Source organism: Echinococcus granulosus, assembly GCF_000524195.1.
Source record: "Echinococcus granulosus chromosome Unknown EG_S00058, whole genome shotgun sequence".
Classification (NCBI taxonomy): Eukaryota; Metazoa; Platyhelminthes; class Cestoda; order Cyclophyllidea; family Taeniidae; genus Echinococcus; species Echinococcus granulosus.
In genome coordinates, this window is record NW_020170438.1 from 366,398 (window position 1) to 433,170 (window position 66,773).

Consider the following 66,773-nt stretch of genomic DNA (forward strand, 5'->3'; position numbering starts at 1 on the left):
GTTGGGAAGTGTTCCAACAACTAGACTTTCTCGCCCTGAGGGATTCTAAGCAGCAGGGAGGCTAATGTTGTACTTCGGGTTCTGCCTTTTCCTCTTCTGTCACTAATTTTGTCATTGATGATCCTAGAATCAGCAGTGAAGCCACAGTGACTTAGGATGATGAAGTGACAGGAGAGTATCCAGCCTGAGACAGTGACTAGGTGGCAGTTGCCTCCTCAGCGCTTGATAATCCATATCTGACCGACTGACAAGCAGGTGGTCAAGTGGACCACACTCGGACCCTGCCGTCTCTAATTTATTGCCGTAGTACCATTTACTCCACCAAAAAACAATGCAAATTCCTCCTACTTGCATATGGTGAACGCCATGAAACCGGTGTTGAGGGTGTTTATTGGCGAGACTATTCCATGATTGGAGTGAAGATTAGCTAGTTGAGTAGTAAATTCTGTGGAAAGATGTGTATGGAGCAAAAACAGTAAAAAAACACTGAACTGGCCGGTCCATGTGAATAAGAATACAGTCATGAAGTGAATGCAGTGACTGCAATAAATTTTGAGTAGAATGATGGCAATAACTAACCCTTTGAAGTATATGGAGATTTGCCGGTAGAGGAAGGAATTAAGAATAATGAAGCGGAGGATGGAGCTAGACGATGAGAGGAGTAAACGCGAGAGTGAATTCTCATGTGAGAGTGTCAAAATGAAGAGTGGAATGGTGGGGGACAGTGTGGTAAGCGCATGAATCAGTTGTATGTAAGATTAATTTGCATTGGACGTGACGACACAGGAGCAGTGCTGTGGAAGGCATAAATATCTCCCTAAAACCCTATCTACTTATTACTCTGGACGAGTCGATCTACCTCTCCACTCTCATTAAGGAAAATTGTCCTGTTTTTGCCAATTTAAACTCATCAATCAACCACACATTAACATTAGGCGAATAAAAGTGTCCATTTACTTACCCCATTTTCGCCGTATTACTACTTATCAATTCATTGCTTTATCTTCCCTCTCATCCATATGCTATTTCATAAATCCATGAGTTTGTGCACCCCCGCGCTGCTGCATTTGGTGTACACCGACTTTTTGTTTTCCTTTGCGTCGGCACTGCTAAATGTCATTGCAGATTTGCTACATACTTCGAGCTTTATAGTGGTTTACTGGGACGCCTCACTGCTTGGGTAGAAGCATCCACAGAAGAGATGTGTCAGTACTTAACCTGTACGGCTTCGATATGACAATGGTAAATGATGGATTGCCACGATTTATTTATAGAGGGACCATTGGCAACGGCAGCAGCAACAGGTGCTGTCAAGATCTGGCAGGAGCTAGAGTGGCTTGATGGGCTTAAGGGCAGAGAAGTACCTTCTTCTGCTTCCTTAAGGACCTTGACGTACAAGAGGATGAGAAATCATCTACTGATATCGCATCATAATGGTAAAGGTGGAGAGTTAATAGTGAAGCCTCAACTCGATTCATCACGGATCAAAACATCTGTTTCAAAAAATTCATCGGCACCACAATCCCTAGGCCAATGCCAATGTCATGAAAATTATCGCACAAGCATAAAACCGAAAAGATAAAACTTAAGCGTGTGGCACGAGTTCCTATGGTCGAGGCCACCAACGCATCTGAAAGCTGTCATTTTTATAGAGAGTTCAACAAGATTTGGAGTCATTTTCATTGATATGCATGATTAGCTGCAGAGAAGGGAAGGATTGGCACATAGCATATTGGTCACACTGGACAGTGGATGAATTAAACTGCCCAGAAGGTATAAGTGTGGCTTAAAAGCATTGGGTAACAACATCCCTAAAAGGAGTCTGAACATGCGCAATCTAAAGGCAACGGCCATAATGGCGCCAGGAGCCTCCTACACACTCTGAAGTGTTATCAAATCTGTCCACCTCTTCAATATCATGGAGGCAGAATGTGGTGTGGACAATTCATTGATGCGGGACCACGAAAGCACATTAGAGTTCCTATGCTGTGCATGCTGCACGCCAACAAATAGTGCAACGCAATTGTTCAGATTATAACAGGTCTAATCTGATCTGAATTGATGAAATGAGATCGAGAGTGATGTATTGAGGACAGCATCCCCAATCCGGACTTAGTGGTCATGAGGTACAGAAGGAGCAGCGTAAGATCGTGGAGAGGAGAATGTGGACCAGTGGGAATGGATGTGGGAGGTGGCATGTGCCAAATTTTAAGCCTAAACTTTATTCCCTATGGCTATACCTACCCTGTCTACACGATTTCATGCCTGGGAGATAATTTACATGGCACTGACATTAGCCTAGGTATTGTAGTACCGAATCATTCCTTTTAAATTAACGCTTTGGCACGAAGTGAACCAAGTTGGAGCGTCGTTATTAACGCGCCCTTTTGTACCATTATGATGCGATAGTAATGCATATTTTCGTGTCCGCTTCCACGCCAAGGCTTTTAATGGGACAGGGAAAGGGATATCTCTACCCTCGAGCTTCTGTTAGGCTTTTGCAATGCCCGTTGCTACCGCAAAAGATAAATAGCACTAATCTACTTCTTGCAATTGTCATAAGAATCTGTGCAAATAGAGCACTGGCACATCTCTTCCACGGAAGCTTCCACCCAAGCAGCGAGGCATCTCAATAAACTGTACAGCTCGGTGTATAAAGCCCGTAATGACATTCAATAGTACTGTTAGAATAAAATTAAAAAAAAACATTACACGCCGAATTCGTCAACACAGAGCTGTACAAACTCATGGATTAGAAAAATATTATGCAGATGTGGAGAATAAACCAGTAAATCGGTATGTGGTAGTAAGAATATAGGCATAGACAAATAGGTACATTTATATATCAGTTGGAGATACCCGGTAGATAAATGTATGAATGGAGGTAAGAGCAGAAATATCGTACACAAGAGTAGAGAGGAAGACAGGCTTGTCTGGAGTAGAAAGTAGGTAGGAAGTTAGGGAGGTATTTGTGCCTTTAAAATCTCCTCTACTTAGCTAACACATTCATCGCAAACTGATGGATTCCACCACGGCTATGGGTTACGAGATGTTCTTTACATCCAGCAAGGCGGCCAGATGGATATGAGAAGAATGATTGAAACCATTCCCAGAGGATAAGGTTTCATTGTGCAGTGTTGGGTCTTCTAAGAGCTTAATAGTCGTGACTCCTTGGTACAAGCAGTACTTCAAGAGTTACGTGAGCAATTGGACTATGTAGGCGAAAAGAAGATGCCACACTGGTGGCCTATGAACGCCCCAGATGTACTGGATTTCTGCTGAACCTGCGTTGCTTGTAACAGGTTCGAAAGGTCTCATCTCGTAGCGATCGTACCACTTCAACCGACGCTCATAGGATTTTCAGAGAAAAGAGTGAGTACTGCCGTCATGGGTTCTCAACCACTGAGATATTCTTGTCACCGTAGACAACTTTAGGAAAGTAGTGGAGAAAGAGCCCGCAAAGGCACTGGATGCTGGAAAAATTACTTTGGTGTTCTTCAGTCTATGGACTTGTCAAAGTGAAGTGCCTGAAGCTGTGCATGGCGATCAAGTCCTAACTTCAAAAGCCGATCCTTTACTGAACTCTACAAGACCTTCCTGATCCCAAAGACAAGTACGATATGTGGACGTCCGCAAAGCAATGGACAGATGGAAAAAGGGAATTGCGCTTTAATTGGACTGCTGCAGGCCTTCACCAAAGTTGCTCAACTGGAAGACTGAATTTAAGATTTGGGCAGTGTCTCTACGGGTATGGGACTATAGTCTACGCACCAACCAGCTTTGCACTGTTTAGGATACTCATAGATCGGAAAATGGGAGTTACTTCGAATATATTTTGCCAAACACGGAAGTAGTAGGCAAAGTTGTCCTGAAGTACGTACTGCGTCTAATAGAAGGCATAAGGCAAACTTCCAACATTGCACACGAACACTCTCAACAGTCATATCTTAGATAGGAGACATTGTGAAAACAGTTAGACTACCGTCAACCGGGAGGAGGGGACCTAGTTTGGCTATACAGGGCCATCCCGCCTCCTGGAGTACAGCGGAAGTTTCACCATCCTTGGAGCAGAGATCCTGAGTGATGAAAGTCATCTCACAAACTACTATGTCTGCAACACACTACTCTCTCCTCAACCGATCACTGTCCATCACAGATGCGTCCGTATAAAGGCACACCACCTGTTAGTTATGCAAATGAAGTTTGCTTTTTAATGGAAGAGGACTACTAGTAATAGCCTCACCAGAGGCCATCCATAAGGGGAGCACCAATGACGATGGTCAAAAAAAACGAGGTTTTATTAAACCCACCTTTCAGGCTAGTAGTCAGTGAACCCGAATTTCGTTGTAAAACAGACATCATCCGCCCTCAAACAGGTGCAGGCTGAACAGGCGTGACCTTGATCACCACACCCCAATTATAATACTACCAACAGAGAATGTCCCCTATCCAATCAGCCTACTTCGTCCAAGGAATTAAAGGCCGAGGTGGAAGAGGTAAACACCAAATTTACTACAATAGCACTGCGAAGGAGGATGCAGTATTGACGTAAAGTTAAAAGTCTATAGGCATGATTGAATGGAAGCAGAATTATCAGGTTCCCTATTCTACCGTAATTACCATGCAGAAATGAGCTTTAACGAGGATGGAGCCGACAAAGAACTATCTCTAACCTCAAAAACACCAAATTATAACGACTTCTGCCTGGCTAGGCTCGATTTGCCAACCTCATGTACGTGACGCATTAACCGCACCCACCCGTCGATTTGATCACTGAAACACCTCACAACCAGCGTGGCTGTCCTGTGTCAGAGGAAAGAACCCAGTAACGAAATCATCACTGCCATAAGTAAATGCTGTACGTGATTTGCACAACTAAACGGCAGCCTCCACAAGGTATTGCTAATTGAAATTCGGAATTCAGTAAGTGAAAAACCCATCGTCAGGAAGATTACCAAATCCACCTCACGAATGGCAGAACTTCGCCAAATTAAGGGGACAAAAAACAAGTGATGGTAGACTATTATTGGATAAATCTTTCCAATTTAACCAGCAATTCGGAGAGCAAAAGAATAACGTGGCAAAAGCAACGATGGAGTAATCATCAACACTTAGCTGCACCGCCATATCGTAGGTTGAGGAAGCTTATTTGCGCCCTCTTTTCCATCACATTGAGTTCCTTTAGTGCCTCCTTCAAAACAGCCGTATGACCTTTATAACTCGGTGCGACTAAAACAAATTTATAAAAGAGAAATCAGAATGTTGAGAGAAAAAGAAGGGAAAAACCAGAGAGGAGAAACCCACTATTCTTCAACTTTTGTCCATAGACCACTTTTCCATCAAACTCGTTGGCAGGAACCTGAAGATCCTTTGATACCGTGTCGATGGTGATGCCCAGGTGCTCCTCAATCTCCCCTAACAACTGCTTCTCATCATACCAAATGCAACAGCCACCGCTGGATACTAGACGTGTGTCGAAACAGCCACGTCCACGGGAGTTGCAGTTAGCGTGGTACCATACCTGGTAAAATAGGGGGAAGAATTAGTCAAAGGCCTTTCTTTTCAAAGAAAATAGTTGGCTTTGAGACATCACGGCGATATAATAGGGTACACAGTTTTGAGATTGCAGCGATGAAAAGAAAATGTCACATGGAAGCGTAATCCATCCACCTATCATGCTCCGTTGGGAGACTTACACCGTTCCCGTTGATTCGAATCCGCAGTTGTTGCCATGGTCCCAGCTTGAAGCAATCACTTGAACGGTTCATTTATAAGAACAAAATTCCATGTCAGAACAAAACAGGAGCTCTGTCCATGCCATCTAAGCCAACAGTGGTTCAACTTCTCTTCGTACTTAATATTTTTTAGATTGGCATGCCTTACAAATCCTTCACTGCAAGCGTAGTGAGGTATATCCAGCACCACATAGCGCTGCAAAACTGACTGAACCTCTGGAAGGCGACAAGGAAAGGGTCAAGGAAACTCAACCACCAGCCTAGTAACTATCAGGGCTATAAAGTAATCACACCCCAAGATTTAATTCAACGCTTTGTTTACTGAGGCCTTGAGTTGCATAGACAACTTATCTGATAAAAGTTTTACATAGACGAGTCAGATCAAATAAGGTAATAAAGAAATTCCCTAAGCAACCGAGAGTGCGGTAGAACTGGTCAAAAAATTGTAAATTAGACTTTATTAAACCAATTCATGTGTTTAATCTGTCAAAGTAATCAAGTATCATTCAGATGTTGTTGAACTGAAGTAAGGACTCGTGAAGTATGCCTGATGAAGAAATTCCAATCCAGGGTATTCAACTTATCAAATCTAGAGCGTATCATGGAATGCGATAAAAGAGGACACGTAATGCGACATAATTTCAGAGACAATTGTATGGGAAATTACCCCTACCTTTTCTTTGCACGTGGAGACCAAACTAATAGCGAGACCCATTCTAAATTAAGAAAACAAATTCTCATTGTTAGGACCTTAAAATGCATAACCATTTCATTTTTGCTGATAGGAAAAAAGGCAAACAAGACGCACCGTTCAGCTCTGCCAACACGACCAATACGATGAATGTAGTTCTGTTTCTCGTCTGGCAGTGTCACGTTGATTACTGGCATGATGGAATGAAAATTTAAGCAAGTTCAAGCGGAGTCGAGCAACTTGGTTGTTTGTACAAACAAAAGCTTTTTTTTAACTGACTGACTAGTCCTGATTGCTTCTTCAGCTTCCTTATGCAACCCTAAGTTACACAGTATCTAGAAGATAGACCTCAACCAAAGCCTTTGATCGGCCTTCAAAAGGTGTACCACCGTGCTTACAGGCCACCATGCACTCAGTCGTTTGGCTCCGCATGCTAAGGAATGCGCAGAGAGTAAATGGTCCAGGGATGGTCAATGATATACTTCATTTACTTGATGCTACAGTAAGACAAAGCCACTCTCGTCATTAACACTCAATATAGCAAACGTTGCACTTTTATACGGTTAAAAAGAATTGATAAGCTATGAGCCAGTAATCTTTGAAGTTTCCTATCATCCACTAGTGACTGACATTGGGCACTGATCCGCGCAGTGGTTTCCGAGACTTTCTCCCTCCCAGTCGTTTCATCATCACTCAAGTTAAACAAGATTGAAGATTCTTCTTAATGCTTCAATCTCTAGTTCTTTAAAAAGCCGATGACAACACTTAACTTGCTATTCACCGTATCCAAGAATAAAGGATCTTCCCTCCTCAACATAATACATCTACCTTGGAGCAATTTAGCACCCGATTCACTCAAACTATTTAAGTCATTTCCAGCCAGTTGTTCTACCACCGCATAAGACGCCTTTTCCAAATGTGACAAGGGATTTTGCAGCATTGGGTAGGACTTAAACTTGGCTAGTCAAGCACACAAGCTGAATTCATATACATTGGTTCTCACCATAGGGTAGGCCTGTTATGTCGATACCACGTGCCGCGACATCGGTGCAAATTAGGAAGTTGACATCGCCGTTCTGAAGGTTGTATAGAGGAGCAGTGGAAAAAGGGCAAAAGGGGAAGAAGGTGGGGGGGGGGGGTAGGAGGCTAGTATACGCACCTTAAATTTCTGCAAATTTGTCTTTCTTTCCGCAGGATTGCGATCACTGTGAAGACAAACGCAGCTGAATTGACCATGGGACTTTGATGGACCTAAGGAAATACAAGCGCCAACAGAAGTATTGGGACTGATTGTCTGATTTCCTTGAGAACATAATCGCCACGACGCCCTTAGTTTTGTGAATGTTAAACTGGCATTTTTTATAACCATGTCAAAAACAAGCCTTCAGCGGACTTTCCAACTTCTTAAAATTACTATATGGCATCCATTGTGTTTACGAATAAGACATACACAATTCGGATCATTAACTGACCGCGTACTTTGATAGAAGGATCGGAAAACTTAGTTCAGGCAGGAAATCTTGGCCGGAATTTGATTGCATTAATAAAGAAGAAAAGAAGGAACAAACACCTAAAGAGGGATGATCGTTTGCGAGCCTGTACTTTTTGCCAATGAGGGTACTGTTAGGCTTGACGAATTCTGACATTCTCTTACTGACAAGTCTCAAAGCACAAGCCCAGACTAAATGTGTCACTGGTATCAACTTTGTAGTCTAATTTCAAGCTATAGTTAAACGTTTAACCCTACGTGAAAAATGGACCAAAGGCCCTTATAGTGGAAACTACATCCAATTCTAGCAATTATAAGCGTTTTGAACTTTGTAAGAACTAAATAAACGGGAATTGATGTCGTCTAATTGGACTGAATAGGCAGCTGAATCGAATGTTCACAGTCACGACTTCTGGTTTCTGCCCGTCCTATCACTGTACTGCACACCTTCGTTCTCATACAGTTTCATGCGTGAACCTACTACCTCTGTTACTTCCTACTTTTATTGGCAGTGAGTAGGATGAACTAGCGCTAAAATTTGGAGCTCTAAATTCAACTTGAACCGCAGCTTGAATGCATCCAGGGGTAACAATGCCACCACAACATCAAGCTGACACTCACCACCACCCAGAGTGATGAAATACTGCTCCAGATTATCACAATCCAACTTGGTGCGACAGAAGATCAGTGCACGGTCCATTTTCTGCTGTTCAATCGCTCGTACCACGTACTGTCCCTTGAGTAGCTTTACTGCCTCTGACATAAGCTCTGGTCGAAGGGAAGAGGTAGAACAACTTGGTCAACCAATGATGATAAAGGAGGAATAGAGTATGGGCTGGAGGTCAGAAATGACTTAACCAGGCGTCTCATAGTTGGGATTAAGTCTATCCTTCATATGAACACCGTCAGTCTGGATATGATGGGTGGATGAGCTCATCAACTGCCTCCATGAGGTGTCCTGATGCGGATCTACGGGGCATACCTAAAACGGAGTTGGAATTTACATTAGCCATACACAAAGCATGTGAGCATTCAATGTACTGACCAGGTATGGTCTGTAAAAACTGAACACGTGTTCCGTTATTGCAATGGTCAATTACCGAAGTTAGAGCTTTGAAAAAATTTGCTGTAAAGCTTGTTCGGCCTTCCTAACTGCTTCTCGAATTTTTTTTCTCTGCATCAAAATAACACTCAGTGGATCTACTCAGCGAATCAGCGTGCTAGAACTTCTGTGCTTTAATGAAGTCACTCACAACTTCGCATACTTTTAAAGGTTTCACTGGATAACTCAGACGCTGCATTAACAAAAAAGTGATGAAACATACTCCACCACCTTTTTGTTCCTTGTGAGTAATAAATATGCACTTTTAGTGAGAATCCAAAAAAGGCTTAGGTTTCGGTAAGACAACAGGATATTACAGAAGAAAGGCAACTAATGTAGTTGGCGTACGAGCAATATTTGCACCATGACAAATGACAGAGCACCATCTGACAACACTAAGATACTGCGCAAACGAGTGCACCTAGGAAAAGTGATCGGCAAATGCATCAACGGCATCCTTTCAAAGCACTTTATCAACGAAGAACGTGGTAGAGAGCGACCTTCATAGCCAAAAAAGTACACAACAACCCTTGGCCTTGGAAGTGTCCAACTAGCAATATTTTCCTTCAATACACGGCTAGACAATCATTCTTAGACTTCAGAAATTTGACTTAGAGCCCTGTTTGTGCCATCTACTCTACTAGTCTCCCAAACCTCCTGTTTGTTAATAAGGGCTACTTCCATTTCAGAAGTAGATTATCAGATCATACATTCAAAAGTGTTTTATTGAGTAAACCAGCAATGTTATTGACTTACGACATGATGGACTGTTTCTGGAACGGAGTCTTGACCCTTCAAATCGATCCAAACGGGGAAGTGCATCAACCGGTTCTGAGGTAGAGAAGAAAAACGACAGACGGAATTCAATTAGCAAGCATTGTTACACAATCACAACATTGTAGTGGAAAGAAGTGCGCTACAGATTGAATCCAGGGTGGTTTCGACTAAACTGACACAACGGAGCCAAATCAATCACAGACCCGCTTTCTTCGTCACTTAGGAGGGTTAAGTATCAATGGATCGCAAGCCTTGAATTATAAAGTTCGTTAAGATTTCGTAGTTGACCGACACAGAAGAGTAGTTGCAGTGGCCGTGTGGACTAACACAAACAACAAGAGTGTAACCATCCTGCGGAGCTTTTCAAGCGCCCACGAGTCAACCTTCACAAAAGAGAAGAGGAATGCCCATAAATAAACTGCTGCAAAGACAACTCGAGGTGCTACAATAATGGCAGTTTTGGTCATTCATCAACTGGAGTCTACGCGAAAACGTCACAAATACATTTGGCGTGAATGACTGATAAAGAAAAGACTCACAGCACGAACGCGATTTCCCAAATCTCACATTAGGAAAAAAGCTAGAATACACCTTTGGGTGATTAATCACCGGAATTCAACTTCTAAACCATTTCTGTACAAATATGTTCCGCTATCACAGCTTCTCCAAATGCTATGCAACAAATATAGCGAAAAACTACCGTAGTCTGGGAAACCCAGTTTAATGCAGCTTAAGAGTGCCTTTCTAGTCCCCCATTAATTGGTCTCTACAACGAAATTTGGAGGCCCAATTGGCTACTGTCTATTCGTGTAGCCCCCCTGTGCAAGTACGGAGGAGCTGCAAAGGATGTTCAAATTGAACCGGGACCCCTTTTCTCCAAAAGTAAGGGAGTATAGACTGCACTTTCTACTGCAACAGTTAACCAGTATCTGGAAACTCTCAACGCCAAAAATTCGTCAGTATCCCTGAACCTAAGGTGCAAAGGCGTTGATCTCCGAGATACTCGGCGAAATTACAATGCTAGAAAACTATTATTTTCACCCTTTCAATAGAAAAATTCATCTCTTGTGCAATTTGCCGCTCGAAAGCCTATGCATCTACCAGGCGTTTACGAGCTGTCTTGGTCCGTCCATGAGAATGACTATCGAGACCGTAGCCTGTGAGCTGAGACTGCCAGTGATTTAGAGATGTACGGCACCGTTCAAATGTCTTACCGCTAAGCAAATGAGCGCCTCGTCACCACACTGCATTATGCTTCAGGTCTTCCGCGACTTCGAATAGATATCTACGAGTTAAGGTATTAAGTCCTTTTTCACAAGAAACCTCATTCATAACCACACAGTGTTTTACGCACCCTTTCACTACAGCTGTTGTCTATTGCCTTGATTAACAGCGATTAGAAAGGACCGACACACGAAATGTGATACACTTGGTACTTACCACTGCGGGTAGTACTGCTACAGTAAGATGCCCTTACAATTCCAGGCTAGCACGTTGCACAATCCTCTTCAAAAAATAATTAAACACTTTGTAAGTCAAAAAGAAGCAACAATAGTCCCGACTTTACCGCAGAATGAAAGCCACCATAGCAGCTAAGACGTTTTCAAAGTCTACCAAGTAATTGCCGTTCGAAAACGAAAACGAAATGAAATTATTTATGTTAAGAACATCTCATATCTAATTTGCGGTTCCCACACCAATCAATCTACTTCTACACCATGATTCAGTGCAACTATTTATAATAAAGCGGTAGAGGCCACGTCACATATATGTGACACTAGCAACCAATGTAACTAATAGAATATTGCAAGGGAGCAAAACCTACGGCGATTTTCTTAACATCGAACGAGTGCAGCGTAGCTGAGCACACAACCATTTGAAGACGCTTCCCATCCGGCGTGACCTTGGGACAGAGGGCGTGCAGACGTTGGATCATTGGCTCGTAGCCGGCGGAAAGGAGGCCATCACATTCGTCGAGGATGAAAAAGCGACAATTGGATAAAAATAAGGCACCCGTCGAGATCATATCCTCCAGACGACCAGGTGTGGCGACAACTATGTCAACCTGGTTTGTAAATAGGTGGTTCGAGAATGGACGAAAAAAGTAAATGGGTAAGCAGAGAGGGTACGGATGGATGCAGGATAAATTGGTAAAAGTAATGTCAGAAACAATGAATGGACCTGGGATGAATGGGAGTATGAATCAGAGATAAACGGATCTAAGTTGTGTGAATTGGTCAATAAAACAAGATAGATGAGTGGATTCTAAAAGCAGAGATAGATGAGCGAACGGATAAGGGAATGGATGTACAGTCAAATGATTAAGTCTGGAATACACAGATGGACAGGTTTGCGATTGAAAACTACAGATGCACAAATGCATCAGAGTTGGAATGTTGGACGCGGAACTGATGAGTAGATGGACCCAAAACAAACGAATTGACGGATCAGATGCGGATAGATGGACGAAGCTGTAACAGCTACTTCAACCTGGTGAAAGGGTGGCTAGGCGTAAGTTGCAAGGGCCAGAAAAGTGACCTTTCGTGTATTTTTCTTTTTGAAATAAACTTTCTGGCGACTGAACAGATGATTTTGTCTACATAGATTGTGATTGGCTAGCCAATAATAAAATCGGCTAAATTGGCCACTGTGGGAATGGACAATTTAAAGGTGGATAGAAATATGCAGATTTGATTGGGTGCATCAAAGATGCCTAGAAAAGCGGATTAAGTGCCAACAAATGCCCAGATAAATGAGCAGACAGACTAGGAATACATGGATGGTCGGTTAAATTGAATGACAAACTGTGGGATGGACGAATTCGGGATAAGAAAACCCGAGACATATCAAAGGTGGAAGGATAGGCCTGCAATGGAAGAATGGATGGAGGATCGAGATCCAAACCGGACAAAATCTCACACTACAAGTCCCTTTTTACATCACCCTTCTGTTGAATGAGGAAACTCTTTCGTCTACATGTATAATCACTGCAATCACCAAACCATGTTACCAAAATGACTGGCGATAAAGTGAATAAGAGGAGCAGGAACACGTGAAGAATTTAATCAGGACACATGAGTTGATGGATGGTTCAATGAATACGTGGGGTGATAAGTTAAGGTTGAATGACTAAACCGACGATAAATAGAAAGGTAGCCTGATTAGGAGCAAATCACTGGTTGAGGAATGGATACGAAATTAGATACACAAAGGCTTGGTGGATGGAACCAGAATGCACGGATGGAGCAGACAGATAGACGAAGCCGGACCAGATGGACGTGGCTAGGACCGAATCTCGTATTTGGCAAGAAAACAACCTTACAAGGACCGAAAAAGAGTTTGCAATGACTAAAACCACTGAAGATAGGGTAAAAATATTGCGGATAAATAAAATTTAACAGCTCACATCCAAAGAGATAAATATGCAGGTGAAATGATTCCACCAAAAGTAAAGATGAGTAAATGAATGAAGTTGCAATGACTTACCCCCTTGTTAATTTCCTCTGTTAGCTCCCTGGCGCTGGTTCCACCAATGATCAATGTGACACGGGGACTTGGATCCTTAAGGTATTTCTTGAATTTGATCATCTGATCGTAGGTTTGCTCTGCCAATTCCCGTGAAGGCTATCAGAGAACAAGAGGTACCAGCCACATAAGTCTTCTTTAAGGTTACTTAACACGTTGTCTACTAGTCACATACGCGACAACATGACCTAAACACAAAGCCACAAATGTGTGACAAATATTCTTTTTATCTATTTAGGAAAACAAGTTACCCTGATTTCTTAAGCATTTAAAATTGGGATTTCCATTCCCGGTGGTACGAGAGTGGGGAAAAAGGCTACAGTGGTGGTTGCAAGGTGCCAAATGTGTCATATCAATGCTCGTGGAGTGGTCCGGTCTCCACATTGCTAACTAAGACGCAAGACAAGGGTGGCAGGAAGTGCATGCAACAACCTGTGGCAACGAAAGAACTGTTGTATCAAACCACAGATATGTACTGCATCTACTGAAGACTTCGGAAATAGCATACTTTGGTAATGTAACGTCTAACAACTCAGCAGTAAGACAGTTTAATAGCGTCAAAGTCCTGAAGACACCCACACTTCTGCACGTCAGTGATGATCCCGACGTGGTGGTTTCCAGAACATCATCACAATCATCATTCGCATCACCATCACAACCACAATGGTACTAGATGCCTGATCAACGTATCTTCTATCATCGCGAAAATGCATAGGGACCCAACCTTTCTATGATCTCAAAACGAATATTTGTTATTATGAAAAGGTAGGGTACAGTGTTATATAATGGCGAAGTCCCACTCTCACTTAACACAGAAGAGCTAAACGCCGCATTGACAGCTTTGAAAGGCAAAGCGGAGATTTTATCAATTGCATCAGGTACATCAATCTGCTTCAGAATCGCAGCAAGCATACGACCTTACCATCGCATCATCATAGTTTAATCTACTGACAAAGTTTTCAAGTTGAGGTTTCCAAGGCATTGGTTAAAGGCTAGTGTGGAATGGGCCCTTGTCTTTCACAAATCAAAAGTCCCAATTTTACTTGATCACCCTTGAAAGGAAGCTCTTACCAAAGATAAGTAAAATCCCCGCCCTCACCTCAACAATCAAAGCCAGTGGAGATTTTGCATTGGGTTTGAAAGAGCCCTGTGACTTCCCACCTAGAATCAAAGTAAAGGTACAGGAATAGCTGGCAATAGAAATCAAATAAAGAAGACATCTACCACGCACCGGTATAGGACGATAAAACCACATTCTTCTCCTCGGCAGTGTTGATCGAAATGAAACCGCCGGTGGGTGGAAAGGCGAACGGTGTTTCCCCGAAGTTGAACAACAACTCGGCGTTCTTTAGACTCACCGAGGGAAAAAGCCCCGCCGAGACGTGATGAGGTGGTACATCAAAAGCCTTGGGGAAACGTCTGCCTGTTGGAAAAGCCGGGGATTCAGTCCGACAATTATGGATTGGCAGCATAAACATAACATAAGACACCTACATGTCTTACAATGGTAAAATATATTAGCATCCACCTCGACCTTAACTCCTTGCCTCCTGAACCACGGAGACATTGACAAATGCCTTATGTACCTCTGCGACAGTGATACGGGGCTATGTTAGTTGCGATAGGAAATGCGTAATTTCCCCATTGCCATCAAATGAGCGTAAAACCAAGTAATTTCAAATGTCAACAATACCAAAAACAATAAGGCGACTGCTTCAGATTCCACCTCTAGTCGTAGCTATAGCACTGCAAAAACTTGCAGTCATCACCAAGACCTACCATTTTTGGACCAGCTGATTGTTCGGGAGTCAAGGTCGAGGTAGCAGCCGAGGACATCGTTGAGCCCAAAAGACTCGCCATAATCGTCGAACTGACGACGATGAGACTTCTTTCCCGTACCGCCAAAACCGAAACTCTCGGTGTCTGTGCCAATATCGTGACAGGCCAGTGCAGTTGACCAGCCAACACGGCACAGCCCGTCGTCGGTGACTTTGGCCTCATAGTAGTACTTGCCTACAAGTAGTAGAAGTCAGGTAAGACTTTTTTGTCTCCTACGATTCGTCCCTGAGCCTTCCATGCTACACATCTTGTAGAAATTTTGCCAAATTAGGATACAAACCCCCTCAGAATTATATACTGGCATATATAACAGTAAGTCAAGAGCTAATTCTAATCTCATTTAAGGGTTAATAAACTACATTGTATAGTTCAGTTATTGAACCACTTTGAGCTCTGACGAAACCTAACAAACCATGCACAGTAAAACTTATGCCCCAGTTTAAAAGTGCCGCTACAACACCTACACTAACTCTGGGACGACCGAGCTCCCAAGAGTAGAGAATCACTAGGTACTTTATTTTCTTCGGGCAGCTTAAAGCGATATTCCTTTGAGCAATCCAAAATGTTTAATCACAAAGCAAACTTCATACAGAGGATGCCTTAGGGATAGCTATCACTCAATTACAAAAGGAGGCTAATAATTGACACACTTCTATGGCTTCGGCATTGACTAAGCGGAACTAGAAATACATTTCTGAACGGAAGGAGGGAGAGAGAAAGGGAGGGGGATAATGCTTTTAGCTGAGAAAAAACGTCAATTACATGAAAATATTTTAAGAAGCTTCATTTTCTGTTATAAAAAAGAACCAAACAAACATATTTGATTGCCGTACGTAAAATGTTTGATCGTCCCAGATGCTAAGCTAGTCCATATCGCCATGACACGTGACACGTCTGCGACACCGAGCTCAGATAAGAAAATGGAGGATGGGTAAATACAGCCCCTTACTTCGCTTCCAAGTACCATTCAATTAAAAGAGCAAATGAAAAGATAGAGCAAAAGGACAGCCCATCAAAGATTTACATTGGTATCTGCTAGTAAAGAGCAGCATCACTAACAAAAAACCATAAAATTCACAAATGACATTCTTGTCAAATGTAGCTAATCAAGCTCAATAACAAAAAAATGTTTGCCAGTAGTGTTAGTATTTAATGTATGAAATAGTTATAACCTCACCATGGTTTCTGACACCCTTTGTGGCCCGTGCTCCATGCCAACCAAATTGATCACGACTTTGGCAGAGGAGACCATTTGGGTCAATGGCAAAGGCCTCAGTTCTATCAAACACGTTGAGGCAAACATTTTTTGCCACCTTGATGCCACCTTCAGGAGTCTTTTTGGTCTAAAACAAAACGGAGAAGTGCTTGAGTAAAATAGGAAGTTGAATGGACTTCCAAGTCAATATATCTACAATTTAACAAATACGCTAAGTTCGCCTCAATATCAGGCTTGGAAGTTTGAAGCATCATACATGGGGCTTTCAAATTAAATCTGGATCTCTGTTTGCAGGTCAAGGACATAGAGACCCAGTGAAATAGCCCGTGTCACATGTGTTAAATTTCTACCCTTGACAGTCAGTGTTCGCTTTACGGACCAGTCCAAGCTACTCATTATTAACCAGGATGCAAGGTAACAGTGGCGGGGAGTGCATGCAACATCCTCTGGTGACGACCAAGGTTTCGTACCAACAACGGCGTCAATTCTTAAAATACGGTTATCGACTATATTTACAAAGAACCTCAAGCACAGCACACTTTGACGGTGGGACGTTTAAAAACTCAACATTGAGACATTTCAATAGTGTCAGTCGTAAAGACACGCATACCCCTGGGCGTTAGTGATGATCCCGATGCGGTGGTTACAAGTGGGTCATCATCATAAACATCATCCCCATCACCATCACAATAGTAATTTCTGTAAAAATTAATCCAATGTGTGGAATGGCATTCTGATACCAGATGTCCGATCAATATTTCTTCAGCATGGAAACGCACAAGAGTCCGATCTTTTTGCGGCAACAGTGAACACAACACGATCATTCACCAGCACGCATATTTCTAATGTCGAAAAGTGAAAGGCCCTTTCCTAGAACTGATCAAACGCAATGATTAATCGCTTTATTTTGGGGCTGAGATATGGGTAGGAATTTTACCCAAAATTTTTCCAAAAACTTATTTTTCCACTTACAAACTCAAAACATCCCGACTTAACGTGTATAATAGATTAAATAAAGTGATTTTATCTGCTATAGGCCAAGTAAACAGACACACATTGAATTATCCTCAAACCCAGTGTTAACAGGCTTACCAATTTTCCACCCTCTAGATCCTTGAGCGTCTCGTAGACAATCTGAATGACAGGAAGACAGAAAGCACCAGTCTTTCCACTGCCAGTTTCCGCGGCCATGAGAACGTCACCACCACCCAAGATGAGAGGCACAGCCTCGCTCTGAATGTCCGTCGGCAGAATCCAGTCCATCTCCTGGACTGCCTTCGACAGCTCTGGCAATACGCCCATTTCTACATAGGAATAAAAGCCATTACAGTGTCGGCTAGTTGTAAATAGATTGCGAAAGTAAGAAACACTATCGTCACTGGCGTCTCACATACATGACTCCCCACTTTTCTCGGTTGATTTCTCACATCACTTATGTGACATTTAATTAAATTGGTGGGATTTGGACTAGAAAAAAAAAAAATGGAACCACCGATCCCACAATAAGACAATAAAACACCCGGATCGTAACTACCAACTTTTTCCTGCAATCTGGTCATCAAACATGCTGAAGAAAAATTAAAAGGTTGTTATTTTCAATTGGAAACGGCTCGAAACTTGCATACGAGTTATTTTTACACAGCCTATGACAACCCCTCCTGGCTAAACCTAGGATTCCTGCGATTAGCTTCCAAAGTTAGCATGTAGCATGCCACATCGGCAAGTTTTAACAGCTAGTAGAAAAGTTCAGTAGGAAGCGTACACAATACCCATTCCCAACAACTAAAACACAAATGGTTTCGTAGATGTACGGCTAGATGACATTGGACGATAATACCTTAAGAAGGGAACCGAAGAAGCGTTTTAGTAAGACACGCAAACTGTTCAAAATTATGAGCAACTCGGATTTCACGACTGAATTATTAGTATCATAAGGAGATTCGGAGACGATAGGCGAGTTGTTTAGGCTCACCTAAATGGTAGTCTATGTCGATAAAATGTATTTTCCCCGTGAATAAGTTAAAAGATTAGCATTCAGCACGTTAGAGGTTAAAGCCTAACAAGAAGTGAGTACAAATTATCTGAAGAATAGGATGAACTACGATTTACCAGAATGAATTACGAGTGACTTAAAACGACGTGAAAAGTGCAAACTATTTAGGCCAAGTTGGTCTTTCGATGGATAATTTGAAATACACTCAGAGCTAAGCTGGGACTTGTCAAAAACGACAGATAGAAAGTATCTGCAGACAATGCGAAATAGTCTTTAATGACTCAGAAGATGTTTGTGCTTCGTCAACAAGCAGAACCAAGGAAGTCAGTGCGTATCTTAAGAGCGTCTTCGGTGATGATTTAATTGAAAAACACTGACATTTAAAGAAAACCAGTGAAACAAGAAGGGTTAACTTTGGGCACCTCCATTCCCACCTAAATGCCTCGCGTTTTAAAGTCACATCTCTCAAGCAAGCCGTACGACACGAAGTCTTGTAAGAGTAAAACTCTCTTTTGAGTGAGGTGGCCTCAGCTAAATCTGCCAGATTCATCAGATATTTTAAAACAAAAGGGTTTATAAAAAGAGCGCAAATGGAAATATGAGAATATGTCGGCAAAATTATGCATATTTACGGCTCATAATGGAAGCTTATGAAGTATCACACGTATTTTACGACTTCCCACATGTTATATCGAGTCGTCGCGGCAAGTTAAGTCACACCATTAATTCTGATGAAAAAAAATAGATGTAATAAATAGTTAGAATTGATTTTCATGAAATAGTTTCATACTAAAAATCTGTCTGCTGAAATCAGCATGCCGGCACTTACAAAGCAAAACCACCTGACAAAACATTGTTTTACATAAATGTAGACCCGCATGAGATGGAGATCACAAATAATCATTTAAAAAACAATAGATACCCACCAGTTTCGAAAGCTGTTCCCATTTTATATAATGCTCGCGAGAGGATATGGGAGCCTGACTATGTGGGTCAAAGCGTTCAGCCCCAAGCTGTAGCTTAGCCAATCAAAGATAAAAATTGGTTAATCGTTTACTTAATTAATACTCAGTTGTTTTTAGTGTAATTCGTGTTTGAGGATTTTAAAATGATTTCAAGTAAAAAATTTGCAGCCATGAACATAAATACCCTCCCATTTATCTAATGAAGCTATATTGCAGAGTCGGCGGAAGGATTGGGTCACTTTTCATTATTTATACTTTTTGATTACCACATACTCTCACCTGCATAACCGGATTTGTATTGATAATGAAATGCTGCCTATCCCCTTCTTAGGTCGCGCAAACATCAAAAATTTTTATTCAAGGAAGACCTTGAATTTTACATACCTGTCAAAAATCAAAATTAGTTAGTTAGGCATATCTGTAGTTATTTCAGCAGTTGAAGTGGGGCATTCTTGTCAACGATTCCAATTCTCCCCCAACTTAAAGTCTCTCTTATAGCTAAAGGGAACTGTTATCATACTAACATCAATACGTTAATGATAAACTACAGAAGCACGATCATGGTGCCTCAATCAGTAAACTCCAAACTTATTGCAGCACATACCCCAAAAGACAGGGTCTCGACACACTCCCACTTCATGGAACAATTATTCAAGGGATCCATTGGAAGCGAAAAAACTGCTACCCCGCCCAACCACGATTACGCCAGGTGGTGGGATGACACACTACCAAAAACCCAATCAAAAGCCTAAACGTCACACGCTCCCGCAACCACTAGTTTGAAGTGCTGACTGACGTCGCGACGTCACCATCCCAGCAGGGTAGTCACTAACTCCCCAGTAATCATGTAAGGTCCCCTCCAATTACCCACCCCAGAATCCGAGCTAACCTTCATATCATGAATGAAAACATCACACATCATCGGAACTATATCTCAAGTGTATACTCCCGTACATGGAAATATTCCTTTAGACAACAATGCACTTCGTTATCTATTCACTAAATATACATTTGTCAAGGGTGTTCTGCAGCAAAAATTTTACATGGTAGTAAAACAAAAGCGTACATTTTCTAGAAGGTCCCCCTCCTCCCCCAGTAAATGCACAAAGTCAAATCCAAAAGCCGACGCTCAAAAGCCAACGTGAAAGTCGTAAAAAGGTTTCGGAGCATAGAGGAATGTCGCGATCCCTCCTTTTCTTCCTCAAATATCGTTATCATCATCGAAATGCTTGTGAAGTAGCACAAGGATGGCGAGTGACTAGAAAAATAAACCAATCAAAGCGTTTTTACAAGCATTAAGTTAAGGAAGGGGAGAAAAATGGGGGTATTTATGGATTCGAGAGAGCGTTTTGATACACCCATAGCGAATAAGCGTAACACGCTTGAGAGACTTGCAGTAGATGCCAGGAGACCAAAAAATTGAATTTGGGGGTGGGAAAAGATTGGAAAATCATGACCCATAGGGTATCCGACCTCCTCAAACCGCAGATTTGATAGCTATAGCCTATTAGTTAGCATGAACTCAATCAACATTGGTGACAACTTGGTGGAACCAGCCATCATGAATGGGTACGGCTTACGTGTAACAAAAGCGAATAGCCCCCAATCACGCTATTGAATTTGTTTCAGTAGCACGACGCAAAAGAGTGAGAATTATGGGCAAATCAGCTGGGAATGTAGGCACTATCGAAAAGTGGACGATTGTATTACATCTACGGATTAAAACGAAGAATAATGAGAGCGGCAGATCTCTGCGTGGGTGAGACGACTTATCCGACGCAAAACTTAAAAGACCTACATGACCACATAATAATAAAACACGCTTTTCAGGGCACAAAGTTAAAGATGAACTCATACGAACAAAGGCTGATTAATGCAATAATTTTACTTTGACGAACTAGCTATCAGTGTCATGCATGTGACTCATAAGGTCTTATATAGTGTAGGTTCCCTATCAGATTTTGTCAGTTCATTAGATTAAAATGACTAAAATGTCTCCGTAAGAGTGGGACATTTGGGATGTGCTTGACATGAGGATAATTGTATTTGGAAGTGCAAATGTCAACAAGACCAAACTTATTTGCACATACATTAATAAGGCAATCGTGCATTCAGACCACATGTAAATGATTTCTAACCTGAGTGGTTGTGTCAACTCAAGGAACAGCGTATAACGGAAGGCAGTAGTTGTAAGCCAGAGATTTCTCCGATAAAAAGTGGTCTGGGGTGTCACTGAGCCTGTCAGCACAAAGTTTCACCATCCACCGACGTTCCACACGAAACTATAGAGCCAAAGAGAAGAGGATGGCTATTACTAGTATCTACAATGTGATAGTCCCCAATCACCGCGATGTTTCAATGAATTGCTCTTCAATTTCTTCCAGTGGTCAAGAATTTACGTCACTGACAGATTGCTTAAATTTGCAAGTGTGAATTACAGAAGGTCAATGCGGTTGGAAGCAGATGAACAGTTCTGTTTTAACAGATCAGAAGCGTGTTTACAGCAGCGAAAAGCGACTAGTCACTAAATAGCATCCGAACTTGTTGTTCAATAAACACCGTATCACTTTTGTTTGGAGAGTTAAAATAGCACTGGGTTTTGGGCAATTCGAGAGCTTTAACTCATCGCGAATATCTTTCAATTTGTGTATTACAGCAGATTAACAATCAAGATTCAATTCCTCAATAAAAGTCCACGAAACATTACAAAAAATAACGTCATACCGCAAATATTTTCATTCCCACCAGATTATATAATATAATCCGACGCTACTGCAATTTAACCCACGGCATCATGCCTGTCCATGTCCAAGCGACACAAGCATAACACGCGAAATCCTAACGACCACAAAAGGACCGAAGTAAGTACACGTAGGGAGGCAAGAACCGGAGAAGAGTGGGGCCAGGGGGCTAGTGCAAGTAAGCAGTATTTTTTGGTGCAACTAAAACTAGCAAAAGGACCACAGAAAAAAACACTCCGACTTAAGGATTTCAGCTCTGCTAACTGAACTACCGTCGGGCAGCACCACGACCCACATCTTGGCGAGCTCAGTATTGCTCGGATGCGTAATGCCGCGTTTCATTGTACAGAGCGTTGAACTTTTAAACTACCTTCGACCTCTTCCCAGTATAAATCGTTCCATTGAGCCGAAAATATCGACAACTTTTCGAGGGAAAAGGGTAGGCGAATAAGAATTTGCATCATTGGCAAAGCAAATGCTAATGGAAGTGAGAAACGGACTTTCTGTGCCCACAGAAGCCTTCAAACAGATCTGACATTTGAGTGTAGTACAAAGTGGACACAACCTTAACATTCAAAGCACTTGGAATTTGCCTCAAGAGGGGGAGAGACGAAACAGTATTTGGGCGGAGCCACTTGTCCGACAGTTCTGGCTGAGCTGACCGACCGCATTCGCAACAACTGGCGTAGTCACCAGGGTAAAAGCTAAGCCTGCCCTCAAAATTGTCATAACCGGAGTGCACCTTGTCAAACACTAGATCAAGATCTAGGGAAATCAAAATATACAATCGGGTTAAGGGAAGAAACGTGTGATCACAAAATCATACATACATTTGACTTCATTTAGCAATACCCATTTGAAATCATGACTCACTTCTCATTGATGAGGCTGGATAAATTTTGAGAGCATAGGATCCATAATAACGTGGACCAACTTTCTGCCTCTAAGATGGATGAGGAGGATAACAAAATCAAAAAGTACGCGTCGAATTTCAAGCCTTTATAGACATGTAATTCTGGTGGTTCATGGTAAACAAGTGCACTCGTTTCGGGTGGATCATAGAATGATTTAAACTTGTGCACTTAAGTTCATATTCACTGGTCAAGTATTTCTTGATACATTCCAAAGTACATTAAAAGTTAAGATTGGGATTTCAGAAGGTTTTGAAAGAGTGACCCGAATTAATTCCTCCCAAAGCGAGCAACAAATTTAAATGGGACACAAGAATACCGTCTTCACAGTGGTTACCAGCAGAATGACTACCACCAGTAAGCAGTCTTCTGTGATCGAAGACGAAAGTACCTGGCGTGTAGGAAAGACCCACAATGCTGAACTTCGCTGTATTTCTTTGCTTAACAGGTGGCCGAGATGGAGATAAAACACAACCAAAATTACCTCTTCTTTAGGAGTACACCCTAAAGATCCCAACGCAACCCGACCAAGGGCACTACCCCCCCACTGAAAAGCAAGTGACAAAGGCCGACTGCACACCACTTCTCATGTAGCACAATTTCCGCGGAACCAGTACATGCTATCGTAAATGTGAATAAACAATCATAATAATCATCGCTATGTTAATTGTCCTATTATATTAAACTTAGCTATAACTTTAACTATGCAAGTCGTTTTTTCAGAACCCTAATTTGCTTGAATTGGGACGTATAGGTACTAGGCTCCTTTATCATTACGATTTTGCATTCTTAAAGCAGAAAATGTATACATAATCAAAATTTGGTTAATAATTATAATTATGATTATCTTAGAGTATGTACTCATATTTGCATTCCATTGCATCAGCTCTCACTGATAACTCACCCCACTATCCAAAAATAAATGAGAATAATATCTCGCTAATCTTAGGTGCCTACTACCATGAATTCACTACGAAGCAGTAGACTACTACCCTTTTTGCGGCGATAAATAACTGCAAGCAAGACAGGTCCTACATAGTCTAATATATATCTCGACAAGAGCCGCCAGACAAGCTTCAAGCAACCAATTCCTCTAAGCCTGACAGACAAACCAAAGCACGCATTAACATCTATTATTAAAGGCTTACAAGCGTCATATGAAAAATCATCTAAAAAGTGAAGGGATAAGGCAACGTTGCGATAAAAGGGAGCAGTAAAACAGTCACTTAAATTTACGCCGACAGTAATATAAAACAAAAATCTCAATCTGCTTGACAAAATGGTCGCCACAGGCCTTTGATGCTGATCTACAAGGGACAGTGAAACTTTTGGTCATAGAAAATGAAGTAGACCAACCAAAAAAGACGGTGTGCCGCAACGGGAGTAGCTATGAGGCGGAATAAGGGGGAGGAGGCGGGGGAGGGGGCTGAGGCACATCCGTCAAGCTCGAGCCCAGAGCGACGTTGGTAGGTGCTGGATAAGGAGCAGTCGGGGCCGGTGCGGTCACGGCTGGATACGGCGGTGGCTGGATGCCCGGTGGGGGTGAAGCGGGATAGGGCGGCGGCTGGATTTTGATAAAGAAGACAAAAATGACAATAGCTAATAGAATTCAGTGATCCAACCTACAAATTAATCATGCATTCAAATACGAGATTTAGACAGGCTTACTCGCCACCTACAACCGTGTCATGGTACCATTAAAAAAACGCGTTTTTCTCTTACGTACATTTACAATCCCGACTTCACGAACAAGTAATACATATTCTTCTGCAGTTTAATGGCAACTGGCAGCAACTAGTCGAATCGCAGAGACTACTGGAGCTTAAAGCAGTAAAGCAAATTATGGTAACTCCTAATCAGAAAGTATCTACATTCGGTAAATTGTTTTTACAGAATGTGGTAGCATTTTTGAGTAGCAAATGTTGGTCCATTTACCTTCCGTCCCTTGATAGTAAACGTGTTCAACAAAGGTTTATAAAAAAATATTCCTCTAACAGTGTGTAATTGTAAAATGCTACTTATGCCGTCTGAAGAAAGCGAGCAAGTATTATTTTCAAATAATCGCAATTCCGGGCAAAAACAGGAGTCAGTGTTGGTGTTTCTCAGAAATGTGGCCAAAAGGGATTAAAAAACAGCAAAATATGATGGATAAAGGTGAGAAGGCCATGCAAAAAGGAGGGCGCTAAAGGGGTAGTAGGCAGTAACTAACCAACTCGAGTTCAAGGGGTTACTAAAAGCTTTATATTGAGCTGGAAATCCTCCCTTTAGCCCTGGCAAATAAAACACTCATGGATTCGCAAACAAAAGTATCTGATGCATTGGCAGAGCGCAGCATATTTCAGCAATTCGCTAAGTCATTTGAACAACATAATACGGCTAAATGATAATTAATTGTACTGATATATACTAGTTAGAAAAACATTTAATCAACATATGAATCAGCTACCTACGCCACTGATTCTCCAGTACTTCTATGTAATGGTAGTAAAGCTACCTCCAGATACGAGATATGTTTAGCACCTCGGACCCTTGCGTCGAATGCATCAAGTTTTACGGAGGTTCCAAGGTAGAGTTTTCGTCAAAGCGCTAAGTTCCGTGTAGTGGTGATCAACGAAGCGAGATTATTAATATAAACGGGGGGGGGGCTCAAATCCTCTATGGAAGGGCTGCTAATCTTAATGTTTTACAAGGAGCAAACAAAGATGGGATTATGAAGATATGACCTCTCTTTACACCAAAAAGCCGACTAAGGAGCATTAATGTGGTACTAATGAAAGCCAGATACACTGACTTATTGAGTTTCCACTGATGGGTCATCCAGAATAAATTCGTACCCTAAGGTAAAAGGTAACTTAAAACTTCGATTTTTTTTGGCAAATACGTGAAAAGTAGTGTAGCTAAGTCAAAGAGAATAACCACTTCCCCTGACATTTGGTTGGAAAAAGATCGGCCTAAAAAGATTGGTTAGCCCTGAGGTGACAAGCTTCCTAAAGGGCTATTGATACGGCACTGTTGAAGGTTACCCAAGCCTGTGATCTGAGGTAAGACAACTAAAAGCCAAAGCGGAGACAGGGTAGGAAATATTTACGATAGGACTGTCTACGACATTTATAGAAGGATGTGTGAGGTACGCAAAGAAGTGACACCTCTGCGTTTCCGGCAGCTAAGTGTGCTGAGGGTGCAATGTCCAGGAATTTCAACTAGTTCTACGGAATATGCCTCAACCACCAGGCAGCGTTCCGAGGTGCGGATTTATCATATCATCTTCGATTCTGGCTTGTAAACAAAAGCAAATTACAGAAAGACTTGCGATGGACAGATCAGTGGAGACTGGAGTCAATGCTCGAAAAGAGGCAAAAACAAAGCGATAAACATAGAGTAAACTCACCGCGTTAGCAAAATTCGGCGGTGGAGGCGGTGGTGTCGACGGAACGTCTTGTACCTCATCCACTGCCGATGGTGACTGCTTGCCACGACGATGGAGACAGCAGAAGTATACCAACAATCCAATGCTCGCTACCACCACAAGGGCACCGAAGATATACCCCGCTACCCATGGTCCACGGTAGCTGGAATTGCGTACAAAGCAGCAAAATAATATTTTCATTCTCCTAGACAACATCAAGCATTAAGGGAATGCACTACCGGAGTAAAATCAGTCATCACCTCCGGCGTTCTATCGTTACGACATAAAGACCACGAGGGATTTTCTCCCTTTTGATCTACTTTACTTCTTACTTAACAAAGACGTCATGTATTTGTGACGTGCGAGTTCGGGTAAGAAAATTGTGTTAAGAAAACGACGATAGTGTGCTATAATGTGTTTCCGTTTTGGCTCTACAAGAGAAAGTAAGGATAAAAGGCGGAAAGGAATGGCTCCATAATTTTGTGGTAACTTTTCGAAAATCAAGCATTTTTGCGCTCAGGAGGGCATACGTTGTGTTTATCTTTCGGATATAATCTGGTGCTCATCTTCACTAAAGATTAGTTTATGCGTCGCTCATGTGAACCACATATGCACATACATAAATACTCATTCTGTAGGGTGAAAAAGCACCACTCCCAAGATCGTCAATAATAGGTCGCCTTTGATAGCCGTCATTGAGTAGTTTATACCACTTAAATTCCTTGTTGGTGCGAGATTACGTGTTCTATTGGTATCCGGCACTTGGAGTAGATATTCGCTTTCTCGGATTTAATGCCTTCGCTGCCTGCATACAGTACTACTGTTGTCTGCCAGCTTAATTAGGAGTATCTTGTGAACCCTTGGAGGATGCATGTACACGGTAAAAAACAAGGCCCTACCACTTCCTCGTGGCAATGTTACTGCGAATTGCGGTGACTGCAGCAGCAGACAGCACATCCTATGTTTTAATCGCGTGGGTCAACATCCACACCGAAAACTCATGCGGCCACCTTCAGTGAGGTCTAGGTGACAACCTCGCGTGTAAAAATATCTGACGTATACACTAAGGGGAAAGGCTGATTGCTTAATCTACTGACCTGTAAGTGAATGATAGGTGATTATGGATGTAAAAGGCTATGGGCCAAGATGCGAAGTCTGAAGAGAAGAGCAGTAAAAGAAAGTGGACTGGAAGTGAATTCACAATAAACCTGATGTATGGTCCAAGAGGGCTAGAGATTTACAATATATGCAAAAGCAGCACGAATATTCCCTTAAGACACGTTATCTACACGAGACAAGATAGGTTGTCGAGCACACAATCAAGCCGATTAAAATTAAAAGCACAGAAGCTAAGACAAGCAAAAAACCTAGAAAAATTTAGTCAAGCAGGTCATGAAAATATGGACTGGATCCGGTTTAAACTATTGGCAGAGGAAAGGGAAACAATTTTTGTGAGTTTTAGGGTGTTACATACCTTCGTTTGAATTTTAGTGGATGAAAACAATAGACGCCTACGCAATCAGTATTCAAAACGAGTCAAACAAAAAATAGAAGATAAAACTGAGGTTGGGTTATTGTATTCCTACGCAACTTCACATTTTCAAATTTACCATTATAAAAGCACACTAATCTCATAAGAGGACAAGAGAATATATCGACATTGGCGATGCTTGTAGAACGAGAGATTTCGAGGAAAGAGGAAATGGTAAATTAAAGCAGAAGCGATATTTATTGCTCATCTTATTTCATGACAGAAACTTTTTTATTGAGATGAGAATCCCTAAAGGCAAACGAGTGGGTGCATTTAACACCCACCGTAATTGATGTAAAGTCATGTGATGGATTCAGCTATCACATGCCAATTACGTCAGATAACGGCAATTTGACTATTTCATTCAGGTGGAGCAAGAGTTGTAGACACCGGTTTAAAGGACGACAAAATCGAAATATCACATGTTTGCTGCCTTAATCCAACATATCTTTGCATAGAAATACAAGTATCACAAACGTTCTGGGGATTTTTTAAAGAACAATCTACCACCAATAACATTTTACCGACAGATAAGAAACTACCTAATGATCATATAAGACACGCTAGAGTAGGGAACACGTTCGTCATCAAGATCCAAGAAAGAAAGTGACAGCCATAGTTTTTGCACTACCGAACTGAAACAACCTACATCAATTTAGACCTCTAAATTTGGTGTTATTAACTATCCGATATCATATATGTGACACGTGTCTTAAGTTGGCTTATGGTGAATGTTCCCATCAAGTTGTCACAACCAAATACATGCTAATTCTAACTCACCGAAAAGTGGTTCACGTGAAGTATTCACTAAGGAGAGCTACAATTATCATTTACACTGAGCAAGGACAAAGTTTGTCTAAAAATAAAATCAAAGTGATAAAGCATCAAGGTTTCGATCATCGACATTTATCTGGGAATCTGGCAATGAACGAGTTAGGAGACAAGTGAAGAAGCATTGCAAGGTTGCGCAAATATCGAATCATTTCTACAGTTAGGGAGGAAGCAAGACCTTACCAACAAATGAGCTTAGGCCAATTAAAGTTATGAAAAAAATGGAAAACTTTGTAATCGAATGTGAGGACTCTTCAGTATCCCTCCCATAAGACAGGTGCATCTGAGGCAAGTGTGGTCAGATATGAAGATTGACCTTGATAGAAATTTACAGAGTACCACAGCAAATAGTGTGTTTACGCAGACTTGTAGTTCAAGTGACTTAGTCAGTGACCTAAGTAAATATGTGTGGAAATCCACCACAAATAAAAGCATTAGTACTTTTTGAATGCTTTGATGACAGGGCAACATATCTGGACGGTAAAGAGACCAAGAACCGATGATAAAAATCACCCCAGAAATAAAGACAAACTTGCTAAAAAGGCCCGGGACAGCATCTTTCACCATCGCCAAACTCACTACGACAGCAGTAGCGAAGATGGCGAGGACACACCGTGTACTTATATTCTCTTGAGACTCCAGATGAATCTACCTCCACTCTTCTCCCTTTGCATATCGTGTATTGATCTTAAGGAGTGAAAAGGAGATAATAATTCTTATCAATACTGTTTAGACGTATTAAAGTCCATCAAAACCAATAACCTAAATTATTGGTCAAAATATATGCCTTTAAAAACCCCAACACCCTACTTGTACTGATAGTGGCTGTAAAGGACAATTTTTTGACGCATTTACAATACCAGAAAAGTGAAGCTTCCAGTGATATGACAAGGCTTAGATTAAGCGCAGAGACGAAGAGAATGAGCCATGTAAGTAAATTTGGACCATTTTTCGGAAGTAAACTCAAACTCAATCATCTACTTTGGCTTTTCTTTAAAATGAATTATTTATTATTGTATGAGGAAGAATACATTAAATTTGACTTGCAAATATCAGGACTCGAAGCCAGTTTGAAGCCTGCATAAACACCAATCATACTACTAGCTGCAAGAAGTAACTTTCTGTAATGAGATCTGAAGAGAAAAAACCAAATCCATAGATCTAAAAAAGCAACTATAAAAGGGAACAAGAATTTTGTATTATTTCCCACATATCAAGCTATTTTGCAAATAGAGGATTTAAATTTTGATGCAAACGTTGGACATTGCATGTGTGCACTAAATCAAAAATAACGATACGCTACATACAGACCGGAACTTGTTATAGGGCCCGAAACTGAGGCTTTGGAGTTATGAGAAGGGGAACGAGTTCCAGGACGACCCTTTGAGGAGTAAACGCCTAAAGAGATGAGCAAAATTTAACTTACCATAAACACTAGCGATAAGTAGAAGCAAAAGCGTTAAGAACCACACCCCCATGGACTATTCAGAAACACACAACTATATCCGAATGAGGCGCTACCGAGCCGCTGTGGAAGAAGGGCTTTACTTCTGGTTGATTCAAACAAAACTTGTCTTATCTACTAAAAACATGTCTTTTAAGATTAATATTATCTGACTATCTGCTTTTTGTATTAAAAATCACCGTTTTCATGAGTTAAGCAATTTATAGGCTGCCATTTAATTTTGATTTGTGTGCTTTATAAGTGACGTTCTAGAAGTCATAAAGTAGAAACTCACCGCCATCTGCAATCTATTGATCAAAAACCATTTTGGGTTTTGATAAAGTGGCTACCAAATTGTGTTTTAACTAGAAGGCTCTTTTGCTTAGGATTCATCGACCTCATAGAAAAAAGACAATTTTTTTATCCCTAATTAAAAGACTTACTTCTAAATTTATGATGGAGTGTTAGTGTAGTGCATCGACTCTTTCTTGACTTTGCAGCAAGTCGTATTTGTAAGAAGTGCAATTTAAGACCAACCTACTAAATATTTGGGAGTTTGCATACATGTCCTTCAGCCATCTTCCTGAACGGAAGTACATACAACGGTGACGGAAAAATTGGGGAGCAAATCATGTGGCTAAATGCAACATCGATAATCACTTTTAGAGGTGTATTAATTGTTTTTTGCATGTAACATCTGTTAATAAACCATGTATTTGTAAAATTTCAGTGAATGTCATTTCATATGGAAACTCAAAGCGACCAATTTAATTAATTGATTTAATCTAATATTTTCCATTAAAGCATTTCTTTTATATTTTTACTACGAAATCGACCCTCAAATAGACATGAATGCGGTAAGCATTTCTTCCTGTCTTTCAAAATCGTCACCTGGCTTAACTTATGTAGTTACCTGTCCACCGTATGTACGCGCGATCTACCAACCTTATAAAATAAAATAGATGCGCCGTTTTCATCGATAAATAAAGTATTTTACAAATGAAGTAATTGAGTTCATCATTTGGATTCTACACATGTGCTGACCAGAGTGGAGCAATAAAACGCAGGTGTCTTACGGAGTACCAGCGCAAATTCTCCATGCATAATGGAGGATGCCAGCAGAACGAGACAGAGTTGGAGTGACATCGTTGATGCAGAAATAAGTCGCATGTACAGCCTGTGCGTGGTGTGCTAATATGAGGACTGGAAAGTCACTACAGCCTACGGAATGTCGTGTTCATGACCTACAAAGCAAATTGTGCATTCGTACACATTGCAAAATTACGTATTATTGGGCTGTGCGACCGCTTGTATTGGGAATGCCTACAGGCACAGAAAGGATGGCGTTCTTTTTTAACTCTGTGGGCGTATCGTGCTTTTGTGGCGTTATTCGCAGGTGATCCCGGTAGTCGTGCTCATGTTCAGTCAGTGGGTTTGAAATAGCCGGCGTGTGTTAGAGACAATTGAAGTGGACTGATAGGCGGTATATGAAACACAACACAACACAAATTCACACAGAAAATGAAACACCAAGTAGAAATTCGTGTCATTTTCAACGCAAGCTGCCTTAAACAAAGAATATGCCGCAATTGAGACTACAATATCGTTGTTCTCATAGTATTCTGCTTGAAATAGGCTTTGTGAAGCTTCCCTAAACCTGCACACCCAGATGTGTGCATTAATGTTTGCACATGGGCATTGTTATAGCGCGAGATTGGTCTGTCTTCCACATTCTTGATTGTACGGCGTAGGTCAGCATCCATTCACAGTCGACCACTCGAAAAAAGGGGGTAACGGATTTCTATATTCGTCTACCTCCGCTTGCACTATTCAACGTATTTGCGTTACAATCGTATCAATTGACCATCGTTTCCATTCGGATTGATCTGGTGGGAAGTCATGGCAACAGAGGGTGCCGGAAAGCTGACTAAATTGGCACACCGAAGTTGCAAGGTTGTAAGGTTTAGCTGAAGGACGAAGAGTGTAGTCAAATGCCTCCCTCAGTCATACGATATGCTGTTCCTTGCCTTTTACATATTTAGTGGAAGAGATATCGATGGTGAACTGTATCACTAACAGTTTCGTAGAACAAAAAACCACCACTAGTTAATAGCTGATGCAATGTAGCTTAAATTAGTTGTTTTGTATTTGTCACATGCATTTTGTGCATGATTAGGACAATAATTTTAGAATTACAGTGGAGCAAGATAGACGAGGTCAAGAGTGCACCACTTAACGCCTACACGGTGAATTGCAGGTAAGTCAGAGAAATTAATTATGCGTGATTGAAACAAATGTGCGATGGCTCTCTGCCAGCTGCTTATCTTTTATTTTCTCTTTTTTTAATAATCGTCTGCTTCAGCACCTGTGGTGTAGCAGCTGGCGACAACGTCGCCACAGCTCGCGTGCAACGGATGGATTTGTATATTTCGGAGGGGTTTTAGGAAGAAAAAAAGAAGTCGTTTAAGAATGGAACGTGATGTAGGCGATCGAAAATTATTCCAAAAAATCTTATAACTCGTTACTCGGTTAGCTGCAATTTTATTTTAAGGCGATATCAATAAACTTATTTGTTGTTGTTCTACGAACAGGGAAAGAAGTAGCCATTCAATGCAGACATTTCATTTCCACAGATAAGCTGCCCCAAAAATTGAGTTAAAACCATTGTTTTATTAGGGGTTGGTATTGTAGGCACGAATAATTTAGAGTAGTGGACAGATTGTTTATCTTAGAAGTTGGTATTACTCTCCGAAGCTGGGTAAAATTTTAACTAAGTGGAGTTACTGTTATGGTGCTAAATCTATAAGGCTTAATTAAAAAATCAGGAGAGTGAGATAAATTGTCATTGTAAAGTTATTTGCATGAGCCTGAAGATAACAGAAGGGCCGGTAGCTGTATTTGCAAGGAATGCACGCAAACCGTCCTAATGCCTCTGTGGAAGAAAGAAGTGTTTCAATATGCCTTCAGCTAAAATCATACTGAGTAACATTTAGTAGTTTGAGTACTCTGTTATTTCATCACTTATAATTGGAAGGTCGAATAAAATGGGCACCCAGTGAAAGGCATTTAAAAGCATCTGCTCATATTCTGTGGTCCAAAGTGAATTTGAAGTTGCCGGATGGCTAACTGCTTAAGTCAGGCTTGGAGTTCAACCATCCATTATGGTGAGGGAGCACTGCAGCATGAAGACCAACTCCCTCAGCCAGCTGATTGAGTCCGCGTCCTAGAAGCACCTGGAGCTTTGACCACATTCGCATCATCACATGTCTATTAGACCATCAAACTAGACACTCTCACATCGTACTTCGTAGTACTATGCTTCAAGTTAAAGTTAATGCTCCTTTTCCATCTTCTGCTTGCTCCTCAACGCTTCACATTCATTGTGCAGGTCAAAGACAAACTAGAGCGTCGTGTTTGGCGGGGACTTCTTAACTAGGGTGCAGCTAGATCAAGGATAAATCTTCAAGCTGTCCCCACGCTATGTTACAAGAATATCATGGCATCTCCGTCTACAAGTTTATGTGCAGAAGGAGGGAAGTAGGAGGTAGTAGAAAAAAAGACGTCGTTTTTGGTCTGTATAGGCAAAGCAACCAGGACTGTGCAAATTCTTATGTGCCAGAAATGGCTTAAGACGCGATGCTTGGCGTCAAATTCCCACGTAACGCTAAAGCCGTGTAAGCTTTTGGAGGATGCCTTTCTTTTCGCAGGGACAGTAAAGCAAATACAGCCCAGTTTTTGCCAAAGGAAGACTCTAACACCAAGTTCTACGATGTTAGGCAATTAGACACCGTGGTGGATACTCTGCGTAAGTAGAAATAGAAGGAATTTTGAGTTGCAGGCTTCCTCAAGAAAGTGATTTCGAGGCTATTAAGCATGCTCAGAAGTGGAAGTACAACATTGAGCAGACGAATTCCTAGATGCAAAGAAGGTTTATGAATTGTTAAAGATAGCAGTGCGATAAATGACTTTACTTGCTTTAGTAAACCGAACTTGATTCAAATATAAACGCAGTATTATAATTGTACATATATTTAAATTAATTCAACATAATTCGTAAAATAATAAAAGGTTTGCCTCGTAATTTTGAGTTAATATGTAGGATTTCGAGGACATTAGACAAGCATAAAACTAGTGATTCCACTACGCCACATTCTGCGTCAAAGTCGTAACTAGACTTGTGCTGCTGGATTGTGTGAAAGTATTTACTCTGGGGGAAAATTGGATCATTTGAACAGAAAAATACAGAGTCAAAATACAAATAAATAAAATTGTTGGCTTAATTACATAAAAAATGAAGAGCCTCAATTATAGAACGATTACAGCTGTCAGTTCATTATTTGGTTGGCCGACTAATTAGTTAGTGAGTTCCGAAGTAGGCTGGTATGACCTTTATAAGTAGTAATACGAGAACAAACTTGTCCTAGAAATTATGTCCCTTTACTTAACATTAAGGCATTTTAGTAAGTGGAAAAACATTTTCACCTATTACGTGGTTAGTTCAACACGGAATGTTTAAATGCCTTGATGCACGAATGCTTTACGCAAAGATGATGAACAATGTGGAAGTAAAAATTTAAAGTGCAGTCCACCAGGACGTTTAAGATGATGTAAATTATGCGATAATTTATGAGTGGACATTCCTAGTGAGCATAATGAACTGAATAAACGATAAAAAAGGACATATACAACACCAAATTTGGTTGTAATAAGTAAAATGATTTGCTTTGATTGTCTAACTTAAATGGTTTGCTTCCCATGATAATGCATAGTTCGTTTAGACGCAATTCATCACAGACTGCTAATTCTACTGATATTTATTAATGGTTTTAGGGAACTCCAGTGCCATGGGCATCTACCTTACCGCAAGGCAGCAGATACAACCCCTGTGCACGGGTATGCTATAAAACGAAAACACCATCCTCCACCTAAATACTACCCGTAATTCTGGGTGCGATAGCAACTACTCTCATCTCTGTAGCCCCTAAACCCGAAGCACTCTGGTAGATTAACCCGCAGGGAAACAGTACACACATGCTAAAAGGATGGCACTGAAAGGCAGTCGCTAACTTTTTAACCAGTTATTCATCTGTCAATCGACAGGTCAGTCCAGCAACAATCTTTTTTTGTGGTGGCCCTGAAGAGGATCATCATCGTATTCACGGCTACACACCCATTAGTCAGGCAGTCATACAATCGGCCAGTTAGGGTCAGCGACTGACTGACCATCTTTTCGATCCCCTTGGGCACCAGCACCGCCCTGAGCAGCGTTTTCTGCACAGGAGCCAGTTTAACTTCTCTGTATTGTGGGTAGCCATCTGCAGGTGACGAGGAATGATGCGCATCCGACTGTAGTTTGGCGCCGTATAGCTCTAAATCGAGCGACTCGGCCTTTAAGCATTTGATCACAGGGACCAAGTAGACCGTGCTCTAGTAACTAAGCATCCACGGAGTTGCTACAGCACATCGGATTGTCCACGTGACCCCTTAATAATTCCGGACCCTACCGCGACAACCTCGACTTCGATTTGGTCGGTGATTTGCATCTTTTGCATCTTCCACTCAGTGTACTATCACAGTTTGCCGCTGTCTTTGCAGTTAGTCAGCCGATTAAGGCACGATTTCATCCTCTTACTTACTTCTTCCCCCTTATGGCCATCACACATCACATTAATTTGTACCACTTATTTCTATACAGCAGCCTAACCACTTTACACATCTCGTTGGCTCGCCATTGTTAAAGCCTTCTTGCCATTAATTCTGCCATCACTCCTGATACATCGGACCACTAACTGAAAATGATACGTAAATGTCCCACCCAAACCAACTTACCTCCACCTTAGCAGTGTGGCACACTGTTACAACTGTAGGAGTTAAAATCACTTAGCTCAAGCAATTCTGCTCAACTTACAATTGGAATATGTTTATAATTTTGTAAGATGAGCAATTTTTGAAGGTACTGCTGTCTTTAGGTTTCTTGTACAGCAGAATTCAGGTTTGAGGTAAAGTTAGAGCAGCGAAATACAAGCCCTTTTTTTCCGCAGGAAATAGCTAACACAAAAAGAGTGCTACCATCAGATGGGACGTAGTATGTGTTAGATGGTGCTACTGATAATGCATGTTCATAAGTTGAAGGATGGCTCGATCCTTATCCTGCGATGAAGAATGTGTTAATCAATTTCCTTGTTTTGGTCTTGGAAGAAAGTAAAGAGGGCTTTGTAATTTAATGCATCCTCACATTCAACCATTAATACAATGAAAGCAATGAAATACAATGAAATATTAGTAAATACAATGATATGACACAATATGTTGAGGAAATACACTTGCTGGGTCCGTGCTGCAGAATTTCTTTAATTCCAGCATCAGATTCATAGAGATAAAAATAAGGATTTCTCTTATTGTTTTTACCTGTTCCCTTGATTATATCATACGCTGATTAAGAACTTATAAAAACAAAGATCTATTTGTGTTTCGAACATCTTAGCAACAGACACGCAAGCCTGTTAGCTGCTAAGTTACAAGAGCAAAATTTGCAATGCGGTCATCCAAATAGGTCTTTTTACTAATTGGAAAATAACTTCACAGAACTACCTCCATAAAGGCATAGCATTTTTACTAAAATTCATTTTCCATAGATAATAGAACTTTAAATATGCATACGTTTAGGAATTATTTAACTGACCCCCATGAGATACAATGACGTGCCTGTCTAAATATTTTTGCCGTAAGAATGGTTTACCACAATACGGAGATTTAATTTGATGCCTCCCTACAAAAGTAGAAGGTGGATAAATGAATATCTTTTAATATTAGGGGGTATATGCTCATAAACTGACAATTTCTTTGAGTTCAGATTTATTTAACGCACTTTCATGAATCCAAGCAATGTGTCTCTCTAGGGGGCCTTGATGTGAGAAAGATTTTTTGCAATACTGACATATACATTGTTGGCACCCTACAAAAGCAGAAGGTAAAGAGATTAATATGGTTCAATATAAGAGGGTTTGCGTCTTAAAAGTGACAATCATTATTATTTGGAAGTTAGGTAACTCACTCTCATGAGCCATAGTAATGTGCCCCTTTAAATAGCCTTGGTGAGAGAAGTATTTATTGCAGCGCTGGCAAACAAATGAACCCCTCCCTAAAAAATAAAATGTTGTAAGAGAGAAATGCACCCAAAAATATAGAAAGTTGATTTCACTTTCTAAAGCAGAATGAAATTTATTAACCTTTTCATTCCCGTGTACAGCCAAAATGCAGTCGTTAAGGATAATGGGTCTCGTAATAGAGTTATTGCAATACTGATGGATAAATAATTGTCTCAATAAGAATGCAGCTTAAAGCTAAGAAATATGACTTGGATATATTTTCAAGGGATGCATGAATTGCAAAATGTGGTAGTTTAAATGGCGTCGTTGCGTGTGTGGTTTATGCAGTTGAAATCATCTAACATGTATCATATCAGGAAACTGAGAAAAACAGGTAGTGCTATTTTGATAAGAAGTTTCCTGCATTGCTGGAACAATGGTTCCAATTTTTTAAAAAATTAACAGAAGTTAAATTCTGCCTAATAAGGACTGATTGGCTCACTCAGTTACATGTTAGAAATGTAAATGCTTAACTTCCAGCGAAAAGTAAACGCTTTTGCGCAATGTGGACAATTGAAATGTCTTTTATGCAGAAAAATAGGTGAATTAATGGTATTGGCTAAGAATCTCGGTAAACTTCAATAAATTTTTGAAATGGGTCAAATAAAATCGGCTGTGTCTAAAACCGAATTAGCACAATTTGGCAGAAAATTTTTTTTAAAAGAATCGCAAAAAATGCTTCAATTGTAGTTGTTCATCAAATTTATTTTGTATTGCTAGCATGTGATGGAGAGCAACATTTTCAGTTTAAATAACAAAACATAAACAGTAGAGGAAATTCATTTCATCTCACTTTACAGACTCCAAACATCCTCTATCATAAATGGAGGGTACTACTTTCCATGTTTTTTTTGAACCAAGTGTATTTTCTTACAAAAAGCACAAGCGAAAGCAAATAACGTCCTAATTTTTTAAAAGAAACTTTTACGTGCCTTTTACACTGGCTCACTCAAACAACGGAATGCCAACCTTGCAGCATCTCAGGCAAGATTTTCTACCCATACAAAGTAGGTCTTTCAAATCCACAGTGTATAATGACCACTACAAAATATTATACGTTAGTAACTCGTATCAATACCACATGCGGCCGCCTCTTCTCCTGCATGGCTTACAAAATATCTCAGATGCAGAAGTAAAGTAAAACCGGTTTGTTGGTAGACTGACTAGTCAGAACCGTGACAACAGCTAGTAGTCTATCATGTGATGAATGACGCTGATGTCCTTCTTACTCAATATGTGGCACTAAGGAACACAGTTGAAACATTTATAAACCTTAACACGTATCGGTGCAGTCTTTGCATTATACAGCATGACTGCCATTAAATTTGAGATGCAGGCGCAACACATTTTGTTGAAAAATACATTAGCAACTTGGATCATGTGACGGCTGCGAATTACAAAATACCTCTAGATGTCTTCGAATAGTAGGGATTCATTTTTTCGCTATAGCACGAATGCGCAAGCACACAATGTATGCTACATCATAAGAAAGAGTATTGTCTACTTACCATGTTGGGAATGCTTCATATGTTGCAATATGTGCTTACATTTGGAAAAAGGCCTTCTGCATTTACGACATTGGAAGGGGTCTTGACCTAGCAGATGACAAATATGTAAATGAGGGAATGGTACACTAATAAAAGAAATTAATTCCTCCTAGAGACTGTTTTTTGTTTATTTATATTGATTTAAATGCATGCAAAGTTGGAATGCAACAAAATAATATGAAACAATATGGGGACAGTGGAGAAAGTATGCATTTAGCGGTAGAAACTGACATGATTTTTGAAGGAATGAGGATAAATTAGTTAGCGATACCATGTTTCGTAGGTTTTTCCAAGAAAAGCAGTCAAAGTTAGCACACACCGAAATGAAGTTAAACGAAACTTATTAAAGCTTCGTCACCATTAAACACAAGTCTCTTTCTTAACGAAATGTAGTTTGGCCAAATAGGACGCTTTTTTTCTTTAAATCTTCACTCTGACTCAGTTATCGTAGTCTAATTTAGTAAGGCTAAAACAATAAATATTCCGCATCGCTTCAGTAAAAGCACTTGTGCATGTCACACTTTACGGGGGATGCCTTCACATTTTATTACAAACATTGAAGTTATCAATCATTGTAATGTCTACATCGACCCCGTTTCAAATAAAAATTGCTATTTTACCAGTAAGGTAGCCATTAAGATCATTGCCTTCATTCAGCTATATGATTATGAAAATCACTTGGTTGTTTTGAATCAAAATAAAGAAGTACTATTTTTTACAAAAAAAAACAAAGTTCCATCAATGATACAATTCATTTTGTATGAAGCAGTAAGTTCACGCCAATAAGAACAAACAAGTGGTATCGATGACCAGTTCTACCATACATCAATATTTGTCAAACAAAAAACGAAATATGGAGAGAAGGAGAAACAAACTAGGAATTTGTGGTTTTGCATACACTTTTAAGAGAAAAGCAAAATTAATCCATAGTTCCCATTAGAATGATTACTGGCTGATAGAAATGTAAATACAAATTTCCACTCAGTTTAATAATCATTGAACACTGGTTAAAGATACTTCTCTTTTAAGCAAGAAGCAGTCCGTTTGGAAGCAGTATGAGTGTGCTTGAGTGCAGACTACTAACGTGACCCTCAGTTAAGAAGCCTTTTTACATTTAACCTCTTCTGACAGCTTTTTTCGGGTTTGAAGTAGAGCCAAACCCATCGACCTTTCAACGCAGGTCATGATTTGTTAATAAACCATTTCAGATATAAACTACAGGAGTTTTATATTGTAACTCATTGTGTTTAGTCGAGGTATGTAGTACAAAAGGATAGTTGAAAAGGCCATCGCCGCATTTACCATTCCTTCCGTTTACATTTGTGGTATATGCTCGACTAGTTTGTCCATGAAATGTACAGCTGGATTTGGAAGCATGGGACCTTTTGGGGCTAATGTCCGTACATCTATCTGTCTCTCGGTCTACCTACAATCTATCAACCTCAAACATCTAAATTAACCAAAAGAAGGAGATAGCCATAGGTAAGACAACAGACGTAAATCGAGATGGAGTAACCTAAATATGGACAACAGTCCGGATAGAGTGTTTAATAGACAGATGTTCTTCCTGTTGATTAATACTAAGAGCTTGTAGAATCTACGGTCCTAAAATTCGCATTTAGACTGAAAAAACAGCTGGTGTTAGTTCACTTTGAGATAGAAACAAATAAATATGAAAGCCTTCCTTTACTGTTTTACTTGGCTAAATAGTCAGAAGCAACTGTAATGGTTTTACTAAAAGATAAAAAGAGTGTTTTTGCTATTTTTGCTGTTCCTATTTTACTTATTACATACGAAGTGCTGGCGTCACTAAAGGCTAGAGTAGTGGACAAAATTTAGCTTTCGCATTGCAATTGCTTTAATTGCCGTGGTTTAAGGTATTCACTTAAATTTTTTCTTCTGCCTTCCTTTCATATCGTATTGGCCATCTTTAGCCACCTCAAACTCCCTCTATCTATTAAAGTATTATTTTTTGTAATATAAGGCATCATACGTCTCAAAACTATCAACAAAATTTGAATTTAGCGAATAAGAGGGCCGGTCATTAGGATACGGCAGAATACCAATTTTGGAGGCATTGAGTGTTAATGCTGGTCAAGAAGTACCCACTGGTTAATAGCTGCCTTGATGGAGCAAAGGGTTCATAAAAGAATGGAGGTTAGGTGATGTCTGCTAGACCAGAGATTCAGCATAAGTGAATGTACCGCATCGCATTGCTAAGCACCATCTCTTATTGCAAGGTGATGAAAGTGGCGGCCTACAATCGCAGCAGAGCCTTCAAAATCCTAGTGGTTGCGGTAGTCATGCACACCTGACTCACGAATGTTGGTGCTACACCAACGTCTAAACAGAGTAGCTGAAGAGACGAGGGCGTATCTACTTGGCACTACTTCACCAAGGACTGCTGCATCAATATTTCTTCATCGACACTCTAATATGCAACCATGAGGTTAAAGAAATTGCAAAGAAGAGCTAAAACTACGTATCTGCAGTAAAATTTCGTGTGGGTCGAGCATTTGAAAGCTATTTCGCTCCTTTTTATTAGCTTCACTGCTTATGCATTGCAGAACATCTTGCCACATTATGCCACATACCCTCTCAACTTCTAAGCAGTGCTGAGTTATACAGGCACTTATGTTTCCACAGATTGTGCAGTTCAATTTCAACTATTCGACCAATCAGCCTCCTCAAGGTGCTGCTCTCTGATCGACAAAACAGCGTGAGTAGTAATGAGATACTCTTGGTGCTACGGAAACATTTTATTTTAAAAACTACCAATTTGGAGGGCTTAATTCCCCTCGATTGCTCACTGAATGTCCGGTCGGTCATGCGTCTCCAAGGGGAGATAACAATCAACGCAGGGTATAGTATGCAGTATGTAAAACATGAAAAACAGGAGTAGTAGATCTTACTATTTGGAAATCACTCAAAGATAGATGCAGGAATTCCTGGAAGATTCTTTCTTTCTAATTGTAAAGACTTACACGTCAGTGTTAGTTTTTGTACGTCAAGGTTGATTTAAAAATTTTTTAATGATTTTTATTACAAATAGTGCAACACTGTTTATCCTTACATCAACGGCGAAAGTGTCGGTTCCAAACGCCATGCATGCATGGGCATAAGTGTGATTACATGTTTGTAAGCGCTACGCTTCTTAGGCGCACAACATTGCATTCCTGGAAGATAGTATCTACTTTCAACGCGCATGTTTGAGCTGAAGTGTGTGGTGCTTAAAAACCGTAGAATATTCCTTTCTTCGCAAAACACTATCATTTTCTTCGTCTTAGTGCGACATGTAAACCCAAATGAGGTCTAGTAGGAATAATTGGTTTAACCATCAGGTCCGTGGTAGTTTCCGCTTGGATTTTGTTCATTTTCGTTGTCGTTAGGTGTTGTTTTTAAGAAAATGCATTTACACATTGCAATGCAAACTGTAAAGCTGATATAGGATTTTCATTTACTCATTCACCCAAGCGCAGTTTTTATTTGCTCTTTCCTTCATGCTTCATTTTGAACCTGAATGTTTCTCCTTAAATTTTAACGTTAGAAAAGGAATGTTTTTTCCCAAATGCAGTCAGAAAAAGGGCTTTAGAAGAATAGAGAAGAAGAATAGTTTACTTAATGGATTAAAGTAGAAGGCATAGGTAAAGAATTGAGGCAGATTAGTTTTTGTTGCAAACAGATTTCCAGGTTTTGATTGCCAAAATCCTGCGATTCATCATCAATGTCAATCAAATTTGTGTTCCTTAACTCTGACTCCTGTTTATAGACTAGGAATTTGGACATCTGATGGAAGATAAAGGGGGCATATCAAACTTAAAATATCGTGCTTGCCAATTTCCCAAATCCACTTTTTCTCTCGCTGATGTATGATCTTCAGGTAGTGTGACGCATTGGCAAAAATCTTAACCTAAACTAGTGATTTTACTTTAATTAATTACTAATCTGAGCTTTTAGCAGAAGTTTTTTAAAATAAGGCGAGCTATTGAAATATTAGTAAAAGGAATGTTTTTTCCCAATTGCACTTACAATGAAAGTTCATTTTCTTGTTAAACAGAGTACTAAAACTTTAGCAGAAGTGTACAAAAATTACTCTTTTTGTAATGATTTAAATGATAGGGAGGTAGAATTAATTTTAAATGGCTTATCCCTGTCAGCACATATGCATAAAATTGGTGCCGTAAAGTGAATGGTGTGAATGATGTAAATCCCTCTCTTGGCAAACTGCAAAATAACTATTCTTTCAGGTACTAAGGGAAAAGAGGGTGCCATGACATCATGGGCCCTCCGTCAACCATCGAGAAAGATGAACGATGCATCACAAATACTACCGCAGCAATAACGACAAAGATGCCGGACGCTAAAATGGTTGTTTCTTTTATTTGCAGAATTTTCAGTGTAGTGCTCATAACGGTTCATGGCGATCGAGGCACTAATTTTTAAAGTCGAACTTTTTCTGAACTATGCAAAAGCTTTGGGATTTTCAGGTCATGCACGCTACTTGGACATCCTCAAGGTAATGAAGCGATAGAAAGGACGAATTGCGGTCTGACTGGAAAATTAGGGCTATCCCTAAGGATGCACAACTGGAAGAAAGGAATTAAGACCTCGGACGGTTTAATGCCACTTTGCGTACAGAGCTACAGTCCAGATATAAAGCGGTTTGCTACCGTCCAAGAGTGCACAAAGGGATTAAAAGAAAGCCCCTAGTTCTGAATCAGGCCAAGACTGCCACCTGGAATATACCGTGATCTTCATTATTCGCAAAGCGAAGATGCGTTTCGAGTGATGAATGTCACCCCATCAACAATCTATCTGGACTTACTAAGTAGTTCAGTACTCAACTGATAACTGGTCATTGAAGCATAATATCCTTGTACAAAAGTACATTAAATGTTAGATACGAGGACGAAGTTTACGCACTAACAGAAGAAAGGAAACCACTGTTAATAGTATGCTCAGAGAGCACCCATGATGAGAATTTCGAGGACTGTGCTTAAGAACACAAGGAGGCCAGGCTCAGTAATCCCCAGAGGAAACAGTGTACCCTAACCACCACACTCCGTAGATAGCATAATATATTCAGCGGTGATGCCTGCAAAACTCGAGATAACCTTCCTTCCCCAACATTTTTATTTCCCTATTTTTTCGAGTATTCCACCTTTTAGTTTTCTAACTCTGTGACTTTATAGAAGATTTTACTTTATTTCGGAATTTCAATCACTGCAGGTCGTTATATTTCTGTTCACTCCCTCCTCATTCGCATATACGAGGCTAAACGGATAACCACTCATTGGCCAGGATCATTCAACGCCAGAATAACGCGTTAATTAGCAAGCCTAGCAACCAGGGTAGCGTCCGCATTTTGGACAATGGGTCATCCTTTTGCTAGGTTTGTACATTTTTGCGTATCCTTGCTCGCTTGTTCATGCACAGCGGCGGAAAGGATACCTTTGGAAACGAATAGAGGGCTGATAGCAGATGATAAACGATGGGAAGGGACCTGTTTTCGGTGCAGTTTCACGTGAATGGAAAGGAGAGAGGGGTACGTGTTCTGCGAATGGCATCTTGACCAACTGCGTTAGCAATGTGCTTGTCGCGACTCAAGGTAGTAGATGACGCGTATCGCGATGATACCGAGATATCGCCCAACGGCTGAATTCTTAGGGAGTCAACACACATCAACCTCCTCTCCGACTAGCTGAAGTCAACCTAATCTAAAAAAACATTCCAACCTGCTTAAGTAACGCATGGGCAAATGTAAGAAAAAGAAAACTACCTCCCAAGGTACAAGGTCAACAACACTACACATGGCAAACGTACAGTTCGTAGGAAGTGGTGTTAAATAAAGGATAAATTAGAAACCAGAAGCACGGGTAGAGAAGAAGAATAATATTTACTAAAATGGACAGAGGAGACCATTATCACTGCAGCAGAAGTCAGAAGAGATGCGCAGAAGGCGAATGGGAGTAAGGATTCAAGATGTTCGAGGGGACACTCATAGGTGGTGGAGGCTTGGCGAAACACGGAATATAGTGATGTCTGAATAATCACTGAGGTGCATTTAGCTGACCTTAAACAGCGGTGTGTGTCGAGTCAGTGGAAATACAAGTCAGATTCGCTGCAAGAGTTAGTATTAGGGTTGAGGTATCCTTACATAGACGGGTATGGCCAGGTTTGGCATGGATCTACCACTCCATCGTTCAACCAGCCCCAGCGCATAGGCTTGCACACCCAAATGCGTTAGAGACCAACTATTTGGACTTTAAGTAGAGTTACAGCCTTTTCAGTGACCATTTACTCGGACATTTGTGTGGAGAAAGGAAGGCAAGAAAGAATGGAAGGTGTAGTGAGCCAAAGTGCCTACCATCCTAATAGACTTCCTTACTGGCTGTCCTTCACTCCAACAGCCTTTCCATTGTCTTAATGGGCAAGTAGACCAGTGGTAGTTGGATGGAAATGGAGAGGAAGGTAACACAAAGAATTGCGGCATTTAAGCCGCATAGAAGGATACCGAGGTTCTACTTCTTTTACCACGTAACATACATTGAGAGGCTGAACCCAACTAGAAAGGGAAGAGTAAATGTGCAGAAAAGAAGAAATGCAGTTCCACTTACACAAAGCTCTCCACTGCATGTGTTCGACATAGGCACAGCAGTCACACCGTCCTTTGCTTCGGTATCTACCAGCGTAATCAATAAGTGCCTGCTCACCGCTTCCGCATTTCATTCGCAGTCGTCTTCTTCTGCCAGCGACTCTGATCTCTTATTTCCATCTCAAGGGGTACTTCGTTCCTTCAAGCTTCAATTAACATTTCTGAATAGAACATGAACCTGACGCGGAAACACCAGCACTTCAGCACCGAAAGGTGGTCAGTGTAATGCCTGCGCTTCACTATCAAGTGCAACCGGATGCTTGCAGTGAGTAACCTTAACTTTTCATTGGTTATCTGCGCACTGACACCAAATCGCGGAGAAGGTGAGCACGAGTGGATCCCCAAAGTACGATTAGAGCTGAGCAATCTAGTGGCAGCCTAGAATAGGAAAGCAAAGCGTCGGAAATTTTGAAAATACAGGAATGGAAAAATAGAAATAAGAATATATTCTGGGTGTTATGAGCGCCTTCAGAGTTCGTAATTTGTCCATACACATTTTTTATTCTATCGAGGGCATTTAAGCGTTTACAAACAACAAACGCTCAGCTTTCAATACTCTAGTTTGTGCAAACTGACGACAACCTGAGATGGAAATGTGAGAGTCTGCCCTCAAATTTGGGGATACGAGTGGCCCATCGGAAATGCCACAAGAAGGATCAGATCACAAATGCCTCAGGCTAGCATTAATGGTCTTCAGTCAGTACCTGGATCATTACTTTTTACAAAGAATAAAAGCGTGTTTGGCATAGTGTACCTACTTAATTTCTGAAAGCGTCTAATTACCTAAAATAAGTTTGTCACAGACTGACAGGCAGGCACACAAGGTTATCTTTAATAAGAGTTCACCTTTTCTTTCTTTGCCCCAGAATCAATGCTTACTAAATGGCTTGAAGGGTTTTCAGTCAGCTTAGCCTGAAGCACATGAGTACTAGTTCTTCTCTGCACTGTTTGACTAAATACTGCCTTGTCATCTTGGATTTTAGTCAGTTGGAAGTACTGCAGTTGTTGGGTAATAACGCATCAGAGGGTATATAAGTAATAAAACCATTAAAGTGGCAAATAAACTAAATTTATGGAGAGGTATGCAATAGAGGCTGCACAGATGCCAATGGCTTATTACCTGCTCCGATTCAGGGGCAGCAGTTAAAATGAATGGAGATTTGTGACCCATGACAATGTGCGTCGCCGCGTGTGTATATCGGAAGAAATTGTGAAAAAACTAGACGCTAGCTCACGACAGCCAGAAGGCCAAAAATCTTTAGAAATGCGTAAATTCCTGAAGTCTGGAATGATGCAAAATGACATCACAGGTGGATGAATGGTTGGATAGGGAATTTTACTGCCCCATAGTGCATGATAATACTGAAAGAAGGGACCTAGTATAGCTACAGAAACCTTCGGTGCCACCTAAAATTCACTGCAACTTCCATCAACAAACTGCCATGTGTAAGCTATACAACTTTGTTTCCAAGCAATAGCCGTCCATCAAAGTAAAGTGCGATCGTGTAAAGTCACATCGCTTGCCGGACTTGGTGACAAATTTCACGTACTTAAGGAATAATCAGGCCACCGGTAGTGGCATAGACAGAGAATAATCATTAAGGGAGAACCAAAGTTGGTGCTAAAAAAGATTAGAGGCTACATAATACGTTTTTATTTTCAGCAAACAAAATAGAACGTCATCTACTCCGAGGAAAAAATGTACCCTAACCATACCTAACTCTGATTACTCTACCCCGTTGAAGGCATTACCAATAAAGGAAACTCCTACCTACTCAATTTACTAGTTTGAAAGGAATGATGACTGAACCTACCACTTCTCCTACTGTGGGTGATTTACACAGAGTTAATTGTTGAGTTTGTAAATTTTTGCTCTTGAAAGTCCTTAAAGGAATGAATAGAATATGTAGATGGAAAGTGATATCCCCTGGATATGCTTACAACCTCCAAAAAACGTCCCTGTATCGATTTCTCACTTTCTTTTTTCTGAATTTCCAACGCTTTGCCTTTTAAACCCTGCATTTTTTTAGAAGAGCTTATTTGATTGCAGATTTTTAGAATTGTAGGGAGTTCTACTCCTGTTCATTCCCTACTCATTGGCCCATGTTTAGCTGAGATATGCCGATTACGGACAGTTGACCACTCGAAGGTCGAGGTCATTTACCACCATATACACGCGTGATTGAAAGGGACACGAGCTCGAGGTAGCCTCAGCCATTTGGCCAATCAGTCGGTTGATTGGTCTATCATTTAGCTATAAGGACATGAAACTGTTGTGATATCCGCTACACCGCATGCGTAGAATAACAGTAATCTTGCGAGTTTTGCTTCAGCGTCTTCTGGCAATTAAAATATATCGCAATTAAATTACCAATTAACTTAACCATAATTTTATTACAAATGTAATGTGCATTAGGATGTGGTGGACAGGAAAACCTATGGCTTGAAAGTTAAGAGCGAATGTGTTCTTTGCTGTATTAATATGCTTGATCATCAGGCGGTAAGCAGCTCCTACCTCTACATAATGAGGTTCCTCTATCAAAACCGAAGGTTAAATAGCTACGTGTTAAAGAAATTTACCAAGAGCAAGGGTAAAAAATGTATGATCATCGACTTACAAATTACAACTCAGAATTTACCCTGAAAATGCAACCCATTTACATATACATTTATGCATATGTCCATGTTGTCATGGGCCAAGTCAGTTGACGATTCGTCGAAGATGAGCCTTGTGGGATACACACCCGGGACTTTAATCCATGCATACAAGGCACGCCCGTCAATAAAATATCTGGCACTAGGCGGAAGACACATCGCATTAGCTTTGAATGCAATTCCGCCTAAATGGATGATGAGAAACTCTCATAATCCTTTCTAAGCTGCCGGCTGTGTAAAGGAAACACTGCCTTACATATGCAGAGAAAAAATAAGCATTTGAGACTAAGCGAACGTGCGTGTAAGCACCGCTGGGAGAAAAATCAAGCTCTGATCTGCCCTTCTTTGCTATATCTCACATGTTTCTGCCATGTTTTTACATCATACCTTCAGTAACGTAATAGCAATATCATTTTAGTGGAGAGCCGCCATGCCTAAGCGCCGAAGTATGCCAGCATAATGCCTAATGCCTTGCAGCTCTGGCACTGAAAGGATGCAAAAGAGAACGCCGCACTTTTCTGGAACTTCCATCCATAACATTAGCTGCCACAGCTCTTGTCCTCAGCACCTTTTGCCAAAATAATGAAGCACTATCCTAAAGAAGTTTTGTGAAAAGAGCCTATATCAAGAGTGGCTCGGAGTGATTTCTGAGGCTTGCAAGATGCGGTAAACGCGTACCCACCTCCCAATCAACCTGGAAGGGATAAGTCAGTGCAGCACAGTTCTCAATATTGCCGCAAAAGAGGCTACGGACATGAAAACTTCTAGTATACAAACCAACTATATAAAAGATTTCTCGCATTTGGGGACACAAAGCGAACCATTTAGCATCGGTATCTCGACAGCAGACCCTGCCCTACATCACCCTTAACTGCAAAATCTGTATTCGTGCTTCTTTTGCTTCAGTCCGTAATTGCACATAATCCTCTTCCAGTGTCACTCCAGCTTGAATTTGTCTCCTGCCAACATGCCGGTCTTTCCATTTACTAATTATTTTAGTACTGTAAACTGGAAAGCCCCATTTTGAATTGCATTATGCACATTTTTGCAAGAGGTTGTGCTATTTTTCTTTACAGTTTTGCATAAAACTTTCCGGAATATTTGTAACTAGTTAATCTGTTGTAAAAGTAATTTATTAATTGCTTAAATCAAATAATTGCCATGTTCCCTAAATGCACTTTGCATTATCTCGGAATAGGGATGATTGTAATCACGGAATTTTCTGAAAAGAACGAGATCCACAATCGATTTCACAGACAATTTTCTCTAATTAGTTACTTGCGACCTGGCAAATCTGCCAATTCATTAACCCGTGCCCCGTGCCAGGTCCCCTGCTGTCCAGCTTTCCAACAAATCCACACTGTAAACTGCATGCATGTGTGATTTTGCAGGAAGATGACTACTGAGCATCAATCAGTAGCGCCAGCATTCTGCGGTAAAATTGCAATGACTGCAAGGCGAGATCTTCTACCGGTTTATTATGCGGCACTACGTAAGAAATTAAGCCTAATTTAAATCTTTAAGTCCTTTTACTAGCTAATGCAACCTTAAGTTAAGGGGATCCATGTTGATTACAAGTGCGATAACATATCACGCAGCAGATGTTCATTATATAGAGGCACGTAAACTGCACATCAATCATTGCAATGGTAGTGAGGTAAATTTTTAGACAAGAGGGTATTTACAATGGTGACTTTTAATTTTAAATTGGATGAAGGTGATCCTGTTAATTTTACGGCAAACCAAACTCTTCAATGCATTACATTGTGTAATAATTTTGGTAGAAGATGAGTCAGTAGGGTGTCAGGACAAATAACATACCGTGTGGCGTTTTGCAACCTCTGATAATTTAATGGCGGTGGAAATAAACTAAATTTACCCTTTGAAAATAAAAAGGTGAGCCTGAAATTTTACATATTTTGGCTTGAAATGTCCAATAATATTTTCCAGCGGTGCTTAGAAGCATGGTTTCCTGGAAAACTGCCTTACTTTTGCATTGAAGGGAACTACTAACCAAGATAAAATGCTAATAAATTGTAGTACCAAATGGTGGATTCTATGGAGAAGGCAATGGGTGACTCGAGGGTGGACACAGGTGGAGGAGGTGTGAAACCTCATCGTTGGATATGAGTTGAACAAGCCTACTAATCTGAAGGAGACAATGACGTTTGATGCTGTGGTGCAGCAACCATTCCAAGTGGATGCGGATGTGGCCTTAGGCAATTTATCAAATCACGCTACCGTCGTGCTAGGCAAGATGGAATCAAATACATCACGAATGAGCCCTCTGAAGGAGACTCTTATATCGCCACTATGACTGATGGCAAGCTATTGTCTGTAAGAAAATCTAAGGCCAAACTAACGGATAAAATGAGGAAGAAGGGATACACTGCTACGTTCTCTGTATTTGCTGACTAGTCTCCATCATATTATCACCTCTGGGTATTGACGGGACAGTCGACAACCGCATAATTATACAGGGAATAGAATACATACTTGAAAAATCAGGGTGCGATAAAACATAATTGAGTGATAGTAGATTTTTTATCGTCTACCTGAGGATGTCTGAAACGCTAAATAGCATATTTGTTTGCAGTTATTCCATAAATTCCGGTCAAAATATTTAAGTTATAGGCATTCATTTGCCTACCATTGGCCACTAATAGGTCAAGATGATATAGAGTGCAACAAATCCATGAAGGTGATGGTCATGTGGGGCCCCAAGTCCCTAGCAATCTTAGCAGCCTATACTTACGCACACGCTGTAAGAGTACAGCACTTCCATAATCTGCTTTTTGAGGTGCCACCTCCTTATTTCCCTGTTTATTAACTCGACACAGCCCAGACCAAGGCGTTATATGAAGGTGTAGTTTGTAGCAACCTCGTGCCCCAAGGAAAAATTATGCTTCACCCCTCATCACTTAATGCAAAAATATTTTGAAACGTTTGTTGTTCATTGTTTCAGTTAGCTATGGACAAATTCCCAAGGACACGTGATTAGTGCTTGGTTAACGCCACCGAAATGCATTAAAACACCCACATAATTTCAATTTAATTTGTCTATCATATTGCTCTATTCCGATCCTGAATTCGGTTCTATTTAGAATTGAATTTATAACTTGACACGGAATAAATGTAACAGTTCTAGCCTAGTGACATTAAATATGTGGCAGCGTTGTTCAGCATGCATGAAAGTGATTATTTGATGTCAGAAACGACACAAGCAACAAGCTGATAAGCTGGTGAAAACTTCTATAATTCCTAAAAATGTATTTACCTTTAATTTTTGTAAATTTAATTTTGTTTGATTATGCCGAACAATGAGCTCATGCTTTACGCCACATTTAACTCCTCACGAATGCTACCCACATGTTCTTGTTATCCACACCACGAAAAATTCGTCGTTGATGTCTAAACGGATCTCCAAAGCATACACATTGAATCGCAGCTAAAATGAATAAATTATAACTACGTAATCGTTCCTTTGCGGCTTTCTATTCTTTGCTTTATCTAACTGTGGAATATTCAAGATTGATCAAGTATAAAGCCAATAAATTAGACAGCTTGTCACGTTAGAGATCAAGGAGAATAAGCAACCGAAATACTTATACACGAAAACTTGCCAGCTCAGTATCTTTGAACAAGTTGGAATGCGCTACAGATAATTGCGGCGACAATGTTAAATAAATACCCCAAATTTATCTTAATAGCATTAATTATGTAAAAATGCGCAAATAAAAAACTTGTTCATATTTATCGCAACATCTGGGAAGTGAATTGCAGGCTGATTTAGATATAGTAGAGCTTTTTGGTTGGGCCCGTGTTATATGTCATGTGCCCATTGCGGAGAAGGTCCCTTTTATCTCCGCAGAGGTCAGTGGCTGACTATCGGGGTAGGAAACACGGGTGAAGCTGCGCCCACCCCTCCGTCAAAGATGATTTCTCAGACTGATCGCTGAATTAAAACGTCGCAGAAAGCAAACAAGTTTAGTTTATAATTAGATCTGTATATACCCACTACGGAGGTGCTACTGCCCATTGTGTGCTCTACAAATCCCGAATTCTACGTCCTACAAAATAGCCGCCATTAGACCCGGCTCCGAGGTAATGAAATAGATGTAGACCTTCAGGAAGGGTCATTTCTCGGCCTAGGAAAAAATAAATTGCCATAACACAATTCACAAACATTTTGCCTTTTTACGTCAAGGTGCTGTTTGGAAAATTTCGCAGAAAAAATAAAATGACTGCAGACGACACAGCAGTCAGGAATCTCAGCTAGTAAGAGACGGCACTTTAAATTAGGATGCAAAATTTGCTAATTTTGATCTTCCCATGCCGCTCATCCTGATTTTACCAGAGGACTGGTCGTAGTCAAAGCGGAGCGGCAACTGCAAAGGTTTAAATGGGAAGAAAGATGGGTAGTAGGTTAATGAATGAGTGTTTAAATGGGTGAACTCATCACCCTCATTTTTAAATTGCACCAGACGGGTCCTGACAGAGTGGAGAGCAGATTACGAGTATAACCTCTCACATCTCCTCCCGAATGGCGAGCCATTCCCCTATAATGGCATGTCAAGATTTTGACTTCAGACAAGACTCGGGGAGTCAAAGTTAGTAGTTGTATTTTATTTAATAGGCTAGATATCCCAAAATCGTCCCTTTGTCTACGTTTCGAATGCACGGATCAAGGCCGTAGAGCTTAACGTCCACTGACTAATGACACAATGGAATGTAAAAGACCGAACTCTTAGGTAATTTGTTTGCGAAAACTGTTTTTTTTTTATCACAGGCAAATACTTTCCCTTAATTAAAAGGACGAAAGTGTTGCTGTGCGTAGCACAGTGCAAGTGCTTCACATAGAAGAGAGCCAAAGCCGAAGATCAGACTTTTTCTGGATGAGGCCATACATTACTTTCGCTAAACCCAAGTTCACAAGTTTCTCCGCTTTTAAAATGGTAGAATGTTGGACGCAAAATAAATCCAAAATCGCCATTTTGTTAGTTCTTATTCCTTTCGGCTGATATCCAATACAGTCACAGGCAGTATCCACGTCACTTCTTTCCTCAGAAATCTAAATTTAGGCTATACTGCCGACTAAAACTTCAAATACCCTAATCAGTGTCTCCTTTCTCTTTGCCATATACAGGACCGCCACCTTTTACTTCTGACAGCCAGCGCAAAACCCAGCGTCAACTTCTAGGAAGATGCTATTAGCTAGCGGACAGATTTGTTTGGAAACAGGTTATCTTTTTTGTTAACTCTTATTTTTTGTAGGAAAGAGGGAACGACAGGAAATTTGATGAGATTTTAGATTTAATGCACAGAATTTAAGCAATTAGGGAAATGACCATACGAACCGTGGGGAAGGAGACCATAAAAGAACCCTCCTTTTCAGCATTTCTTGGGTAAACTGCTTCCCACGTTGGTAGTTTCTGAGTAAATTGTTTTAACGGTGGTAATCTAATGTAACAGGCGACCACAGCCGAACTAAATAGAAGGACATCTAAAAGTTCGATTTCAGAGTTCGACCTTAAGTCCAAAGCCCTTTTAAATGTCCGCAATATTTAGAAATTGCTTTTCTCTCTCCTACGTATAATAGCTTACCCGAATGCCAAAAAAGATAGAGCATTTTTCCGTACACCATGGTGGAGCGATGTTTCACCTGCTTACCACCGATTGTGCATATGCACCATAAAACACTGGTAGAGTGATTCGGTCCGTTGGTTAAATACTCTTAATTGCATTCCGCTATTAGCCTCGTGTTCTGAACCCTAATTTTTGACCTATTGGTTGAGTTGCACGTGTCTGCTCTACTCACCACGTTTAAACCGGGTGATTTTTATGGCAATAAGTATGTCTGAGAAGAGGCTTGCCAAAACCATATTGACATTAGGGGTCTACTAGAACCCTGAGTTTTAAGAAATAACCAATTAAAGAGCAAGCCAGACCCCAATGAACAATTGCCAGCGAATTTCACTACACACACAGTGATTCATATTTGCTTGTGGATGAGATAGTCCTTCACTTTGGGTTACTGTTGTTGAAAAAGGGTTCCATTAAGCGCAGTTTCCATTTGAGATATGATGGCAAGAAAATAGCCCATTCTTTAGCTCAATTTTTTGACAAATCCTTCTCTGATTGCTATCTTGTCTCGTGGTTTATTGCAAATCGTTGGAAGGTTTATGGGAGGCAAGGTAGAAATATTACCGAGGCGCGCAGAAGGGGAATGTTAAAGGCATTTAAGCCCTATGCTTAAAAATGAAGCTCCCTTTAGGCCAGTGTTCCTACCGCTATCAAGGACATCCGAGGTGGCCTGTGTATTGGCCTCCCCCAATTCAGTTCCCCAAGAGGATGAAACTACACATCCAGTGGAGTTGCCTTGAGAGTTAGGTGGTGTTACGGTCAAGCATCTTCTCATTTGCATACAACTTTGATAACTGGCGCAATTAGCTTATGCGTGTTTACCTACAAAACAACACATATTCCACCCTAGTATTATAGATTCTTTCGTCTTGAGGAGAGACCTGGAGAGCAGCATTTTAGCAAAGGGTCAAAATGAATTGGAAAGGATGTAAAAGAGCATACCTTGCCATTTTGGTCAACCACAATCGGCCTTGGGATTAAGTGGAGGTGACCGAACCTCATCAGCGGTCTGTTTTTAAAGACCCATAACGAAAGTGTCTACCAATAGTTGGTGTAGGCAATAAAGTAACAGTAACAAAATTGCAATTGCTTCGTTGTTCCAACTTAACATACAGGCAAAGTCATAACTCACAGATTGGCTATCATTGTGCAGATCAGGAGGTTGTAGCTAACTTGTCTACAATGCACAAAACAGTGACATCAATTCTTGAGTACAGACAGTAGTTGTTTCTAACGTCATTGTAGCCCAATCACCTCGTAAATTTCGTAAAAATGGTACTGACCTTCATCATGTTGCAGCAAAGGGTATCACAAAAAATCTGGCCCTATATTTCAAACAACTGAATTAGACAAACACTCTCGAGTTTATTGGCGGCAATGGCGTTGTTTATTGTTTACTTCAATCAAGAACCTTAAGGAGTAAAACTTCTAGCTTAACTGATTTCCAAGGCCGAAGAAGCGTCTCTTCAAATTTGTTATAAGTTACTCAATAGGTCATGCGGCTAGAAAATATGAATGTGACTATAAGATGGACAGATAATGATACAGATCTTTAATTTGAGGAAGCAAAGTAAAACAACAGTATTAGAACCAAATTCCAGAGCCGCATGATGTGATAGAGCACTTCATTTATGCCTAGGTAGGCTAAAAAGGAAAGGTTCTGAGGAATGATGTGTAAGCGGATGACACTAATGTGCCAAATGTGAGCAGATGGCAATAGGTTTCTCTGTTTCCTTTACTGAAGTTATAAAATCGCTTCTTGTAGGAACGCTTACGGACGCCCTCCTCCCTGAAGTATACGAGCATTCGGTTGACTATTTACAAAAGAAACTTTTATGAGCGACAGCATTTTATCTGAAAGGTGATCACATCCTCTTTTTGTAGGTGTGTGCTGTATCCAAGACAACATTCTTCAGTAGGAATATTTTTTCTGTTGAGGTTTGAGCTACCTTGGATAAATCTAACTCATTAAGGGCGAGCAGCAAGAGCCTCGCCTTCACAAACACCTAGGATAGTGCAAAATCTGCACTTCAGGGGACGTGAGCTCTATGACTGTGGAGATAGCGATACTGCCTCAACTTCATTTTTATTTCCTATTAATGACGTTCTTTCTAGCCGTGGCTGCCACCTCTCTTTAACATTGTGTGCTCCACTGAACACTAGCAAAACCCACTAGTGGTGAAGGATTATGACAGATCGAAATATCGGTTTTAGTCCGACTTCTGGAGATGAAAGGCTTGATAACTGTGCGAATTATGATTAGCTTGTGTCTCTTTGAGACAGGATTAAATATAGGATATTTCAAAAGTCCCTTATATATAATCTCCATCTCACTTTTCACAAATCCGGTAAGGTGGAGCACCCAGGCCTTAATTCTCAGGCACGGAGAGATTGAAAAGGCAAGCTAGCGGACTTATAATTTTGCTCTACCAATAAAATCTACCCAATTAAAGCAGAAAATTCAAGGACAGCAGCTTAGAAGGTACCGTACCCGGACGCTTTATCGAAGGACCGATGTACGGCATAGATGTTTAACATCAATGCATGTTGCTCCAAAATCATTTTTACACTTTCACTTCAATGCTCTCTAAATATAAAGCTTCTCCTGTCCAATTTCCTTCTGTCTTTCATTCAGTGATTTAAAACCTGTTTAGTAGTTGCTGGAATGAAATCGCCACTACAGTCGCTGCTTCCCCTTGCAATGCGTCCTTCTTGAGTAACGCTTATATGAAGAGGGAGGCGGTGGGGGCCGAGGCGAAGGAGGTTACTACTAATGAACCCCACTTCGAATGACCCACGAGCCATTTCGGATTTCAAAGATGCCATTGAGTTTGATGCACCATGAGCAGGAGCACATAGAGAAAAAATGTATAAAGGGATAAGTTCGGTGGGATTATGAGTCTTTAATTTCAGACCTGTGTCTATCGCCTTGTGCAGAGGACTGTAACTATGACACGCCGTACGAAATTGGTCGGGGCGGCTAACTACTTTAAAGTTAATTTTGGCATGACATCTACTTGGCTTGGTCACAAAAAGTTGTCCAAATTAGCTGCCTCAAATTTCACACTCTGGACTAATTAAGTTTACACTCAGTTGTCAGTGTCGTATGGGTAATGGCACAAATTTCTCAAGTTTAGCGATGTGACTCTCATGACGAGAATTTAAAGCTATGCTCATATCATCTGTTCAGAGCTTGACCTTAAATGCCCACGCATATTCATAATGGAAGTCATTTTTAAAACCCTAGTTCCCTGTGAGAGGGTGCTACGTCGGCAGCTAAGAAGCAGTTGTAACGTGATGCGAAGGGAAGTCAATATTAATGCATTTTCTGCTCAATATCTATAAAAAAATCGGTGATTTTGGGCAAGATTTGAAGTTTTGAATGCTACTTACATAAAATAAAATTCAAAGATATCTAGTGATAAAGGACAGGAAGTAGAAAGACGACAAGATATTCCAGCGTCATAAATTCCACCAAATCAAATATATCTACCAACACACGAATGAGCAGCAACGTTTAATTTACCGTGGAGAAGAAACAGTGCAATTTATCCTCTTCTTGTGTTTTCATTTGTGGAGGTTCACAGTCAACATACTGACTTAATTTTAACCTGTCAAGAGTGATTAAGAAAATCCACCCAAGTCTGCCACAAATCAGCAAGGATGTACCCTCGTAATAACAGCCCTAGCAGTCGACAAAAGGTACACGGGATCACCAAAACTCACCTCGACAACAATAAAGCAAAGTAGGCTGGATAAGTGGGCGGTTGATACAAGCTCTCGATAGCATCTAATCCACCTACTGAGGCATGAGACCGTGCTCGTGAATAGATTGCCTCACTATCACACGGGAATGTAAGAAAACATAGGTTACACAGTAATGTACTGCCTGCAATGAAACCAAAACAAGCCGATTTAATGGGAACTGAGTTATCTTGATGGCTACTAGTGGCATGTGTCATTCGCAGCAATCAACGATTTCAGAATTCCGGTGTAATCCACCCAAAATTCGCCAAAAAACGTGGTATAATCCACTAATAATGAAGTCCTCTCAGACGCCACACAGAGGGAAGTGTATTTTTGAAGTAAGGGTAAAAAAAACTTTACACAATTGTTGGTGGAATATGCGTTTGCTTCTTATGCCTAAAGGTTCTTATGTGTGATTAACTTCCGTCTTATTATTATTCTCAAAAGGACGTCGGTGAAGTGTTTCTTTACTTCGGTAGGCTCTTTTAGCCCAGAGATCTGCTGAGGCTCGTCCAGACACAATCGTAGTGAAAATGAGGAGTGAAGCAGGATGCCTTACTGAGGGTTCATCCAAGACTGCGATCTAAAGGCGTTTGGCTTGATGAACTAGATTAGCCAGACGAAGGTGAAGGTAAACCACCTGAATGGCGGTAATGTAGAAGTCAGCAGATCTTATTCACACGCTCTGTGTTTGACAGGCGTCTAATGAAACAACCTTTAAAGTGCAAGGATTTGTGAGCATCACTGACCCATCCTAGGATGGTCTGCCCCACCTCGTCACCTGGCATACGTTAATTTCTCAATGCGTTGACCAGGTGCCCAGGGTCTGACGCTACGTTGGCTTGATGATCTTTGTACAGTGGGCTGGGAAAGGAACATCCACAACTGGAATTATCACCAATAGGTGTACGCACGGCCACCTTTGAAACACTTTCCCTATTCAACTATATTGCTGCAAAGCGTCCGAGCATCCACTCATCTCACTATGAGTGCCCGCTCTTGTCTGGACTGGCCCAAGCAAGAAATGGGCCCCAACTGGAAGTAAGAAGTCACACTTGGCACTTACCACTGCACAAAGGACTACCGACTCGTCACCTTGCTTACAAAAGGTCAAACTATTTTAACCAACTAAAGGCCTTCCCGCAAATGGAGAAGCTGTTATGCCAAATTCAAATGTCTTCTTAAATGTCATCTTATTATGTGCAGATATGGCTTAAAAACAATACTTCTGATCAAAAAGTAAAAGCTGAATTCAACGTATTCACTCATGCAGAATATCTAAACCGGCACAGTGAAGAAAATAGTCAAACTCTCCATCAACCACATTTTTGAAGATGACCTCACAAATTTCGACTCTAACATGAGAGAATGACAGATTGTTTCGTGAGCTCACTGATATTTGTCTCTTGCATTAACCCGACTCATGATAGTTGGACTGGTGCATTTAACGCGTCCGTGAGACGTCCACCATCAAGCATGGCAAGGACTACCATGCTGTCTGCTAAAAGGGAGTGCTGGCAGCCCCATGAACACCTCCTTTACGAAAGGTGGACTTTATGCATATCCTTGCCTTTGCAGCGCATTCTCCTTATTTATTCTGCCAACCCGTTAGGCGAAATTCATATTAGTACTTAACTAGGAGCGAGGATCTTGATACAAGCATTCTCTCCTCGTCTAATCCGTGATTCTTTCGTACACTCTTTCTTATTTGCCCGATTGATTTAGGTAAGAGAAGTTTGTCTGTTCGAGCAGCATGAACGTTGAGGAAGTTGTTTAGACCGAAGTGGTAGTTAAGATTTTTTACAAACAAATCCAAACTAGTTACAAGGAGCATAGATATTTTCTTCTTGATATAGCCAAATGCATCATTCCGCTCTTATTTCCTCGAAGCCGGCTCCAAGTTAATGAAACAGATGTTGGCCTTTAAGTTTCCGGCCTAGGAAAAAATAAACACCCATAACAGTCTATAAATATGATGTCTTCACTTTCCGGCGCTCGTGAGAAAGTTGCACAGGAAAAAAGTAAAGTGACTCCGCAGAAGATGCGGCGATTAGACATCTCGGACAGTGAGTGACGACGCCCTTAATAAAAAGGGAATGGCTTGTGGAAGCCTACCCTAGTTTTTGCTTAATCTAGTGCCATCTAATTGACTAAAATTAACAACATCATCTCTTTGGTAGAGTTTTAATTTAAAGTGGCTCCTTGTTTGGGCTTCGATAAAATTAGCCTAAAGCTGATCCTTTTATGGTTCCAGCTCCATGTTTTAAAGCGATTTTTACAACTACCATAATTCGGGCTCCTGAGAAGTGAAAAATCCAAAGACTTTCCAGAAACCTTTCACTGATCATTCCTCTGCGATGACAAATAGTGGGATCCGATGTCAAATCATGATGGGTTTCCTGTCCATCCACTGTTTCAGCCTTCTGAGAAAAACTTGAATGACAACTGGGTTGCCGTCAAGATTAGCAGTTCTCCCCTAACAACTTCAAACGTGGATATGTTTGGTTAAAAGTGTTACATTAATTCTTTTTCACTAATAGAATATGCTGTCCCTAGATAGGCAAATTTGTGTTGGACGAGAGATGTTTGACACATACTTATGTAGTGGTTAACAAAAAATTTTGACGTAGATGTATGGAATGATCGAACAAGCTCGATCATTCTCGGCACAAGTTGCTGCTATGACAATGTCAAAATTTTGCTATTCTATTAGGCCTTATTATGCATGAAAAGATAGGTATGCATCAGTTTGCCGGTGCGGCAGACTGTTTTGCTTGGCTATTTTTTTGCTTACAGAGACCTCTGATGGTTCAAGCTTTTGTCCTTTGCGTATTTTAAGGCCCCATTTTCAGAATCGTTTACTTACTTTGTGTAAGATTTATCATTTACTGATCTAATTTATTATAAGTTCCCCTGATTCTACTAATATTTTTACCATTTAAACTATTTTGCGTATGTAGTATTGGTTTGTTCTCATAGCATTTCTCTTCGGCTGTGAATACTCCATTGACAAATGAAACTTGAAGAGCTTTCATGATTTCACGGTTATAGATAACCGTTGTTAAAAGTGACGGAACAGCAAAAGATGGTTAAAGTTATTTCATTGGTACGTTTTTTTGATTCATCAACATTAAATCCAATTTAAGCCGTAACAATGCGCCCTGATTTCTAAAGCAATTTGCGGAACCGTTAAAGCCAAACCTTCTACGACCTGTTTGTATTAGTGTAAAAAATGTTTTAATAAGGCCATCATCGTTTATTTCGCTTTAAGGCTTCTGCCATCAGAATGTTGGGAGAAAATCGACCACAATTACAACTGTTGATCAAAAACCAAAATATTTAATTTCTGGTTTCAACTCACGATAACCCTGCATCTTCCCCATTTCATTCACCTTGCCCAATCCTTTTGGAATGCGATGTGTTGCAAGTCGGCGCCGCAAACTGCTAAGTAGTAATTCCCACGTATATATGATTCGCAGGCTCGGATGAGAAAATTGGGACTCCACATACCTGGCACGTTGGTAAAAATAATAATAATAATAATAAGGAAGTCCAAAAAATGCGGTTTTCGTGTTTGTCTGCTTGAAAAAATATTTTTTTCCACCAGCAGAAAAAACTGATGCATGACTTCAATATCCCACGTGGAACAATCACAGAATGCGGTGCTCTCTTCCAGATTCCCAAAGATCGAACCAACAAAACTTGGCCTGTTTTGAACGAGAAGTATCTCCAAGGAAAGCAGAAGCTTTTTAGCCTACGTACAACCAAAACGCCCGAATAAACTTTATCTGATGCTACAGGCGAATGTGAGCACTTATGCAAACTAAAAATAGCCGAAAGAACTCAGTTGTACTCTCTATAAAATAATGAATTCATTTTAATTTTTCCTCATTCCTTATGCACTCAAATCCGTCAGCTTTTACAAATCAGTTTATTAGTAGCTGATTTGTCGGTCTTGATATTTTCTCCCATTAATTTTGAGTCGATCATTTTTGCTCAAAAATTAGCCTTAAATTTCGATAGTTTAGGCGATGATTACCTCTCTTAACACCTTTGCCTTCTGAGTCTCCGAGGCAAGATCTATCGCTACAGCCGAGATACTTTGGGGCTCGAATGTGACGTCAGTTGCCATGACTGTTCCAGGTCAAATCAAATGTGACCCCAAAAAGTAAAGCATAGTCGACACCTGTATTAGCGTTTCAAATATGTTTGTAACACGCAACCCATTGCAATCATTTGACCGTATTTTGATAAAGATTAAATGCCTTCCTCACTTGTTGTGAGACCTTCGATAAGTAAATCGGCGCTTCGTGCCCATATGAATCTGGTAGCGACCATTTTAAAATTGTCGCACATTTATTTTGTATTTGTTCACCTTAAAGTAAACCATTACAAAAGGGAATATTTTGGCCTCTTCTAAGTGCAATGTTCTACTGCCGCGCTCTCACTCTAGCCAAATTTGGGAGAAACGTTCCATGGGTTGGTAGTGAGTATAAATATCGAGGACGGGCCATATTTCTAGATTAATCCAAAATATTTAGGAAATATTGAGCAGAAAATTAAAAATTAAGTTAGCTTTGACTAGCACACATCTACGCCCTATAATATTTGCAAACAAACAATTTCCCGCCTTAATGACCTTCCTGCGTTTGGGTGAGTTTCATCCAACTTTGAGGTGACACTTTTACTCCCCTGATGGCGACACAAACACCACAACCTCAAATTCCGCTACCACAGCAAAGCCTCAATCGACAACACGTAAATGGCAATCAGAAGCAAGTTGACTGTATGTAATCAAGGCTCTTAGTTTATTTCTACCAATATATCTTCTCCATAACAAGTGAATCCCTATTCTAGAATTTAATAACACCCAGGATGCGTTCTTGGTCGTAAAGCAACAAATTTTAAGGCATCTTTAGGAGAAGTGAATTGCTTTACTTCTATTTTAAGGCCCAAACCACATTGAAACAAAAAAAGAAAGCAGATCTTAGTCCCTAATTCTAATCAGTAATTTATTGTTCTGCAACATGATTTATTTTACAGAGAGAAAGCGTTGAGAAGGATCCCGGTAATTGTAATACACTTTGCGACAAGTAGAATGGTGAATTTTGCGTTTGCCCTGTAGATTAAAAGAGATAGACGCTCATGATACGAGGAGTTCAGGAGAGTCAAGAGTAGATCCACAATGATAACAAACCTTGACCGCTTTGAAAATGACTATTCCCACTAGCGTGGCAATAAGGGCAGGGCCACGTAATGACAATGGGAAATGTGATTGGTTCTCCCAGAGCAGCATTGGCAATGAACCATGAGGACTGGGCCAGACTTCAGAGAATGCCACTGAGAAGGGAGGTAATGATGGCCTGTTAGGCAGGAAACCAGGGTTGGTTGCACTTCACCAGAGCGTAAACCACAAAGATGACCGTTGAAGCCAACCAGATTCCAACAAAGTTGACAAACACGTAGTCCACACCAGCTTGGCTAGCGTCCTTTACCATACTCTGAATGTAGATGGTGGGGATAAAAGTGTTTCCGTAGAAGGAACCAGCTGCATTGGCGAGAAGGGTACCGCTACAGGGGTGAGAGACTAGCATTTTAGTCACCGTTCCTTCTAGATGACAGAGGATAGGATTTTACTAACAGAGCACGTCTAACACCAGAGAGCAAATGACGGGCCGGGACACAGGCGCAGGGACAGCATTTACGTCCACCTTCATCATCCAGTTCTGGCTTTTGCAGCTAAGCCTTGTGTGCACGTGGTTGCACGTTGACTCCATAAATACATCGGACATAAACAACTGTAAGGAAGGTAGAATCACATTAATGCGTGAGGATGTTATAAAATAAAAGCAAGGTAATTCAGGCAAGGGTTTACCTGTGGTGAAAGCAAGAGTTCGACTCGCTCAGAACGTGCCTGTTTCATTATTATTATTAGATGTAGCTGAGTCGAACATGAATCGAACTGATGTTGGAGCCAAGCGAATGACACGTCGTGACACGGTTTTAGTGAGGTCTGTGACAACCCCCACTCCCACTGAGGGACACTGCGTATCCACACCCACCACGTGTGTGTGCTTGGGTCAATTTCAAATGAGTCATTAGGTTATGTTGACGGCTTTACACGGTTTCACAGCATTCATCGTGCCCCAAAATGACAATGAGAAAAGGAAATGCTAGTTCTACCACTGCTGAACTGACTTCGAAAACAGTCGTATTGCTTTCTGCTTACGATTCATCCTGCATCAACTTACTCCATACTTCGGTGCCTAATTCGATTGGCGAACACTTGTTAGCATCTCATGGCACCGGAATGTTGGAGACAAAGAAATGCAATGGGTGTGGCTGTGGTATCCATTGTATGGATTCAACTCAGCAAATTGTGTGGTGGTGTCATTCGTTTGCATATGCACAAGTGATGAGGTTTGCCATCGTACAGCATTTTAAAAGAAAAGAAAAATCACTTTAGTGGGTACTGAGGCCTCATTTTCTATGCACCTCGGATGTACAAACCGAGTGAACGGGAACAATTAATGCAAATGTCTCAGTTAATGGAATCATGCGGCGAAGGCAAACTTGAAATCATCCCCAGCAGAGTTTGCTTTCATAAACTGCATGCTCATCTATAAATTTCTGTTTTAAACTGCTTTAACATTCCAATTTCCCATGTATTCTGTGAGCTTTTCCCAGGGGCATCGGGATCTTTGACGCAAGTCGCATCCACCACTTCCTCTTGCATAGATTGCACCCACTCAAATATACAGTAAAACCTTCGAGTGCTTTGATAAAATAGACATTTCATTTCCTCACCCCTTCTCAGTACACCAACGTAAAGAGAAATTTGCAAGTACTACAGGGTAGGACAAGGCGATTTGCTATATGGGTGCCTCGATCCAAAGCAGTATGTGGAAATTCCACCCTTCCCTCACTCACCCACTCATTCAAACTCTCACCGCTATAACCAATCTGTGGGTAATACAATGCATGACTAATTGGAATGAGAGTTGTAATAGCATGCAAAGGCATTGTTATGGAAACATGGCCCCTATCCTCTTCGGTGTCTCACGGTGATGTCTATATCATGGACTTATTCGGACATGTTGTGCAATGTAAATTATAGGCCATTGAAGAAGTCAAAGTGAAGACAGAATGAGCTACAAGGTCGGAAATGCCGCAATCTTGATCACACGCAATGTCAACCTTCAAATTGATAATCCGAGTAGGCCTCTTCATTTAACCGTTATGGATATGCGGTTTCGCATTAACCCAATAAGCGTAGTACTGAAGACTGGAAGCACCAAACATTCATGATAAATGAATTGAGGTGAAACTATTAACGAGTGATGCATTAAAAAAACCACCAAAGCTTTATATCCCTCTAAATACTTGAAATTTGATGACGCAGATCTTTTGCAACCATCCTCATCTATTTGTCTTTTGATGTGTTTCATACTTACAAGTAGAAGTTGTACATTGCAGAGCAGGCGTGATCCCATCCACAGCCAGAAGATTGTTGAAATATTCTGCCGAATTTCTGTTACGTTGTCGGCTTCGTTTGCGGAGCCCACACATTATCCACATTTCCGCAGTTGATAGGGGACTTCTTTTGTCATCCACTCCTCAATACAGCAGTGTACCACACATAAGTCACACAATCATTTCACAGGGCAATATTTAGTCACTCGAAGGCCGCTTAAGTGGCAAATTAGACAAATTTAATACAATTAGGCCAGATCCCTAACGCAACGACTACCAGAGGAATGGTTTTGTACTCAAATCACGTACGTTTTCACTAGCAGTATACGTGACAGTGGTGGTGAAGCCATCGACGTAACCACTTTCAAATGTGCTTAGAGGGCTATGCATTTTCATATTCGGCTACTGAGATGGTAAGCCTTGTATAAGGGACAATCACACAGGCCTGGTGATTAGGCCAGTTTAGATTGACTAACACGGAATGAACCAATGTGCTAACAGCAAGGTGAGGTCAATCCACCCCCTCCCCCAGTAGCTATTTATTTAAACATCTGCTATACAATCAATCTAAGCTGGCATCTCACGATGATGGTAGGTTGCGCTATCCTCTACTTAGTCCTCCTTATTTACTTACTCCTCGTTGTGTCCCTTCATTTGCTCCTTTGCTTATTTCTTCCTTCCTCAAATTCACTTTGGCAGTTTGCACATCACTCACAACTGTAAATATTCTAAATAATTTAGGCGCAAAGTACTTCGCAACACAAAATCACCGACCTGCCACATCAGGCAAAATTGAAAATATGCGAATATCTGAGAGATCGGGATTTGATCGATCTCGGCATGAGTCTTCCAAGTTGGAGGTATATTATTTTATCATCGCAATTCTCTACCGTCATATATCAGCACATTAACCAATGGCCGTGGCTGGACAAGCGTCTCTGCCGACTGCTCTTTCCACAACCCTCACATTCTACTTCTCAAGATGCGTTAGAAGAGATCCCTTTGACTTTTGAAAATGTGTTTGAATTCATCCCTTTGTCTATTCAAAATGCGTTTGAAGCCATGCGATATCAGGAGAAGCAAATGGACTCTTATTCTCGCTTCTTATCCAGCCTAACGGGAAAAAATGATCACGGAACTGTGTACTTCCGCATTATGCCAAACACAAATGAGGTTGAGATGTCGCCCATGGAGTTATTATTACGGCGGAAAGCAACGGGAATTAAAGATTGTCGGATCAGCCCCTTGAACAAGTTATCATGGCGTATAATTAGCTCTTCCGTATGTGGAAAAATACGTGAGTGTGATTCCTCTCATGAAGTAGGGATTAAATCCTTTCAAGGGAATCCAGGGAAACTTCAATCTTACGACTGCATAATCTACCTGATGGATACGAGGTGGATGTCAAACAACGATCTGATTTCCACCTTGGAATCTCTAGCACCCCACCAAATACTTGTCATTGTAGTCGTTGAAGAATCGAGGAAAAAAAAGAAGTGTATGGTGCAGCGTTTTGTGGAAACCCTTCGGATCCTTGGTGTCTTCGGCAACTCTCCACTGACCTCGGCGCCAACGAATTGGCGACTGTGGTGCATCAAACGCAGCCGACGTAAATTTATCAAAAAATGGTTTAGTGTGTTACAATGGGGCTATTATGACGTAATCTGCAGGCGACTTGAGAGTAGTCAAAATGGCCGCTCCATACCCAC

General features: G+C 40.8%; 3 protein-coding genes across 3 annotated transcripts in view; all 3 read right to left on the minus strand. All coding sequences in view use genetic code 11, as the record gives it.

The window, feature by feature from the left end:
* Window positions 1-5,104: 5,104 nt before the first annotated feature.
* Window positions 5,105-30,230, minus strand: EGR_06524 (ATP-dependent RNA helicase DDX1; the record flags this gene model as incomplete). The annotated part of the gene is made up of 25 exons (XM_024495773.1): window positions 5,105-5,229; window positions 5,305-5,521; window positions 6,409-6,451; window positions 6,544-6,616; window positions 7,430-7,502; window positions 7,586-7,677; window positions 8,537-8,683; window positions 8,774-8,897; window positions 9,774-9,848; window positions 11,620-11,859; window positions 13,281-13,418; window positions 14,419-14,480; window positions 14,551-14,742; window positions 15,099-15,332; window positions 16,336-16,501; window positions 17,467-17,678; window positions 19,290-19,386; window positions 21,498-21,614; window positions 22,570-22,838; window positions 22,947-23,016; window positions 23,081-23,146; window positions 24,420-24,548; window positions 26,373-26,553; window positions 30,060-30,150; window positions 30,179-30,230. 25 exons carry the CDS (start codon window positions 30,228-30,230, stop codon window positions 5,105-5,107), a joined length of 3,285 nt encoding a protein of 1,094 aa, XP_024349837.1.
* Window positions 30,231-42,873: 12,643 nt separating this feature from the next.
* Window positions 42,874-60,626, minus strand: EGR_06525 (hypothetical protein; the record flags this gene model as incomplete). Its single annotated transcript, XM_024495774.1, has 12 exons — window positions 42,874-42,952; window positions 42,985-43,141; window positions 43,717-43,764; window positions 46,251-46,329; window positions 47,331-47,420; window positions 47,488-47,562; window positions 48,716-48,796; window positions 50,081-50,227; window positions 53,114-53,272; window positions 57,371-57,455; window positions 60,110-60,187; window positions 60,481-60,626. The coding sequence occupies 12 exons, from the start codon at window positions 60,624-60,626 to the stop codon at window positions 42,874-42,876; spliced, it is 1,224 nt and encodes a 407-aa protein (XP_024349838.1).
* Window positions 60,627-60,914: 288 nt separating this feature from the next.
* Window positions 60,915-66,773, minus strand: part of EGR_06526 (hypothetical protein) — a gene marked incomplete at both ends in the record, with an annotated part of 7,294 nt that continues 1,435 nt past the window's right edge. The window contains 5 exons of the mRNA XM_024495775.1: window positions 60,915-60,994; window positions 61,102-61,318; window positions 61,866-61,966; window positions 64,892-65,111; window positions 65,699-65,781. Coding sequence (XP_024349839.1) covers window positions 60,915-60,994; window positions 61,102-61,318; window positions 61,866-61,966; window positions 64,892-65,111; window positions 65,699-65,781 — 701 coding nt within the window. The remainder of the gene's footprint in view (window positions 60,995-61,101; window positions 61,319-61,865; window positions 61,967-64,891; window positions 65,112-65,698; window positions 65,782-66,773) is intronic.